This window comes from Cyanistes caeruleus, chromosome 6 (genome assembly GCF_971803275.1).
Source record: "Cyanistes caeruleus chromosome 6, bCyaCae1.hap1.1, whole genome shotgun sequence".
NCBI lineage: Eukaryota > Metazoa > Chordata > Aves > Passeriformes > Paridae > Cyanistes > Cyanistes caeruleus.
Window position 1 is genome coordinate 11842304 of NC_141706.1, and position 64682 is coordinate 11906985.

The window sequence follows — 64682 nt, forward strand, 5'->3', positions numbered from 1 at the left end:
AAAATGCTCAAAGTAGGCTGCCTAGTAAAGAGAAAGTGCACTCATAAGCAGAAATAAATTATTCTGCGCACTCTGTACACCCCAAGTGGCATTGACAAGTGAAATAACCTTCCTCTCTGGAAGGAGGCCAAAAATTGGAATAATTTTCTTCTTCCACCACTCTGAAGCCAGGGTAGGAGCAGAAAGTAGATCTAACCTTATTGCTTTGGGGGTTTCATAGCAGCAGATTCCAAAATGAGAATTGATTTTCTAGACAGGATTCGTAAAACTTTTGGAGCCCAGATAGATTTAATCTACTTCATTTCTTAGAAAATCAGTCAGCACACTGAAAGCTGGCTGATTATTCAGACACAATCTATCTTTGGCAAATCCTTAGTTCATTTTCTACCCTTTTTTCTTTATCTGTGTTTCTTTAATTACAACTTGTCTGGTGCATATCCTTCACCCACAGCAATTATAACAAGCCTATAACTGCCTTCATTATCTCTTCCTTCAAGATCTCTTTTAAATCCTTGCATTATCCTGAGGTCAGACAAATGACTCTATAGTTGTACAGATCACTATTTTAAGGTGTCACACAAGGTTGGACATGAGAAGACCTAAAAATAAATGTGAGGAAATATGGTGGGCAGAGCTGAAAGAGGAATATGTGTCTGCAACTGAAGACCTTTATCAAACTTTATCAAAATTTTCATTCCCAATCCTCGAAACAAAAATGTCCTGAAATAATATGCAGGCAATAAGCAGTTAATAGGTATTTCCACTCTTCAACAGAATAAATATCTTATGCTGCAAAACCCTGAAATAGAAATCAAGTTCAAACATGCAATGTGTAAGATCAACCTCTGAGCAAACACTCCAAGATTTTTATAAGCTCAGAACTCATCAATCAAATAACTAAGGAGGAGAATGACTGTTAAATAATAAAAAACCCCAAGAAATCCAGAAGTGGTTATAAAGACTGAACATAATGTAACATCCATTTAGAAAAAGCATGTCCCACTTATTACTTTTATATCACTTATATTCCTACAGTAAAGATACTTTACAATAGAATTGGAAACATTATTACAGCTCAATCAATGATGAGATTTCACTTACTGTTTCACAAATAGATAAACTGAATTGAAACAAGTACAAGGGCATTTTTAGATTTTGATGGTAACTGAAATTCAACTTTGGAACAAAAGCTAAAAAAGACCGATCTGATTAGTCAATGAAAATTGAGGCTAGTATAGCTTGATATTAATGAGAAGTATATTTCTCAGTAATAGTATTACTGAGAATTAATATCTTTACTTGTTTTAACATATTTCTATCAATACAAATGTAAATAGATACAGAACTAAAAATAAATGTAAAGTTCAACAAGACATCAGAATTAGTTTCATAAGTTTCATTGTTGGTGTCAATAGATGACATAGCCTTCCAGCAGAAGGGATATGGGAGACCCTGTCAGGAGGGTGGGAGTAAGCTAAAGGGAAGTTCTAGCATCACAATCTTCCATCCCTCAAGGGAAATACATAGCCTTGGTGGAATGACCAGATCACCTACTTTGAGGGAAAAACTTCCCACAGCAAGGAAGTCAGTGGGAAATCCAAAGGAGGGAGAAAAATAAAGTCAATTCAATACTTTATATTTTATGTAAAAGCTTTTCAAATCCACATTAAACCTCCTGGCAACTCTTTGTGAGTTAAACATGTTTCTCCAGTAAAAATGTAATGAAATTTAAGGGACTCAGATATTAGTTTCAGTGAAATACCTGTCAGGATATTATTTCACAGAATCACAGAATATTTTGGGTTGGAAAGGACCTTTAAGGATCATCTAGAGCAATCCCCCTGGAGTGAGCATAGACATCTTCAGCTAGATATGCTGCTCAGAGCCCTGTCCAACTTGGTCTTAAATGTTTCCAGGGTTGGGGTATTGCTCTCTGGGCAACCTGTGCCAGTGCTTCACAAATCTCACTGAAACAAATTTTGTCTTTGTAGCTAGTCTAACTCTATCCTTTTTGTTTAAAACCATTACCCCTTGTCACATCTCAACAAGCCCTGCTGAATAGTTTAGACCCATCTTCCCTGTAAGATCCCTTTAGGTACCAGAAGTTGCTCTAAGGTCTCCCAAGCCCTTCTCTTCTCCAGGCTGAATGAACTCAGCATTCTCAGCCTGCCTTCATTACACAGGTGCTCCAGCCCTCAGAGAATCTGGACTTGCACCAACACATCCATATCCTTCTTTTGTTGGGAGCTACAAGGCAACACACAGAACTGCAGCTGGGGTCTTATCAGAGTGGAAGAGAGAGGGAGAATCATCTCCCTGCTGGTCACATTTCTTTTGATACAGCAAAATACGGCTCTTGGCATTGTCTGCTGCAAGCACATGTTGCCATGTCATGTCTAGCTTGTCATCCACCAGTACCCCCAAATCTTTCTCAGCAAGGCCTCTCTGAATTCCTCCACCCTCCAGCCTGTATTATTACCCTGAGGACAGGTCCTCAAGGAGTCCTACTGACTAATTCCTTTAACAGCTGGAAGTTTCCTTTCTTTTCTATAGCACTTCAGAAGTGTGATAATGAAACCACACAATAATTTACTACAATTCCAATAAGAATGCTGAATTGTCAGGAAAAGGACTTCTTGCATGACACCTTAAAATACTTGATAAGATTGAGCTTCTAACAACTGGTTTAGATATTGAAGTTTCCAACTCAAATATAGTTATAAAAGGAAATTATGGGGAAAAATTTTAATGTTTAAGAAGTAAAAATACTATTCGCCATGATTTGTGTCTGAATGTAAATCTGGGACAAAACATTCAAATGTTAATGTGGTTGAGCCCATGTTTAAATGCTGTTCACAGCAGAGATTAATTTTTCATTTGTTTCAGTGCTGTTCTCAATAAGAATACAATACTAACCTATCAGTGTGAACACATCAGTGTTAACGGAGAAATGTCAGCTTTTGCACAACCTGAGAAGCCAAATCTTCACCTTGTGAATTTTTCAAGGACATCTCCAAAGATAAAATCATGGCCATGACAGTGATCACACACATCATGCACATTGTTGTCAGATTAATTTTCACCTTGTCTTGTTGGGAAAACAGCAGGATGACGTAAGGTGCAACTAGAGCACTTGTTCTATGGCTTTTTGGCTGTCAGTCTGTGCTCTGAGGAGGCAAGGATGAGAGGGAGGTCTTTTTTATGGGATAATAGAGGATTTATTGCTCTGGAAAATCTCGGGGGCAAAAGACAGAAAACGCGAGCATGCAACAGCTGAAATAGGGAGGTGGTTCAAAGGGACGGTATAGAGCATCAGCTAATCAGAGATATCCTGGGGAAGGTAAAAGGCAGGGTTCACAAAATCATCATCCAATGAGGGAGGTAGGGGGAGAAATTGGGTCACGTGGACTAATCAAGTGTTGAAATTTAGGGGATTTCTGAAGTGGAATTCCAAGCATGTGGTGGGCCTAAGGTAAGATTGACAGGGGACTCAGGGTAGATTGACACTATGGAGTAGGAGAGTATAATTTAGACCAAACCATGAACTTGGGCAATAACAGAACATACTATTAACAAGAAACATACTGCAACATTTAGTCAATATTTTCATGGCAAAGGTAAATTATTTTTGTAAAATGAGATTTCATGTTATTTTAAGGTGTCATGCAAAAATTCCTTTTCCTGACAATTCAATGTTCCCACTGGAGCTGTAGTAAATTCACAAGTAATTGAGTCTTAGGATAATACTAACACTATAACATCCATTCTTTGCTCTTTTAATAAATATACAGATTTCTTTATTGGCTGAATGAACACATTTGTCTTTCAAGAGTTCCCTGTCTAGAAATTGATGTCCATTGACTCTTCAGTCCATTATTCAGGGAACAACTCACACATATGGAAATAAAGTTGTCTTGCTGATTACAGAATTACACACTTTTAATAGGAAAACTCTTTTCAATTTAGCTTCTATAGTGTACAAATAAAAGTCATCATTCCAGGTATATTAAGTGCAGATTTAGACAAAAAAGCTTTATTTGCATAAGCAAAATTACATTTTCTAATTACAGAAATGTACGTAATTTAAGAGGTAATTGATCAACAAATATTGTGAGTGAATCTGTTTAACCCAACTACATAAATAATTTATAAAGTGGGAATATAGCTAAGATAATAATTTGCAGAGGCAGTATTAATAGTAATTAAGACAGTTTGAATGTTTGCCTGCTTTCCTATTGTCTTTCCATATAGATGTCATAAGGAAACAGGAGGTGAAGAACCTAAAACCTGCAATAAAATCTAAGCATGAAGTTACATTTAAGATTTCAGGCACATACTTCTACAGGAAGCACAGAGATCAGCCCAGAAAGATTCATCTGCATAACCAAATCCTTAGGGAGCATGTTTCCAAGCAAAATCTAAGAGCAACACAACAGCTATTCACCTTCAACACTAAGCCAATTGTGTACATAGTGCTAATGCTGTCACCTTTCCAATGAAAAAGAAACACAAAGTCCTAACAAATCCAGACACTATGAATGTCACTGCTCTTTGCCCAGTCACATGACAGCCATCATCAGCTCTGTCTCAGCACTGCCAGGGAGTTTATTCATTAAAACCAAAACAACCTTAACTGGCAAACTTCTCTCTTCTGGTCTGAGGCATCACAGGATATTTAAAAGCTACTGGCTCCAACTCCACTTTGATGATAAGCAAAAAGAGTTTGATAGGTACCCTTCATATTTAACCAATGCCTTTTTGAAATACTATAAAATCCATACAGTTATCAGGACAGTTCCAACATCTTCCAGACCTGGGAGATTGCAGGATTTGAATGTTTTCATCAGACTTCTGTAAGTGTTGTTACCAATCTCACATGGGGTCTCTCAAGGAATATCAATTTGCAGCAAATAGAAAATCTCCAGAACAAATAAAAACATAAATGTATCAAAAAATGCCAAATTCAAGACCAATCTGAATGTGACCTTGAGACCTGATATCACAGGTTAATGTCTTTACCTCTGGATATTCTTTCCACCTTGTTTCTCACAGAAAGCTTTGAAAAGGCTTGGGTTTATCCCACTGTAGTACAGAATCACTTCTGAAATCTCAGGAAAAAAAATGCCTGGTGTGGAAGAGAGTTGCTGTACACAACTGTGTCAGATGCTGGATTGAAAGCTGCATTTGCATATCCTGCCACTCTGTCTTGGCATCTTTTTCCATGCTTTCTGGCTGTGCATGTCTGAGCCTTGAGCCCTCCTCCAGCAACACACCAAGCATTCCTCAGTGTCCTGGGGTGACTTTATGATACTGGTATTCCCAATCGCTTGCTTTATATACATTAAGTTCTGCACCTTTAAGATTAGCTCTGAGAGCTAGGGAAGTTTAAACTGCTGGAGGCTGATGGGAATTTTTTCTCCTAGCCAATAACTGGTCATTTCTGAGAACTGACAGTAGTTTTGACCATTGGAAAGTATGATCAACCTGTGAACACATACCTTAGGATGTAAGCCCAGGAATTTCTTGCTCTCTTTGGTTTCCGACTTCTGAAGAAGTAACAGGCTCCAGCTCAGACTCTTCCCTTCCACACCCCTCCCCCCCCCCACCCCCAGGCCGGACAAGGCCATGGAGGGTGGGGTGAGAAAAGCGGGGCCGGCCAGCCTGATTCGGTTGCAGTTTCTGACACAGAACTGAAACCTGACACCATGAGGATCTGCAGCTTGAGCAAGACTTTAACTCTTTTACTACCCAGATGAGAGTTGCAGATTAATCCTTTTTTTTCCCAGAGGGAGAGGGAAAAGAGAGAGAGAGTGATCAACATGTAAGGAGACATCAGAAACTAGCAAAGACAGTGAAGAAAATAATTAAGTTCAGAGGGAGAAGAGAAAATAAGGAGATGCTTTAATTAAGCTGAAACATTTTTCTGTTAAAGCTATGGAGATAGACAGTAGTGTTCTGAAAAAACTCCTTTAATTCATGACAGAGTATATTGGGAGGAATGGAGTGTTTCAAAGTGTGGATTTTGAGCAAATAGTGAAGTAGTTGTGATCCTGTGAGATGCTAGAACAGAGGGGGAGAAGTAATAGTTGAAGATTTGTGGCCTTTAAGAGGCAAAGAAAAAACTTCTGTTTCCAGAGAGGCTTACAAAAACAGATGAAGAGAACTCTTGCCTTTAAATAACTCATCCTTAAAAATGACATCCCTAAGCTCATTGACCCATAACACACCTCAGAGTGAGGTAAAATGGGAGGAGAGAACTGATGGCAGAATTTCAGGGAAGCTTACATCAGATAAATAGAAAGCTATGAAGAAAATAGTTTTCTTGTGAAAAACTCCATAGATTAGCAGAAGAAGACTTCTTTTTCTCTACAAAGACTGATAAAAGGACTAAAGCAAGAACTGGGACTGTTTTAACTGCCAAAGTTTTTCTTGTCTCTATGTTGTCATGTGAACAAGGGAATAGTTGTGTAGTTGGGGGAAAAAAGAGTTTCTAGAAGTTTTATTCTAGTTTCTTTGATGTTCCGATTGGGAACGGCTAGAAAGAACGACACAAACTCTCAAGGGAGTTTCAACACGAGAATTCCCTAGTTTATTGCTTCAGGCCTGTCTTATAGACAGATACGTGGAAAGTACAGAAAAGAAACTCTTATTGGTTAGCAAAGTGCTACATCACCATCATTGGTCAGGGGCACACTACCCCCCTGACCCTCTCTTGCAAGAGGAAACAAGAGGACAGATAAACAGCACCTGGCAGTTGTTTTCTGTCTCTGAGGATTGTTTTGAAATCCTCCTTTGAGTTCCCAGGCTAGCCTCTCAGGCAGGACCGAGAGGCCATGGGCCTGCAGTTTCTGCAGCTCCCTGCAGCCTGCTCCAAAGCTAGCATCCATATTTCTTATTCTTGTAGTTTTTGTTAATAAACTTTCTTTGTTCCTTTTAAATTTTAAGCCTGTTTTGCTCTTGTTTTAATCCATATCTCACAGCAAGAAATAAATAAGTTTTCTGGTGATTTTTTTTGGTTTCTGCTTCAAAGCCACAACATTTATTTGGTGCGTTGGCCAAGAAATGAAATTAGCAAATCTAAACTACTACACTCAGGTAGAAATCAAGGTGTAGTTACTTCTGCATATAATTGGAAAGCAGTTCTGCACAAAGACTGTGGTGCTATTTCACCTTTGTGCCTTTCCAAGACTATTATGAATAATAAATTCTCATAATTTATTATTCTCATAAATGTAGGAAGTTACACTTACAACTGGGTCTTTAGCTCTGCTACGTGTTGATTTGGCTCACATACCCCATGGTAGCTATACTTACAAGGTATAAAGCAAAAATATTTATTGTTAGCTATTGTTCGCTTTTAGTTTCCTCATTTATGCTTATATCTTTCAGCTGAATGTATAAATCTATACTGAAGGGTAAAGAATAACCTTCCCTAAGAATGTAGCACAACAAAAAAGAATAATTTAAGGAACTGATGGGGTTGGTGGGAATATGAAGGAACATTAAGCCTCATGAAAGAAGCTACTGCGCAACAACGTAAGCAAAACAATTCACTCCATATAGTACAGAGGGAAATTCTGCAGGCATGCAGGAAACGTGTTCAGGTAGTATGGGGTGAATCAGATGAATAATTTGGTATGGCAGGATATGCTAACTTTATAATAAATTCTTCTTTTATTTTTTTTTTTTGTGAAACACATGAATCCTTCCCATGCTGTGCGCCCATAAATATACCTCTGGAAAAAAATGTACCTTGTGTAACTCTGTACTTAGATCTGAACACCAATTCATCCACCAGATAAAAAGTCCAAGTTATCCTTTGGAAGAACACTAAAACACTGATTAGAAAAACTAGAACACTAGAACACTGGTTAGAAAAACACTGGTAATCTTTAGAAGGTAATTGCTTTTGCAAACTGACAACTAATTATCCAAAAGCTAAATGCACATCAGGCATTCAAATAATGAAATGTCAGTCAATTTAATAGAAGTGTCACTTTACGTTTTACTTTCAGAAATTATTTTAGTCTTAAAATTAATCTATATATGCAGAGACAAATGTATTTTGCAATTATGCTTATTCACATAAAATAAAATCTTACAAAGCTGTACTATTTCTGCCTACTGACTGCGTGCTTATGTCCTTCAACTACCACTGGTATTTTTAAAGGTACAAATAACAGTACTACTACAAGTTGCTTCAGGCCTGCATTTATTTTTAAGTGCCTTCTGCGGTATTTTGCTGCTTTTCATGTGAATTTTCTGTCCACTGATGATTTCTAGAACATACCTATTTTACTGTGTAATGAATCTAGAAGCCAGACATCTTTGCATAGAAACAAACCATGTTAATATTAGGATTGTGAGGTCTGAAAAAACATGGTTCACCATGAAGCTGCAAAAATTAGTTATCTCAAGGATCTGTTTCATTTCCCTAAATAATCACAATCAGATTTTGTACAAGGCAAGATTAGGGAATGTTTACTTATAACAAGGTTTTAGCAGTGGGAAAGTGGTAAAGACTGTTTGGTAGCATCTTCCCTAGATATCTTCACATCAGATTCTTTAAGATCCCAGCCAGTTCTGAGGCTAAGACACCTGAACCCTCCTCACAGATGTTCAAGGAGGCTGCCTTGGGTAGGGGAGCATGGTCCAGTTTCATATGCCTTGGTCCTTGCTGCTAAACCCTGTCAGAGGGACAATGAGAGCAGATGCTCAATCCTTCTTCCTCCTTGACTCTTCAGGGCAGAAAGGATGCTTCTTACATCTGTGTTTCACTTTCCAGACTCACTCCCTGAGGTACGGCATGGCTACATCATGTGGAAACACACAGGACTCAGTTTTTTCTACTTTAAATTATCAAAGAAGATATTAAACATGGGAGTGCAAATAGTGCAACTGAGAATGCACTCCTTTAAGTACTGTGACATTTGCACCCCAGTACAACTAATTTTTTAGAGAGCCTTATGTATATCACATATGTGTAGGGATAAACACATTTGTCGTAGAGCCACATGCTGCCTGTGTATATTCAGATTCACAGAGACTGATGCAGATTAAAGCAATTAAAATATTTTCCAAAGTCCATAAGTATATTTTATACCTATGTGTGTATAAATACTCATCTACATGTACATGTATTCTCTGTGAGGGTACTGGGACAGGTGAGTGTGTACACAATAAACCAGAATTCAATGTAAGCAAAAGAAACAAAATAAGTTCAAAATAATACAGATGTGAAACTAGCATTCATGCTGTGATACCATATTTTAACAAAACAATTTGGAAGTACAAAATAAAATGTGGCATATTTGAATAAAATCAGGAGTGCAGCCCTGTTCCAAAAACATCCATCATTTTACCAGTAAAATTCATTATAAACTTTTTGGAAATGGTGTACAGAGTTTTTGTTAAACTTATTGGTGGGCACACAGACATGTAACTTTACACTAACTCAGACACTCTAATTTAGCCACAGGAAATGCAGGAACAGAAATAGGTAGTTTAACTCCTTTCACCCATCTTATTAATTTTTCATCACAATAGCTCTTCAGTCAATTAAAAGCCCAAGAATTATTAATTGCTCCAATTCCATGTATATGCAAATTACAGAACTTCTTTATTTAGTATATATAGCTCTAATTTAATGAGCCTAGAATGAGAGTGATGCCTGATCATACCATGCAAGAAAAAGAAATTGCCTTGTAGTTGTGAAAATTGATAATGCTGTTCATTCTTGAGGTATCTAGCAGATGCAGGCACCATTTTTTAATAATCATGATCAAGATATCTGTAAGACTTCACTAAGCATTTCTCTCTCCTTAAGTATCTGTGTCTAATACCAAGGAAAACCAGACAGCACAGACAGAAAGAGCCACAGTCACATCTTGCCATAGGGGTAGGTGCACATCTGAGGTATAGCTCAGATTATAGCTATAATCACAGAAAGCATACAGTTTATGTATGGTAACAAATGCAGGAAAGTGTAATTTTGACATTCTCACAAGGACAATATTTGGAGTTGTCTTCAACTTTGATATTTCCCATTTTGTTCTGGTGCTTAAATGTACACCCTTCCTTCTTTGTTGGATAACTACAATTGGGCATATAAGTCACAGTTATGCTTTTTTTATGATGGAAGATTCATACTTACTTCCAGAAAACATTCAAATAATAAAATGTAGTATTAATAAATATTAATGATGAAGGCTTGAAACCTATTTTGATGTGCATTAGTGCCTGCAACATACAGCAAGGCAAGCATCTGCTGTAGATAATTCAAGGGAGGTAGGAATATGACCATTCAGTTTGCAAAACAGAAATTTTAGTAGCTGATTTTTGAGCTATTCATTAACCTCTTTTTTCAGCAATAGAATAGGAAAAAGAGCAAGAATGGCTGGATAAACGTCCCCTCTCTGCTTCCTCTGTAAAAAGACAGAGCTAGCTGACGCATTTTAAATCTCCACAGAGCCAGTTGTTATGAAGACTATGCTTTGATGCTATGTTGATACTCTGTGAATATCTGACTCATCTGCATAGAAAAGGAAAGAGCAAGGAACGCTCCCGTGTATTATTCCATGGTAAAATGGAAAGATGGAGTAGCCATGTAGCAGATATTCTAACTGAACTGCTTTACCCTCCTCTCACCTTCTCACACACATTCCTAAGATTCAGATACATAATAGTGCTATTTTGGAGATGAGTGAGCTGTGACTGGTTCATAGCAGGCTTTTTCAGTGAACCAATTTTTAGTAATACTAAGGAGAGTAATTATAAACAGAAAGAATAATTTTGTGATGACAGCAATGAATTTCTCACCATTTCCTCTATCACAGTAAGGAAATGGGAAATAAATCCAAAACACATTCTCTTCTGCAGATTCATCATCACTAGATCATATTTTATTGCTATTATATGAACACTGTATTGAGATACTTGTGCTTAGAGAACATCTTCTCATTTTTGCAATTTCCCTTTTATAACTCTACAATTCCAGCTAATTTCTGCCTCATTACTTTAATATAATTCCTCAGTGATGAGAGTCTTAGGAGAAGGGACACATTTTATGACTTCAGTTCTTCTTCATGAAAAGATTGTAAAAATATGTATTAAAGGGATTGAGTCCAACAGAAAAAGTACAGACATAAAGGCTTAGTCCAGGTCTATTTATTTTTAGAGATTTGTCTCCCTTATGCTACTGAAGACCAAAGGAAACAAAAAAACCCTTCATATTATCAGGTAAAAAAAAATTAATAAAAAAGAGAACATAGTATGAGATTGATTTTGATTTTATTTTTAGTAGAATCACCAGCTCCTCCTAGGGATAAAAGACCAAGGGTGAGGATATATGTTAAAATTAACCTGATAAGAACTTTTAAGTAATTAACCAGAACTTTGGCAACAGATAACCACAGTACTAATTTCAGACTTGAAAAAAATATTCAGATGCTACCACTGCAAAACTAACCCAAAGTAGAAAACTTAACAGAAAACCTAACTAAAAACAAACTAAACTAACTAAAAACAAACTAAACTCATTTTTGAACACTATAGTCCTTCCTCTTTTGCAATATGCAGCTAATTCTCTCCTGTCATTTATATCCCAGTGTCACCTCATATTGAGCATTTTTGGCACTAGAAGTCACTTAGAACCAATTAACATTCAACTGTCCATTTCTCAGGACTGTGTGCTTTCTATGTTTCCATGCACATGAGGAGAAGCTGTCAGATCCACAAGCTTTACAAGCATTTAGATGTTCTCTCCAGGTTCAGTAGCTGCTCGCAGTAAGGCTGCTTTCAATTCATTCAGGTGGTTGAAGTCTTGCTTCTTCCCTAACAGTAGCCTTGCAAAATTATCTCAGCTGGAAATCAGTCCCCACTCCCTAAATTTTCATCTCTGCCTTTAAGTGATAGATTTTGTGAAAGACTGTGCAGCAGTTCCTGAAAGTGATTTCAAGACATATGGGAAATTTATGGTCTCCAACTTCTCAGTTAGTTGATGAATGCCAGGGGTCATCTAATAATAGCACAATCAACAGCTTAAGCACTACCACTGTGCTGGACCAACACTTACTTCTTTGGACATGAAGTGAATAGAAGTGGCTAAACACTTTTATAGATCAAGAAAATGGGGAGGAAGTAGGAAGGCAAGAGATCAGAAGTTTCACAGTACCTCTTGCCTGTTGTAGTATGCTTATTCAGTTCTGTTAAAATTGTTAGTGTTTTGTCTGTTTGGTATGTTCCTGGTTCTCCCCCATTTACTGCTTTGGTTGGTTCCATCTGTCTGTTATGTAAACCCCTCCCAGTTTTCCTGAATGTTCCCCGTCAATCACCTTTACCCTGCCCCATCTCCCCATCCATCACTGTAAACCCCACCTCTCCTTCCAGCTCCTTCCATGTATATCATCCCTTCCTTAAAACACTATTGTTTGTTATGTTGTATTCCCACCTTCTTTGTGTCCCCATTGGTCCCTGACATTGTTACCTAGTCCCCTTACCCCACCCTCTGTGAGCTCCCATTGGACCCTGGACCGTGCCTGCCCCTGAGATAAAACCCAGTGCACAGAGGTGCTCTGGGTTGTCTTTGGGCCTGATTTCTCCCAGCCCAGAGCCTTGTGTTCATCCCCTCTGCTGAATAAACCTGTTCCTGGGAAGTACAGCTGAGTGAGTCTCCTCCTTCTTTTTGCCATCACCCCCGATGCCTGATCTGGCAGAGCCCAGCAGGATTCGGTGCTCTGAAGGTTCTGCAGTGGGATCGCCTTTCCCCTGCAGTTCCCCACTCCTGGCGACTGTCCATGCTGAAGTGGCACCGTAGAGCTAGCCCGGAGCTCCAGTGTGACCAAGAGCAGCGTCACTTGCCATAGCTCTGTGCCAAGTATTCAGTGCTGGATGAGCCCTAGGCAGATAGGGAAGAAGCAGGACTTAGAGTGTGTCTACTCACCCAAAATATTGGGAAAGAAACACCCTATCAGATGAGTTCTGCTGATTACAGACAAGAAGAAATGCAATTATAATGGGTTATTCTGCCATTTCCAAAACTCTGTTTACATGCTGGTAACCTGTGGGTTTTTTGGTCCTGCTAGCAAACATCATCCTTAGAAGCACTTAATGCATGTGCATATGGATCCCTTAGCACGTTGCTAAAATAATCCCCACAAAAAAAACCACTCCATGTCTTGTGGTAAACTCTAATTGCTGAACTTCCAGCTAATAGCATTCCTTCCCCAGGACTCTGTGAGCTGCTGTTTGTAACACTGTACATATTGAGAGTGATGAGCAGCTAAGCTGACACCTACAGACTCTGGGAAATAGGCCTTTAGTTTGCACATCCTTTTAAACCAGACACTGACCATTTTAAACACAGACACTGACCCACAGATGTAAGGAATAACAGTTGTGGAACTTCCTCTTGAAAATGCTAAATTAAAGCTAAATTAAAGCTGCCAAGATGTTCTGATATAGGCCATCTCATTTGTTGCATAGAACACTATCATAAAACGAAGTGCTGTAACAGAAGCAGACAGAATGCCAAGCAGATACTGCTGATCTGAAATGTATCCAAAATAACTAAACCTCCTGAGCCTGTAAATTCTGGCTGGAAATTCCATTACAATAAACTTTCCAGCACTGGCACTCTGGGATCTGGAAAGTGTCTTGTTAATTCCTTGATTTATATTCACCTTTGTGTTCAGGCCCAAATAAGTCAGATTCTACTCAATTACAGTCTGAACTAGAGAAGATTTCCCTACTCAGATGAGTGGTGTTCCATTATAGTGAAATGAAAAAGGCTACAAAGATTCAGCACAGATTTTTTTTAATTTTTTTTTTTTGAGAACGACACCTGTTTGCTATGCATATTTTTTATTACTACTCTGTTTTTCTAGGAACCTACTTAGACCCGAAAAATACTACCAGTTACCTGCCTATCTGTGAAAGCTTACCACAAAAAAAGAAGAAATAATCCAGATTAGGACCAAAAACAATCCCCCAAAAATCACATTTGCAGAACAGAATTCCACCTATAAACCTGTTCTGGCACAGGTATAGCAAGGAGACATTTTTTCCAAGCAAAACACAACTAGACCTTGACTAATCCTTCACACTGAAATAAAGTTATATTTGTGAACCTAGGAAAACACTAATAAGTATTGTAGTGAAAGAAACTATTCTGATAGAGTAGGAAAGTAATTGTGTATTCACATGTTAAAAAGTTTTGGATTGGTTCCTCAATATTTGCCATTTAGAATTCACTTCTAATTTTCTTGCCCAGCACAGCAATCACTGCCAGTCTCAGTCCTAGGTGCATTGATAGATTACTAAAAGATGCTGAAGAACAGTCCTAAATTAATTTCTGAGTTGAATTGTGTTCTCAGAAGGACAGTATCAATTTTCTTTGTCCCTATCTAGTTATCTTCCATTATTTTCTATTTCTTAAAAAGAAAGTCCCAGACTCCCACATTTGTCCTTTCTTTATTGGAAGCCTCCACAGTGAAGATAAGGCATTATCAGAAGATGTTATAATATGGGAATCGTTGATCTCTTAAATATTTGTATATAATAAATGTAAATGTAAACAATATGATAAATGTAAATAGTAGCTTTTAACAGTAGTGATATGTTAGAAGAAAATATGATCTGGCAAATTTAAAATAGTAGTTTAATTCCTGTATAACATTAGCAAAAACCATCAATCCCTGATAATGACTTATTTAGCCAGCAGGGCTGATACCCCACTTTTTGGTGGATTATCAGTAAGAGTACTGATTAAAAGGAAAACAACTATTCCTTCCACATGGTTATAAAGAATTAAGAAAAAACTGAGCTTTCACACTGAAAAATTTTGTCAAATTCCATACATTGTGTTTTGCAGTAATAATTTAAATAAGTCATGGTAGGAAGCTGATTTGATCTGTTCTTAATCAGCCCTGTGAAGATGCAGTAATTTAGCAAAATTGAAATTTAACTCTTATCTATTACTTATCTGTTAGTTTAATAAAATCTTGAAGCTTGAGCCTGTAACCTCAGGTAAAAGGCAAACTGAGGAGTTTGAGAAATGTGGCTCAGTTTCTGAAGGCAACCCTTTGTCCATAACAGTGCAAAGTAGACCAATTTTTATTAAAATTACAGGACTAGAAGTTGAAAAATCACCTTGGCCAATGGTCATTTCAAGTCTGTATTTACTGCTGAAGGCTGATGAATGGGTTTTACATGGAATTGTTACACTGAAAGCCCCATGTGAAGCCTATCCTGACAATATGAGGGAAGGAACATGGCCAGACAGTGCAGGATCCCATCAGTGAGCATGTTCCTCCTCAGGGTTACAGGATGCTGCTGCAGTTCCCTCACTTGTGACCCACTCTCAGCCATTTAACTACAGCCAAACAGGTGACCTGGAGCAGCAGGTAGTCACACTGGCACTCCGAAGTATGTGTGAGCTACACACATCATGCTACAGGAAAAGCCCACATAGGTAGCATATGACACTGACATATTTGTCCATACAGTTCCCATGCAAAGCCAGCACATCAACCAGCTCTTTTTGAGTTGTATCACTCTGAGATATTTCATCCTTTTAGAGATGAAGAAGATACTTCATGACACTGTGACAGTTTTTTATTTTCAGTTTTCTTCCAGATCTGAATCTCCTTGTAGGCTGGAAGGAAAAAAAGTTCATTTTCAAAACTCACATGCACAGCAGGTGCTTCACAAGACCAGATTTAACTACTGGATCTTCCTGTCATACTCAGATGAGGTAAGGCTTCCCTAGAAGAAAATGAACAACTGAAGAAGAAAAAAATATTATATATCACCAGCGAAAAAAAGTTAGGTAATGTTTTCCTGTCACAGTATATTAGGAATGGCAATAAGCATGACACTGACTCTCTTAGCTGCATTGTCCAAGAGAGAAAAGTTTATTATTCTTAATCTTCTTTTATACACATATTCAAGAAGGTCCGAGAGGTAAAACTCTCATTGGTCATTAAAGTTGCACATCACCATCATTGGTTAAGTGGAACACTACCTCTTGACTAAACAACACCTGCAGATTGTTGTCCTTTACCAAGGACAGTTTGGATTCTTTCTCATGCTTTCTCAGGCCAGACTGAGAAGCCTGTGTGACTGACTTAGTTTCACACTGGGTCTGTTCTCTGCTTGCTTTTGCATTTAGCATCCACATTTTCCTTTTCCTAAAATTTGACTATTTTGGCTAAGGCAATGAAACATATTCTGGAGTCTCAAGTGCTAGCTGCAGGCTGCAGTGCTGCTGGCCAGGATGACAAGGACAGATGTGCAGGACTTTGGAACTTGTCCCTGCACCCCTTGTCCAAGCTGGAATGCTCACAGTGAAGCTCTGTGAGCAGGAGTACAATGTCAATCTGTTCCCATAGGGGGACAAGGCCTGGTTCTGGCTGCCCTGAGACTGCCAGTCGTCACCTGCAGGCAGGGTGAGGAGGCATCCTGGGATGGAGGCAGATGCTTTGGCATAGAGCTGGTGAGCTCTGTCCCACCACTGGCCTCTCCTTCCTGCCTTGCCCCTCACCTGGTGCCTCCTCTTGTGGGGCTGGGCCCATTTTCTTCATGGGTATCCACTCCCACTGACCCACTGTGGGTATCTCTGGAACGTGCGTTGTTTTCCTGGAGTTGTCCCTGGCAAAGTCTTCTGATTACACACTTGCTGATACCCATACCTAGGCATCTGTCCACCTAGCTACATTTAGATTCCATCACCTCCAAGCAGTAGTACTGTGCATTTCTCTCCACCATCTGGCTTTATTATGACACCATCATAAAAACATATAATGTGCTTATTATTATTAATATTATTAATATCAGAAAGAAAAAAAACCCAAATCCTTAGTTCAGAATGTGCATTTCTCTGCCCCTCCAAACAATAGAATTCTTTTGTTTGGAAGAGACCCTTGAGATCATCAAGGGTAATTTGCCCTAAATCCAGAATGGAAAGAGTTCATATGAATTTCTCAGTCTAAAAAGTGGTAATGGAATAAGATATTCCATCTCTGAAGTTTATCACCTATGCAGAATATAGATTAAAACTTGCAGATGGGAAGTGATCATAAATTTATTAGTTATTTAGCATAGTCTGATTACTTATTTAGAGACAAAAACATTTTAATTAGTTCTAGGAACTTAGCCCCACCTCTACTGGACTTCTGTTTCTCCTTCTGCCATATTTTTATTTCACCAGATTGCAATTTGTTCAAATTTTTTTGTCAGCAAACCTGATATGTCAAAAAATTGGTCAACTGAGAAGCTCAATCTTGAAGTGCTTATGCTATCATGTAACACAAGCAATGTTTTACTTACACTCTGATAGTTAAAATTATTAAACTTGTATCCTACCTAGCATGTTGACACAGCATTACTAGAAAGAAAGTTCATTTTGTCTACACATGCAAAATAATTAGATGAAAGAGGTGGCAGAGAATTTTGACTGATACAGCAAAGAAATTCTTATGATATAGAAAAGTAGTGTGTGTGGTTTTCCTGTTTTTCTTTTTTTGTTGCATCTTAAAAAAAAAATATACACAAATTTCAGTCATTTGAGAAAATCATCATAGAGTAATTGCCACACCAAGACTATTTAGCATGTTCCTTTCTCCTTCTTTCCTTGATTGAAACTCACATCAAGTAATTACATTAAATTAAACATATTCTTTCCAATGTTTTTGCCTTGTTTTCTTTTTTTTATTTCACTGTGAAATACTGTGAATTTCCTTTTACTAATCAACTTGCAATATTCAAGTAAATTTGCATGCATTCTATGGATCAAAAGTGCCAATACCTCAAAGAGGAGGATCTTTGTAGCCTGCCCTGATGGAGAGCCATTTCATCCAAATTATATCATTTTCATCCAAATTTGTTCTGTTCCTCATCAAGGGTCTGATAATAGGCTATACACAGCAGAAATACTCAAATTGCAGTTTGAACTGGAGAATTTTTTCATCTGCTTCATGGTAGCATTTACATGAATCTTCAACTAAAAAAGGGAACTTCTTAAACAACAGTGTTGTAAATTAAGTAGTTTGTTCACTTGAGATAGGAACCTAATAATAGAAAAAAATGAGAAAAATATTCTCCAAAAGAATTCATCCCATCATTGAATTTTTAGGCTGTTTGAGACACAGACTGCCTTTGGATGCCTAAGGGGGTCTTAAGAGCTATAAAAGCAATGCTATGATGCAAATGACAGATGTGAGTCAGCGCTGATAGACATAAAGGGAAGGATCTCTGTCCTTTATCAAATCACTACTATTATTATCTTTTAGTATCTTCCTAGTCTCAAATATTTTAGGAACACAAACTCTTCAGCCTCCATTAAATAACATAGTAATGACTTCTCTCTATACCAATGATAGAAGAAATGTGCTACAGCTTCACCTAGAGTAGTTATAACAACTCCCATTTCTAATTTTCAGAGGCGACCTCTCCAATTACTAAGTAAAGCAGAGTAATAACAGCTGTTAAACCAACAGAAATACATTCAGAGACCAATAAACTAATAAACCTTTTTTTTCATTGCTTCTTCCACAGAACATCACACTTGTTTCTGGTCTTTTCTGCAAACCAGTTGCCACCAAAAGCATAGCGGAAAACCAGAAAGCCTGAGGAAATCCATTCCTCCATATACCTCCAGGTTCACAGCACTCAAAACACCACTGAATTTTCCTTAAGCACATAAGGGTACGATAATAATGCCCTTCAAGATTATTACTGCATGATGCTTACAAGCAAACTATTCAAACAGACTGATTCACCTTAACATCAGCAGCCCTAAGCACAGCTGAATGCACCACAGGAACAAAATAACAATATTAGAGCTTGTTTCGATATATAGCAGGCTGATGAGCTCCACACAGTTTGCTGCATCCAGTGGTTGCCTGGCAGTGACTTCAGCTCACCTGTTTGAATTTCTGCTGAAATGGAAGGGTAGGTTGTTAGCAAAGGCTGTGACTAGACAGAAGGCAGCACTGGAATCAGCTGGGAGCTCAGGTACTCAGTAGCTCCCCACTTGAGAGCTCCTCACATATTTTTTGTTTTGTTGAAACTCTAATTTTGCCACTGATCTGAAAAGAGGAATATTCTTGCATCATTTTCATCTGAGAAACAGTCACCAGTCCCACATTATAAAAAAATATTATTATCTACATGTATGATGTGCCTTTGATTGCATCATAATTCTGAACAGAAAAATACATGAGGAAGATACCTGAGGTATGGTCCTGAGCTCACACTGTGGTTTGGTCAGCGTGAATATATCCTCAGGGAAGGCACTGGAGTATGGCGAGAGGTCACACTCACCAGAACAAAGGTGTTCCATCCTCAGGCATATATGATCCAGAAAATCAAGTATTGAATCTCTTTTGTCCTGGGATGGTCCTCGCTTGGAGTCAATCCAGTTGTGATCACATAACCAATCAGAAGCAAGACATTATGATTAAAACCCACAAAACTAATAAAGTAATGCTTTTATTCTATATATAAATTCCCATCTACTGGCAACTTAATTGAGCTGTGATTTCTTTTGCATAGAGGCATACTAGAAGCTTGTATTATTTGGGTTTGAGTTTGCCAGGGTTTGGAAAACTACAATTCAGTAGCTGAAATAATGCTTAGATTCTACATGTACCACAAAATAAGGAAAGTGAATGATGTTAATAGATTCAATTGTTTTCCCCCTGTACTTCCTTGACCATTTTAATATTGGAATTTCAGATTGGTAAGAGTAAAGGGTAAAACATGAGATGAAATATGTGTGAAGGAGTTTGGAAAAGATAAACATTTTGTCCTGTAGACAGTTAATAATTTTGGAAGAGGTCTGGTGTTAATACATTTCAATCTTTTTTTCTCTAGGTGTTAAACCATCTATTTCTGTCAAAGTACTGGTTCCTGTCTGAAGCTAAAATAATGAATAGTGGATATATTATGGACAGTGGAAGCTGAAAGTCAGGCTAAGTAATAGAGGGATCTTGAAAACTCAGCAGAGCTAGACTACTGAAGTCAGAAGGCTCCAATATCTTATTTTCTATTTTAACCTAAAAAGGACAGTCTGATGATAATTCAGGTGAAAATTGAGGTTGGGATAGCAATTAGCATTTTAAAAAGTGAAATGTCAGAAGGTCTATACATGACTAGAATCAACTTAGTCCATGCAGCTATGAAGAGGGTGATATCAGCAGTAATCTATTCCTAATGTTACTTTTTCCTGTGGGTATAATGAATTATAGGAACATAAATGCTTAAGGGTGAAGTTTATGTTTGGGTTCTTCAAAATACAAACTTTTAGGGATTATAATAATGCTTGGCTTTTCCTTCTTCCTCAGAGAATTGCACTGAGTTGTAATTGTGGCCAGGATTTAGGTTGGAAAACTGAGCAGATCTCAAAAATAAAACTTTGGTTAGCTGCTACATGCTTACAGAATTAGGAAGAATGACATCAACACTGGCAACTGCCAGTATCAAGCTACAGCTGTGGTTTGTGTTGAGACTAGAGTTCAAGAATTACAATCTCACCTCTTTATAGCTGAATTGCAGTGCATCCACAGATTTGGAGGCGATTTTATTTCGAGAGTGTACAACAATGGTTTCCTGAGTTTGACACACATAAACAAAATTACTTTTCGATGCAGATTATGCTCAGCATGTCCTAGAGAAGGTCTTCAAAGGCTGTACTTTTTCTTCTCAAGTCTTTTTACCCCTAGTCCAACTGATATATATGGCCCTGGCCATGTGGTTGCCTCTCACAATTGCCTCCATGACTGGTGCCTCCAATCCTCCCAGTGTTCTCTCAGAATGAACTTAACACAGAATAAATATCCTCACCTTGTATTGAAAAAAATCATCAGTAACTCAAATTGGCATACGAAATTATATTATTTTTTTCCCTGTCAACCTATGATATCACTGAACAGTTTTATGAGGGAAAGTTTCATTTGCCTTTTAGCCATCAGGCATTGGCCAGTATTCAAGGAAGCATATCCATTCAGATGAAGAACTGGCTTGTTTCAGTACTGGGCAGCCAAATTCATCCTTGGAGTAAAAGCAATTAATATTTGTAAGGGATATATGGCAGACATTAATTTAGGCCATTGTAAGAGGTAAAAGTGGTATATCTTAAGTATCCCAGCAGGACATACCAGTAGATTATGTACTATAGAAAACATGTAAATCTGGGAAACACAGGTTTTATTTTTAACTTAAATTAACAAAAAAAAAAAAAAAAAAAAAAAAAAAGGCAACTGAGTTAGTAATAGCTCTAAGCTCTATAAAGTGTTTATCTCCACAAAGAAAAACTGACAAAGTACCCACATCCAGCATCTTTCCTCACCTCATTTTAGACATCATATGGATAGAAAAATGGCACAAGTATCTATATATCCATTTAGTAAAAAAAGCATTCACCTTTACTGCCTTGCTTCAGAAGTACATTTGAGACCACTCATTCACCATCTTGCACCATGGGTACAAAAGCAAATACCAAAAACTAAATCTCTGCAGCTGGAGGCTGCATTCTTTATGGAGCCTTGTGGTGACTCATGGTTGCCCTTTGGACAAAGGAAAACACTAGGAAATCCATATGCTAGAGCTCACTATCTCCCATGCAGGGAAAAATTACTATATTTGGAAAAGGAAGCTTCAGTGAAGGAACATGTCATGAGACTTGCATCACGGAACTATTACAGCCACTGTAACTTAAAAGCATACCTGAAACTGTGCTAAATTACCATCTGGATTTACTGTCTGATTTATCACAAGAAAGATTATTACATTTTATTATTTGGGCTTTTAGGGATTCTTAATCACAATCTTAATGGCACAAAGTGTTTCAATTCTTATTCGGAAAGACAATACGAAAATTACTGCTTTGTCTTCCAATGGCAGAAATTAATTTTTAAAAAGTGGAGGATGAAATTACATGCTCCAAAGACCACAGAACTTTCTTGTACTGCAGAAACTGTAACACAGTGAGGCACAGAGAATTTCTGAATCAGACTGACATTCATCCACAGTATCTTGGAGTCACACAGATAGAACTTTAAGTTATGTTTGCTGCCTGGAAAATATAAATAAAAAAGAGATCTTAGGTAAATACCATTCAGAAGACAGCTGGCACCCATATCCGCCCTCAGGATTGCAATTCAAACTCTGACCCTGTCTCCAGGAGGAAGGCTTCTGCTTGTTTGTTATGAGAGTCCACATGGTATGAGATTCCCAGACATCAAAATTATAAGGCTTTTACAGTGACAAGTAGCATTTTATACCAGCTTCAATTACCTACCTTTCATTACTGCTATTGGACCAGAAAATATCATACGTGAAGCACCTGTACTATTGAAGTATCAAAAAAGGGAAGAAAATAGATATATTTTCTGTAAAATGCTATAAAACACATAACATGGCACCTAGAACTTTTAAGCATCTGACTCATTTTTGCTTGTAATAAAGAATTCCTTACTGGATGGTGTTGAACACTGTCTGGATGTCATGGAGCAAGCCCATTGAAGCAAGGTTCTGGGCACATCAAGAAGAAGGAGGTGATCAGGAACAGTCAGCATGGATTTATCATAGGTAAATAATGACTGAACAACCTGGCTGCCCTCTATGATAAAATATCTAGATCTGTGGACAAGGGGAGAGATGTGGATGTCATCTATATTGGCTTTAGCAAGAGTTTTGACACTATCTCTCACTACACTCTTGTAGCTCAGTTAGGACATTATGGTCTGTATAGGTGAACAGTTAGATGAGTAAAAAGTCTGGTTGGATAGAGGGGTTTGGAGAATAGCAGTTAATGATCATTCTCCACCTGGATGGAGCAGGAGACCTGGCAGGGGTCTGTGTGTCAAAGGGGAGCCTTAGAAACTGTGATTTCTTGTGTTTAGTATCTTCATCAATGTTCACTCACCTCCTCCAATGATGAGGAGATTATGGAGCTCAGCAAATTAGCAGATGACTACAAATGAGGGAACAGCTGAGGCTGTTAATGGCAGCATGGGAAGCATTCTGTCTTTCAGAAGGACTTAGAGAAGAAGCCTGGAGAAGAGCCAGCTTCTGGAGGATTGAACAGCAGCTTTTGAATACCTGTGAGGAGGTCCTCAAGAAGACAGAGCCAGGCCGTTTGAAGGGCTGCCTGGCAACAGGATGAAAGGAAACAGGTATCTGCCTCTGATGATATTAATTCTATAATACATGCTCATGCAGGAAACATGAAAGGAATTAATCCTCAGGTTTTATTGAATGGATAAAAAAACCTTTGCATGGCTTTACAATCTGTCATGCATTTCAAAATGCTGTACTCAGGGGATTTCTGACATAGCTCCCACAGGCTGAAGATGTCCAAAGGATTAAGAAATTTTTTGAGTTTGTCTGAACCACCATTTTTCTTCCTTGTCCCATAATCTGCAGTGCATAAAGTTTGTCTCTAGGTGTAGCGTAATAGAGTGTATCAGTAATAGTAAGTAATAGTAATACTCTACTACTAATTGACTAGTAATATTAGTAATAGTAATACTCTACTACTCTAGTAGTAGAGTAACTGTAAGAACCACAGTTACTACATATATCTCACAGTGGTATAAATACCAAATTTTAGCAAAATAATTGCTTTACATAGTCATGTTGTATTTCTGCATTATGATATTTTTAAAAATCACATTTTAGAAATCACTCATCAACACACTTTCTCAGCAGAACAGACGTTTACCTAAAGAGTCTGATTCCTTTTAACTTTTTCTGATTTGGGAAGGAATACGCTTTGGGGTGTTGTAGTATGTTTATTTAATTCTGTTGAAGTTGTTAAGGGGTCTGTTGGTATGTTCCTGGTTTCCCCCATTGATTACGTTAGTATGTTCCAGTTGTCCATTATGTAAACCCCTCCTAGTTTTCCTGAACGTTCCTTATCAATCACCTTTACCCTGCTCCTACCCCCTATCCATCATTGTAAACCCCACCTCTTCTTCCAGACCCTTTGTAAGAGACGGTCCGAAGATTCCCTCATCTGTCTCACAACCGTCTCAAGGACAGAGACTGAGACCCTGAATATCACAAGGGACTTGGTTTGGGGGTTTGGGCCTAGCTGAGATGGATGTTTGCTCAGTGATTGTTTGCAGGTGGCTGCACGGTACACTGCTCTCGTTCCTGCTGGTGAGCAGAGGCTTGGTAACCTGCGTAACGGGTTTTCCACGACTCATGGCTCTCATTCCTGCTGGTGAGCAGATGTTTGTGCGTGGTACCCGGTGCAATGGGTTTTCCACAACACCTTGTCCTTGTTCCTGCTGGTGAGCAAAGACTTGCAAGACATGGATCGCTCTGTACCCTACACCTGCTCCCTGCGCAATGGAATTTCATTACAATGATCATCAGTCTCATCTGGTTTTGGCCCTGCGCCCCTCGCTTTGCAAAAGACTATAAAATTATACCCCAAACTTACCTTCCTTTGAGATCTCCCCAACGGACAGAAGACTCTGCGTCGTTGGACGGCTGAGTGGACTTCGACGTTGGTAGCTATAATCCCCTTACTCTCTTTCTCTTATGCTTTGCTTTCTCTTTTCTTTCCCTCTATCGCATATTAGTGCTGATGAGCACTCAATAAACTGTGTTTTCTTGTTTAAGTCCTTGGTTTGCTGATAATCTTTTGTACTCTAAGACCGGCTAAAAGAACCACATCACGAATCCCACCTTGCGGATCGTGACATAAATTGGCGTCACGGACAGGATTCTGAGAGACAGAAGGGGTTGCAGGTTGTTGTGCAGTCTGTATCAGGGGAAGGACGTTTCGCTTCAGCCGCACCTAGCCTGCCACGCTGGTGAGCAGTGTCTAGAAAGCAAGGGAGGCGACTCGAATTTCTCGCAAACTGCACACGCCCAGGTGAAAAGCACCCCTACACTCATTTGAGGGCTCTGTCTTCAGAATTTTACACGGGATCTTTGAGTACAAAAGGTGGGACTTACTGGTTTTTTATATTTTGACTGCTTGGTGTAGCGGAGAGTCTGAATTTTAACATAAAGGTGTGCCTCCCAAGCAGATTTGGTCTCTCCACCCACGGCAGGGGGGAACGCAGCGTTGGCTGCGTCTGATGTAACTGAGTTTTACCTCCCTGTAGTGGTTCTGTGTACTGTTATGTGTTTTTTGATGAATTTTGACTGCTTGGTGTAGCGGAGAGTCTGAATTTTAACATAAAGGTGTGCCTCCCAAGCAGATTTGGTCTCTCCACCCACGACAGGGCGGAACGCAGCGTTGGCTGCGTCTGATGTAGTGTGAGTTTTACCTCCCTGTAGCGGTTCTGTGTACTGTTATGTGTTTTTGATGAGTTTTGACTGCTTGGTGTAGTAAAGAGACAACTTGAATTTTTAACATAAAGGGGTGCCTCCCAAGCAGATTTTGTCTCTTCATCCATACAGGGACGCGAAGGGTGACGTGGCAAAGGCTGCGTCTGTGCGTAACTTAAGTCTTACCTCCCTGTAGTGGTACTGAACCCTTCACACACACAACATGAGTGAACACTCTGAAAACTCTAGTATAAAAGATAAAGCTGCATTCATTGCTTTGTTAGCAAAACACAATGCTAAGCCCTCCCCAGCTGGGGAAGAATGGGCTCAAAATAATTGGTACAACCTAGAAAATGTAACTGATAGAATTTGCTCCCTGCAACATGAGGCAAAATTCAAATTTGGCCGTAATAAAACCATAATTTGTTCTGTATTGGGAGCTTGCCTTACGTCAGCTGTAGAGGCTCGCATGAGACGAAGGCAGGAAGAAAATGCAATTATTGAATCCCTACAAAATTTAGTTGAAAGTTTGCAAAATGAAAATAATTTGTTACGAACTGCTCTGAGTGAGGAGTGTGCCAAAAATTCACAGTGTGCTGATTCCTTTAAGGAGTCGCTGGAAAAGGAAACTCCTCAGATAAATCACAAATATTCTCAAGCAGAATTACATTTGGTAAAAAATTGTGGTGAAAACTGTTGCTCCCAAATAAGACCTTTGATTAAAACAGAATATAACTATATCAATGATGAAGATCTTGATCCACATATAGCCACTAAAGAAATCCCATACACTGCTATTGAATTGGCTAAGTTAAAAAAGGAGTATGGGCGTCTCCCTCAGGAGTCAGAGACAGAATACGTATTTCGAGTGTCTCTCACAGGGGGAGATCAAATTCGATTATCTGAACAAGAAGCAAGTGGTTACTGGGGACATGGTGTTTTCTTAACAACAGGAGATAACCACAACCCATGGTCCCTAACACAGCGAGCTGCATATTGGGCAGGGGGACTTAACCCCCTGGAAAGGGGAGATCCTGTAGCTCTAACCGGCTCCCCAGACCAAATTCTCAAAAACATTCATAAGGCAGCTTGTCTACAACTGATTTATGAAAGAAAATTAATTGTTGGTTATGAATCACCAATTTTGTTACCTGTGAAAGCTGAAATTATGACCCCTTTAATTTGTGGTCTTCCAGAATCACTGAAACCTACAGCAATTCTCCTCCAAACAACCACAGATGATATCCTTGTGGGAGGAGATGAAAAAGAAGTAATAAAAAATAAAGATACTGAAAAGAGGTACACTACCTGGGAAAAGGGATTGTTGGTAGTTAATCCAGCTCTCATAGAAGTAGAAAAAATTACACAACAACAACCAATTGCATTAAAAGGCCCTTTTGAAATTACTAAGACAGCCACTACTGGGACTCTCCACCCTGACGGGGTGGCCCAGAGGGCCTCAGTGAGAAAGTGGTATGCCCAGTTTGAACATGACTCTAACATCTTCTCAATAACAGAAGGAGCTGTAAAAAATCAGGTGATACAAAAAACTGAGAGCTTAAGTAGCAGCCATGACAAACCTGACTTGATAATTAAAGAAACCCCTCCCAACATAAAAACAGAAAAGGGTAGGCTGATTTCTAGCCTACAGTATTGGTGGAACTTGGGGGTGAAGAAAGGGGTACCGAAGGGTTTAATGGTTAACCTGCCGCTTAAAAAATTAAGTGAATTGGTCTCTCAGTGGCAGGATTCCAGCCCCATTGTACCAAGCGCTCCACCTCACCCTCAACTGATTCTGGGCAGTGGGCCAAAGCAACACCACTCACAGGTTCTGGACAGTGAGCAAAAACAATCAGCAAACTCTTGGTTCCCTGATACCTCTGCCAAACGAGAGGGAGAGGTGTGGAGGTGCGGGGCAGTAGCCCTCCACCTTTCCTCTGCTGAACAAATTGTTATTGAGGAAGAAAGCAGCACTCAGGCTGCAGAGCTGATAGCTGTTTGGAGTGTTTTCCAACATGAGGTACAGAATACCTCTCCTGTCTGTATCTACACTAACTCCTCTGCTATGTTCAAGGGATATACTGAGTGGCTTCCTTTTTGGCAACAAAAGGACTGGGAAGTAAACAGAATTTCAGTATGGCAGAAGGAAAAGTGGCAAGAAATTCTACGCTTTCTGCTGGTAAGAGTGGGGATTATATCTTGGTTAGTCCAAACTGAAACTTTTAAAAGAACTACAGGAAAATATTCATGGGTAACCTCCGATGCCCTGGGGATAGAGCATTGGATAAACACCCACTGGATAATTCCATCATTTTAATCTCCTGCCCCTATGTGGCAGACTCTGTTTTGTTTATTTTCTACAGAAGAACACCGAGGGACATGAAGATCAGATAAACCATGAACTTATAGATTTAAAATAAATGCTGTAACAAAGCCTATATTTAGTGTAATAATCACATACCATGGTGTGAATACCCCTTTTTGTGCTAAATGACAAAGCTAATATTTTCCCTTTCTTTTCTGTTAACTCAAGGTGATGACGTTTCAATACGCTGCAGACTGAGTACCGGATCCCATACTGAGCCTGTACACAGTCAAGTTGCCGGATCTCATGGCCAGGTTATATCTTGTGACACTCGGAATCAAGATTGTTGGCTGAATTTAACGGCTGTACAATTGTCCTCCAAAGTCGTGTGTGGTAAAAACAATACCAGATATTGGGGAGAGCTTAATGTTTAGGCTGTAGTACCTATCACACAGCCACCAATTAGATTGACTCCAAAAATTTCTGAAATTGGACCCTATGTAATCAGGAAAACTGGCCAACAACAAATGCTATTTAATCCAGCATGGTCTATCAAACAGGTTAAATTACTAATGCAAAACAATGTCTCAGAGATTCAGCCAGCTTGTTCACCTTTTTTGCAAACTTCCTTTGAGGGGTGGACAACCTGGTTGCGAAAGCGAAATCCTTTTCACAAACGGATGACAAGAGATATAACCGGTGTCGTGGGATCAGGACTAGGAATTTTGAATAGTATTGATTCAGAAGTATTGATGAATAAATTGGCTGTTGCAACTAAAGATTTGACCAAAATACAACAACCACTGAGGTCATCTTTAACTGCTTTGGGAACTCAACAGTGGTTGCTATCAAACATATTACCAAATTGGGAAAGGGTAAATGTAGATGATCACAAATTAATAATTGATGCACTCAGTGCTACCCAAAACAATGTTTCTCTGGCTCTTAGCTGTATTCAAGCCCAGTTGTGGATGCAGTCAGTTGCTGCATCAATTATCAGAGAGGGTGAAGAAGGCACCTTTCCCACTGAGATTCGGAAAATAGTCTGGGACAATGCCAATGATTTTGAAAAAGAATTTCAATCTTGGTGGAATTTGGTAAATTTTACCTACGATCCCATCACAAACACAGCCACAGCTTTTGTGTTGACAATACGTAATGCTTCAGTACATTCAATCTTTCCTATCATTGCATTGGGGCTGAATCATGACGGAGCTGTTCTCTATCCTTTAGAGCATAGGGAATGGGCCCGTCAGATTGGTGGGAAATGGCAAACTGTTGGTTTGGAAAATTGTATTGTCCGGGAACAACAAGGGTTTATCTGTGAAAGTAATGCAATCAAAGCTCAAGACATTTGTTTAGACACAGAACAGAATATCTGTCATTTTGAAATCCATCCTAATGACACTTCTGAAACAGTGCTTGTGTATGTAGGCAATGGATGTGTATGCTTGAGAACTGCTTGTGATAGTATGCTTGTAGAAAACATAGTAGTGGATACTAAGAATCATTCAAATTTTTGTGTATGCAATTTTACTGAGATTATAGGTTGTGACTTTTCTTATTTAGCTCCAGTTACTTCATATTATCTTTTGCAGTATAATTACACTTTGATTCATCGTTTAGTGCCTGCTCCGATTGGAATGAACTTTACTCTGGTAAGGCAATTGTTGCTTCACCAGGATTTAATCGAAATTTTGGAAAAGATCAAAAAGGATGGACAAAAGACCTTAGTTACGGTTCACCACAATGTGAAAGGAATACACCGTGTTCTGGAAAGAGTAAGGAAAGATGCTGAACACAAGTGGTGGGACACTCTTTTTGGGTGGTCACCAACTGCTACAGGTGTTTTGAACAAATTGTGTCATCCCATCATCGTCCTCTTGATTTTAGTTTTACTTGGTTTTGTTCTATCAGCAATTTTGTACATCCTGAATTGGAGAATGATGAAGAGGTTGACACAATTGACTGCCATAATGGATGCACACAATATGATTGGTACTTTACATGTTGCTGATACCCCTAAGGTTATCGATACTCGATGAATTATGCAGGCACTACAATAAATAATTTGACATTGTGACTAGGAGGTTAATCATTTTATCATGGTGTATTTTAGAATATAATTTATTGTTTGTTTTAAGATAAGAAACCAATCTGTAAGTTTTAGTTGAAATTATATATATGGAATGGTTTTTCTTTGTAATCAATATATTGATTTTCTTATTGTTTTTGTTTTCTCTTTTTCCTTTTTCTGTCCCTTATCTTTTCCCTACTACCTGTCTCTGTTTTTTCTGGGATATACTACCAACTGTAACGAGTCCTGAAGACTTCAGAGAAGAATTCTGCAGCAGCACTACAACATCGTGCAGAAAGACCTCGACGATTGTGAGCCACGGGGTGGTGTAAGAGACGGTCCGAAGATTCCCTCATCTGTCTCACAACCGTCTCAAGGACAGAGACTGAGACCCTGAATATCACAAGGGACTTGGTTTGGGGGTTTGGGCCTAGCTGAGATGGATGTTTGCTCAGTGATTGTTTGCAGGTGGCTGCACGGTACACTGCTCTCGTTCCTGCTGGTGAGCAGAGGCTTGGTAACCTGCGTAACGGGTTTTCCACGACTCATGGCTCTCATTCCTGCTGGTGAGCAGATGTTTGTGCGTGGTACCCGGTGCAATGGGTTTTCCACAACACCTTGTCCTTGTTCCTGCTGGTGAGCAAAGACTTGCAAGACATGGATCGCTCTGTACCCTACACCTGCTCCCTGCGCAATGGAATTTCATTACAATGATCATCAGTCTCATCTGGTTTTGGCCCTGCGCCCCTCGCTTTGCAAAAGACTATAAAATTATACCCCAAACTTACCTTCCTTTGAGATCTCCCCAACGGACAGAAGACTCTGCGTCGTTGGACGGCTGAGTGGACTTCGACGTTGGTAGCTATAATCCCCTTACTCTCTTTCTCTTATGCTTTGCTTTCTCTTTTCTTTCCCTCTATCGCATATTAGTGCTGATGAGCACTCAATAAACTGTGTTTTCTTGTTTAAGTCCTTGGTTTGCTGATAATCTTTTGTACTCTAAGACCGGCTAAAAGAACCACATCACGAATCCCACCTTGCGGATCGTGACACCCTTCCATGTATATCATTCCTTCCTCAATACTTTATTGGTTGTTATGTTACATTCCCGCCTTCCTTGTATCCCCATTGGTCCCTGAGATTGTAACCTCCTCCCCTCACTCCTCCCCCTGTGAGCTCCCATTGGACCTTGGACTATACCCTCCCCTGAGAAAAAACCACATGCACAGAGGTGTTCAGGGCTCTCTTTGGCCCTGAACTTTTCCAGCCCAGACTCTCATGTTTCTCCCCTCTCCTCAATAAACCTGTTCCTGGGAACTTCAACTGAGAGAGTCTCCTCCATCCTTCTACTACTACCCGTGACACCTGAATTAGCAGAACTCGGAACCACCAAGCTGAGAGGATTAAGATGAAAATTAAGCAGAATAACTTTAAAGCTCTAACACTCTCTGACCACTAAGTGCAAAGAACCACTTATCTGAGATCAAGTCACAGTGGAATCAGCATCAGAAGGAAAACACAAGCCAAGACGTCCAGTATCCACAGAGACCTGTCACCACCTTCAAGTACATAAAGGGGCTATAAAAGAGCTGGAGAGGGACTTTTTGCAATGGCATTGAGTGATAGAACACAGGGGGTTGGCTTCAAACTGAGAGTGTTTGATTATATCTGATACTAGGAATAAATTATTTTCTATGAGGCACTGGCACAGGTTACCCAGAAAAGCTGTGGATGATCCATCCTGGAAGTGTTCATGGCCAGGTTGGATGGGCCCTGAGAAACCTGATCTAGTGGAAGGTGTCCCTCCTCATGGCAGGGAATTTTAACTAGATGTTCTTAAAGATCCCTTAAAACCCAAAGCATTTTGTGATTCAATGATAATTTTGAATTTAACAACAGTTATGTGATAGTAAGCAATGAGACTGGGTTTAAAAAAATCTAGTGATTTTTGCTTACCTTCTGCAGCTGCAACCAGAACAATCAGGTGAGACAAATGTTTAAATAAAGGAACATAATGCACATTATATCTTTCAGATTTCAGAATTCTGAAACAAAAGAGTTTTTTTTTGATCAGATATAAGAAACCTACTCTTCTTTGTAGGTAAGAAGTGCAAACAGACTTAAGTGGAGTAGCACATTCATTCTCTGCAGAGGAAAGGGCTGTCAAAGGCAAGTGTTTCTTAAGCAGATGACTAGAACACTGCTGTAGATTATTTATTTGTATAATATTCTTATTTCTGTATCCTATATGCAAATTATTACAAAATTGGGAGCTATTCCATATCTAATCCAAAGTCCACAGTTACAAGGTCACATCAATGCAGTACTGGATACTTACAGCAAGGTGGAAAGGAAAAAACCCTCACAGATCATTATAAAACAAAAGGCTAAATTTTGCTTCCCAAAAGTCAGTTGCATTCAGCAGGCTTTTTTTTTGTGTGTTTTCAAACACAAAGGCATTTTGATTTTCAAAAGGCATTTTAATTATATATTAAACCCCATAAATTATGTCCACTGCTGTTTATCCTGTTTTGAGAAGTAGAATCTCTGTTTAGAGATAATGTAGGTGTTTTGAGATACCTGGAGGTGGTCTCACAGACATACTTGAGGTCCTTGTTTTGGAAGAGAAACCAAAGCTAAGAAATCATAAAAATCTCAGGGGAGTTCACAGCATGGGCCTCTGATAAATGGGTGCAAACACCAGCCCTGCTGCATGTCAGGATGGGTTGAGCTTGGTGGTGCCAGCATTCCCATTTGTGTATCCCCACCCAGGTGTTGCTTCAGGATCCTCCAGTTAGCAAGGTAATGAAATAAATTTACTCTTTGCATTTGAGCTATGGGCTTGTGATTGTTCAGGTGCCTCAAATCACACAGGAACCAAGTGCTACACTTGAGGAGAATATTTAATGCACAGAATAGTCTGGCTACAAAAAGCAAACTAGCTTCATATCCATTAAAAGTAACTGATACATGTTCTTCTGATTGCAGTCCAACCCTGCTGCTTCCTCCATTCCCTTTTTCCTACAGTAGCCAAGACTTGGATCAATTGACTTCTTCAAACCCGGGTCGACTTCATCAAATCTCTTTCTAAAATCTGTCAGGCACTTCTAATCACATTAGTGTTTTGCCATCATACAACATTAATAATTATATTATTCGATTTGGGTTGAGTTTTCTTTCCCCAATCTGATATAAAACTGCTTCTGTACCTTTTTTATTATGAGACTTTAATGAAGCAGAATATCAATGAGATGTAATGGGTGGAAAATAGTGATATAAAAGATGTTCACATTTGGGTATAGACATGGCACGATTAGAAATGGTGTCCTTACAATGAGAAAAAGTCTCTCTCCTTTTCTTCCCTTTTGTTGCTCTCAATGTGGGACAATTGTAAAACTTTATTTACAATTCATACAGAGAATGATTAAATAGCTTTCATTCTCTTGAGTGTTGAACAACTGCAAATCACAAAGGCCTTCACTTGGTAAGAAGAAATTACAGTGATATTGTCTCATCCTTGGCATCATTTGTTACTTTAAAAAACTTAATAAAGTATGTCAAATTGCAGAAGAGACTGTAGATTTATCTAAAATAAACTTATTAAAGAAGAGTTTTTTATTAGCAAGTCAAAAACCAAATAATTAAACAGCTTTCTCTCTTTCTGGATACGAAATAGAAATCAATGTACATTATACAGCAGTGGCAGCTGAGACTATAGAAGATCCAAGGACAGCATAAGGATGGTGATTTACTGAAAATATTTCACCCAGGCAACAGCCATAATATGAAGTCTAGTTTGCCAATATAATAAATTCTCTTGCTCTTTTTAATATGAATTTGGAAAACTTTCTTGTATAAACTGTAAAAAGGTGGTAGTCTTGTTACAAATCCATAACTGTTGAACTAAAAAGAATTGTTTCTACATTCTAAGCAGGCCCTCTAGAAAGCTTTTTGAAATATCATGTATTGCTACTCAATGGCAGACAATATTAAATTTTTAATTAAAAAATAACTTAATTAAAAAAATAAATTTATTGGTGGTTGTGACAATTGCAGTGATAGAAAACATACCTGCAAACCACTGTGGTTCTATAACCTGCAAGAGAAAACGTCACTAGAAGTTTGTGTTGACCCGGTGATTCACCCATAGTGGTTCCCAGATGTTAGCTTTGTGGAGCTGGATAAAGTGTACAGAGAATCTGAATCTACCCATTCACATGATTAAAGGATGATTTCCATTTAACATTACTATGAATGGACCTACAACATACATTTGCACACCTAACATCTAAAGTACTTCAATAAAACATACAGGGGTTTTGTTTTCTTGTAGATTAGGTTTTTGCTAAGATTCCAAATGGCATACAGGAATTAATTTTCTTTAAACAAAATTACAAGATTTTCACATAGTTTCACAAGTGATCTTTCTTCATTTGCTGGATATGTGCTGGTAGAACTGGAAAAAACAGATATATGTCGGGCAGAGTAGCTGAAATTCAAAAAATAATCAGCAGAATGGCAGAGATACATAATGGAAATAAAAAGATTCTGGATGATACAAAATAAATATATATTTTTTAATCAACTTATAATTAGAAATCATATTTATTCTATCACTCTAATTTTATTGATATAATCAGAAATAATTTACCATTATTTATTAGCATATGACCTGAACAACTTAAAACAATATCACACAGAAACCAGTGCTTTTCTAAATGGTTTGGGGAAAAGCTTCATATACATCATACAACCAATATACTTTCCACTATACAGTATCCACGTTTGTGTGCCTAACAGATGTAAATCTTGAGAGGCCCTGGATTAAGTAATTGTACTGTAGGTGATAATCAGGCAGGAAATATTATGCCTGTAGACAGAGACATCAAGACAAGTTCCACACTGACTTTTGGCATGTAAAATTGTCGCAGCTAAAGTGGAGCACAGTTATAATATGCTAATGGATTTTATAGATGATGTAAAGCAGAACAAATGTTTGCCAGTTCTAAGTGACAGATTTTATCAAGGTAAAATTGCAAATCCAGAGAGCATGCAAACACTCAAGAACACACATTTAAGCTTCAAGTATTTATAGTGTGCAAAGATAAAAAGCTTGCTAGATGTGCCCCTCACACCTTCTCAACTTTTTAAAACAGAATATTCACTATTTGATATCAGGTGAATACATCCAGGCTGTGTCTGGTCTAGTTTAGGGAAAGAGGTGAGGGTTTTTGTTCTGACTCTAGTTCATGTCCTGTCACCGCCGAAAAAGCGGGATCAACAGAGGTCACCAGAAAAAACAATTTTAATAAGTGCTAAATAAAGATAAGCCATACACCATATAGAGCAATCTCCAAAGACCCCATAATGGGGTAGACTTGACAATATTTCGACTTTGTTACTGTGCTGCTGGAGTGCAGTAAACCAACGAACAATTATGTTACCTTATATACATTAACAAGATCTAACCAATCATTAACGAGAACTAAGAACATTACCTTGTTTGGTGCTACCACATTAACCTAGCCATTCCCACAATTCTGTTCTCCTTTCCATAACCTATCCAGATATTTCGCTCCTTAGCATCTCATTTCCCATGGTCTTAGATTGATGCTTACTTTGTTGTCAACCAGGGCCAATCCACTCTCGGTCCCCAGTCATCCAACTCCCACAATGTCCATGCAGATGAGCTTTACTACCCAAATCAGTGCAATCACACCTGAACTGCAGACTGAAAAATGGCCTTGGGTGGTGGCTGAGCATTTTTTGTGACAGTGCTACTTGGTCTAAGCCACCTCTGCTAGGAAACACACTTTGATGATTTGGGGCAGTTTTATTAGCCGTGGGGATGACACGTTAGATCCCAGTTTGGTTTAAGTTTACACCAATGTGTACCACACACTATAAAAAGTCTGAAAGGACAAAAGTAAACTTGGTTTCAAACAAGTGAATTTCAGGCAGCAGACAGACTTTACAGCTTTCCTTTACATACAGGGCTTTAGCTAACTATTTCCCTCAAAAGTTTAGCAGTCATTGTGTATCAGAGTTTATGCTATCCTTACATGTAGAGGACAATAAAATTTCCTAACTGGCTATACCAGATCTTGTCATCCCATGGCAGCCCACAGTAGGTCCCAGTGATCCTGTGGAAACTGCTTTTATATCTTGCAGTGGGACAAGAGGGTTTTTCTATCAAATGATAGCAGAATTCTTAGAAATTCAGGAAATCTACTGTAATTGTCAAAGGCTATCATAATTTATCTTATTACAGAAAATAGTAAACTAATTTGAAAAGGTTAGTCCCACTCCTGCCCATTACAGACCTATTATCTCTAATGCTTCTTTTGTTCCTAAGTACAATTCTATTAATATCCAAGTAACAAAATCTTGTTATGTAGAATAGTTGTAACTATTAAAAATACACAGTGACTATGTCCAAAACTTGGAGATAGTTTAATCATAATCATGAAGAAATCTGATACATTTATAAGGAAAATTTCAAACAAAAATATGGAACGAAAACAGGATGATCTGGTGATAATTGTTTGGCTTGCAGTATATACATTATCTTTTTTCTATGAAAGCTTAAGAAAAGCAATTGGAGGAAAGGCCAGACATCTGACTCATTCTTCCTAGAAGAATATGAATGAGGACTCCTCATTATTTAATTTGATAGGGTTGTCACTGGCTGGATTTACTTACAAGGCATATAGGCCCAACTCACAGGGATATCACATTACTGTAGAAAAAATTAATGTTATTTTAGAGTTAAGAATAGTGAAGGATTCATTCTCTTGAACTTTGTTAGGTAACTCTCTTTGCAGTTACAGCCATAATGTGATCTAGAATATAATTTTAGTGGTCTTAGATACATAAGAATATACTTAACAGACAACTACAGATAAAAATGTATTTGAGGACACAGAGAAACATACCTTTATATTTAACTATTTGAACATTTATTAATCCCTACACATTCCAGGTAAAATAAAAATCCCATAAAAAACTATGGAGCAAGTCAAACAGAACAAACATTCATAGTCTGGAAACAAGAAGACACACAGTATATGTGCATGGATAAAGAAGACAAATAAAACATTTATCAGGAATGCACTGCAAGCCAGACATCTGCAAAAAAGCTTATACAATGAAGCCCATGTTAGCTGTTCTTCAGGATATGTAAAATAAGAGATAAAAAAAAATTAAATGGGGCCTGTATAATTTCAGATTTTTGACAATGTAGTAAATGGGCCTTGCTTACATAGTGATCAAAGAAATTTCAGAGAGACTGCAGACATGGAAGGTAAAACTGAAGCAAATAACATTATTTTTAACAAGTTAAAAATAAATTCTTTTAGAGTTTGTCACATTCAAGTGTTCTTTCTCAATACATGAAAACACTACAGAATGTTAGCACAACAAGAATTTTTACAGCTAAGAGGACTGAATTGCAAAGAGGAACTGAGAGAAAGTAGAATGTAAAGCATGACTGAGGAGTAACTGAAAGACGTGAGAAAACACAGTAAGGATTGATTAGAGAAGACCACTGATTTATAAAATCCTGAACTTGTAAAGAAAAGAAAGCATTAACTTTGTACAAAAAAACAAAGTACAAAAACAGTCTATAACACTACAATATCAGTTAGTTACTCTAAAACTAATAAAAGCACTTGAGAAATAGTGATGTGTTTCAGTAGTCTGACATGTCTAATATTGTGTTCTTTGCAGAAAAATCCAGTGTTGCATATTGACTGATAGAGTGTGCTACAGACTACTTTTTTTTTTTTATCTGTACAAATATCAAAGAACAGGGAACAAGTCTCTTGAATTCTTTTTTTTCAAACCATTTCTGATGTTATTTAGTATGTCTGATATGACTGCAGCAGTATTAGTGGGATGGAAAAACAAGGCATGTATATACTGAAGTGGAAATACAGGTCTGGGGCTCACCAGGTAGCAATTAAAACAAATTTGCTTTCCTCATGCTCTGCAATTGGAATTCTGAGAAACCTTGAGCTTTCTCTGATCCAGCAGCCTTCAAGGGCTAAACAAAGAGAAAAGGTGCTATTGGGAAAATTATATGCGTATTAAGTGTCTAAAGCAAAAAATAATCAAGAAAAATGTCAACACAAAACAGAAGGTAATACAGATTTCTAATTATTTTTGTTCTTTTTTCTTCTTATAAGCGGTCTAATGTTAAGATCCAAACATACATTAATGTTTGAAAAGATATTTTCCTCTGAGATGAACCTAGAATTTCCCAGGCAGCAATGCAGTGTAACTTGTACAATTTAACTCCATTCAGAAAATAACAATAAAAGTCTTTGAATAATTATTCAGCAGTGTCAAATATCTATTACTGACTCCTTGCAAATATTTATAATGCCCTTTTCTGGTGCCCAAAAAGTGGGAAAATCTGATACAACTCAAAGAAGCAAGTCAATTTGAAGTTAAAACTTTTTGGAAGCCCTTTTTCTGTAAGCTTCATGGACATAATGAGCACCAAAAAACCTTTGAACTTACAGCATTGGGAAGGCATCAGGAAAAACAGACAGATGTTGTCCTGCCTACCACACATTAAGATCATGTTATCCTCACTGCTAATGTTCTCCACCCATTTAAATGACAACCTGAAGGTGGGAACACAAGTGTGATCTTTGGTGCCATTTATTCAGGATATGATGAAAGCGTTTTTTAAACTACTAAGATATATCTTCCAAACTGTAATTGGGAACTTTCCTATCAGTGGAATGCCTAAAAGTGAAGAATATATGGTAAAACACTGCTTTCCTAATGTGCCAAGGGAATGATGTCACACCATACTACCATCTAGATACCCAGCAGATAATTGGAGGGATGGTCTCATGAACAGCTACTGCTCTTCAGCTGTTTGTTTATATTCCAGACCTCCTGAAACAACATACTTAGCATACAATATAGGCTTGGTTGACTAAGGAAGCAGTGATATGATATTTGTTCTGCTTTCTAAAAGAGAAAAAAAAAAAAAAAGAAAGTATTTTCCTTGGTTTTATTACTTATATTCTCTATTTCCATCCTCATGTTTTGCATATGTGGACACAGTTACTATTTTTATGTGTTTTAATCACAGTAAGAACTGCATTCAGGAGATGCAGTTATGAATAGGACTGGACAGAAAGAATACTGCAGCTAATTCTCAAAAAAAAAAATATGTAATTGTTACTCTATCTTGACTTTGTCCTGTTGGGATTCACAAAATGAAAGGAAACATTCTAGTAACATTTAAGTGAATAAGAATAAAACTTATATGCTTGCAAGGCTCAAGGCAAGGAGCTCTTAACATAATTTAATATTTAAAACAATCCCCTTTTTGTTTGTTGAGTCAACAAAAATTAATATCAATGAACTTGACATCAAGTACAATGATGTAACATTTAAATAACATCATAATCTCAATGTACCCATGAGCCTAAGGAATAAAATTTGTTGCTGTCCATGGCTTGCTGCATTTACTTTTTTTCCTTGGCTCAAAAAAAGATTCATGGGTTATGCACACTGACTTTTTCAGTGTTGCATTGATAATTTAATACAAATTATTCTCCTGAAAATTGGGCTCCTTTCCAGACTGTAAATTAATCTTCCAGCTTCACAATTAAGGACATGATGTTGAAGAATGAGATAGTAATGCTGATTTACATTCAGCAGTTGTGTGACTCAGAGATATGATATACATTATCTTTGCCTCCTCAGCAGAAGCTGCAGGCAGTCTCCAAAAAATCTTTGTCCACCAGGTTTGTTACCATTCTCCCTGAAACACCTGTAATGCTTCAGATAGCAGAAAACTTGCTAATATGAGAAGTAGCTTCCTTCTTTATGACCTGTTATCAAAACCAATGAAATGCTTATTAATAACATCAAACTGAGAGGCTTGAAGACATATTTATTTTACTCAGCGGATTGTTGCACCAGATGCAGAACCTGGTCCAACTTTCTTTTCCACTACAGTGAATAAGTCTTGGCCAGAAACAGCTCTTCTGAAAAATTTGGCATGTATTCATCTTCAGTCCTATTCAGTTCTGAATCTCAATAGAAACTACCCCCAAGTTTTAATTACAGAGAGCCTGATCTGTAGGCACTGCTGCCTTTAGAACAGAGGCAGGACTTGACCAGTGTCTATCATTTGAAAGAAAATGGAAAATGCTCCAAAAGCTGCACGTGAGAACCTATACCAGATGTGTAAGGACTTTCAGGTGTGACCTCTAGGGTGTCTTTGCATTTAGAGTGGAGACCTTCTGCTCTTCAAAAATAACCTAGCAGCTTCCAGGTTCAAACCAGAATAGTAGAGGGGTGGTAGAAAGAAAGATGAAGAGGAGAGTCCTACATCTTCTGGGTCAGAGTGGGAATTTCCCAAGTCTAATTGTGAGGATTGCAGAGATACAGGAAAATGAGAGGCAGATGTCAGAATAAGTTGGTGGTAGGGACTTTTTTTTCCTATTTCTCCTCACCTGGGAGACTAAGATTTCTAGACCCAAGGTATTTAACTAGAAAGCGAAGCCAAGCTGGGCTGATCTTGGAAAATATAGAACTGCCTATTTTTCACAACCAGCTGTGCTTCTGAGATCTGGTTCAAACAAAGGCACTGCAAATGCTTATACCAAGGAGAAGACTGCAAACTAGATGTCAGTTAATTTGAGCAACCTGACCTAGGTGAAGATGCCTCTGCTCATTACAGGTATATTGGAACTAGCTCACCTTTAAAACCCAGAAGTATTAATTACTTTAAAAGTATGTGGTAGATGGTTTAACTACATTGAACTTAGACTGTGACTAATCACATACTCTCTAGACAGATATCCAGTATGTATTTTTTGATAACTATGTTATCATAGAATCAGAGAATATGCTGAGTTGGAAGGGAGCCATCAGGGAGCCATCGAGTCCAACTGCTGGCCCTACCCATCGCCATCTAAGTCTATAGTCTTTATAAACTTCTAGAATAAATAACCAACCATTCTTGAAACTAAGAAATAGCGAAGAACATGAGGACTAAACATTTATAGTTTAGTCCTCACAGATGGTAGAATATGTGGAATTTCAAAGGGCTACAAACATTTTTTAATGAATTCCTCAGAGTTGTAAAAAGTCCGTAAGTAAAATCAGAACTCCCACTGAACGAGCAGTATGCTTTCACTTGAAAAAATAAATACAGTTGCAACTGCTATATGGTTGAAATCAATATCAGAAACATGCTATGCTAACACTGGGCCCTTGTTCTTTTAATCTACTTCATCCCAAAACTGAAGGAAATTGTAAGAAAAATTTAAGGATTGTAGGCATTGTAATGTCAACATCATATTCAGCTTATTAAACCTCTTCTTCACTAAGGTTTAAGATCCTGCTGAATATCTCATCATTTGTCTGTATTTAATATACTTTTAGTGCACTTCAACATAATTCTAGAAAGGATAAATGAAACTCATAAAGGCTTTTGGTGCTTAAGATCAAGCATTAACATAATTGCTCTAAAAATATTTAAAGGAGCTGAAGGTCACTTGCTGACTCTTCATGTTTATGACTATTCGGCAGCTGGCTTTTATCTCTTGACAATAAACTGGTTGCAATATCTAGATATAAATGTCTGCCAGTGAAGTTGCTGTGAAGTTAGGGATTTATCACAGGATTTTCCTTACCATTTCTTGGTTTTAGAGATTTATAACTCCATTAATTATCCTTTCATGTTCATGCAATAAAGTTGCCATCATGTAAAATGAGGTTTAATTACTAGATTTTTTTTTTCTATTTGTGGAAGGGACAATTCAGATTATTTTCAGTTCTCAGAAAACTGCAGCATTTAGACTAGAGACCAACATACAGACCTTTACAGATGCCTAACATTCAGAACTCTCTAGAGAATACAAAAAACCCCCACAATTAAACTATTATTTTAGTTCTTCAAAGTCTTGCATACCTGCTAAGAAGTACTGACAAGCCAATAGATCTCTCAAACACAGATATTTCTGTTTCATACTAGATAAATTCAGAGACTATGCAAAGGATGCTGGATTCAGAGGTTTGAAAAGCAGCCACTGCTCTCACTAAGATCATTAGAAAATTTTGGCATTTGGTGTTTTACAAAATCAGGAACTTTAATGTAGGGGTTTTTGAGGCACAAGAACTACAGAGATTCCTGAACAGCACCTTTGAACTAGTTACAGTTAATTTTTGCAGGGGAAAATTTTGCTCTTAGTATGCAGTAATTAGATTCTTCATGCTAGTATGCATATAAAAATATATTGCAGATCAATGTACAGGGAAGAATTTCACTCCCTGTACATGATGAATCTTAATTGCATTCTCCTCCAAGTCTTAGATCTCCCTACAGGAGAGCTGCAATTACTCATTTAGATTGGAGAAAGGACCACTTGTCTGAATGGGTTTCATAGCAACAAAATCCTGTCAGATCCAGTCAATAATGTTGCCACACACTGACCTAGTGAAACACAATTTCGTAGAAACAAAAAGATGCATTTTAAACAGTATGTTATATTCAGTTGTAAGGGACCACAGGTCATGATACATGGCAGTTATTCTTTGCTTTCCATCTTCAAAGTGCTTCAGAAGCAAACTAATTAATCCTCTAAGTAATTAATACTAATTATTTTGTGGATGATAATTATGGTAGTCTATTGCTTTAAACTAATTAGTTTAAAACGTTTTAATGAGATACAATATTGTTTTATATGCAATTTCTATGATCTGCTGGGTTATAATGTGTATCTTATGATATTTATTCCCAAATGGTCCACTGTGAAATTCTACGACCTGTAGAAGATGAGCAGATGAAAGCACACACGGGTTAAAGGACCAGGTTCACTGAAGGATTCATCTGCTAAGATTGCCATTGCACTAACTGGAAGACACAGCAAATAATAAAGTATTTAGTCCTTCTTACACGATGCAGTTATTCCTCAAAGCAAACAAACAAACAAACCAAACAAAAAATCCCACCCGTTCATTTTAACAGAATTGTGAGTTTTCGCACAAGATTTATTCTTCTTATTTTAGGGTTTCTCTTAGATCAGTTCTGTTGGATGCTCATATAGCAGTGGAAGCCAAGAGAACATTTTCTCTCTTATGTAGCAAGAAAATTAAGACTGCCTTTCCAAAACAATTTTCTTTATAATAAACCACGTGTTCAATGTCACAACAGGATTAATGCTATTGTGTTAATTCCATATAATATATGGGAAAGTTTTTCAGCAGGCAGTTTATTTTTCAGGCACAGTGAAATTTTGTCCTTGAATGTTACTTCCCACACAGCCAATGCTTCTATGAAATAAACATTTCAATTTTTAACTTGACAGTTCTAAAAGTGGTTTATTTTCTTCCATGGACACACAATAGAGCTTCACCCTCTTGTACTCAAATGCTGGAGCCCCTTGCCTTTTCTACTTTCTTTCCCTATTTTGTACAAACTGTAGGTCTTCCATTCCCATTAAATCATCCTTTTACCCTGACTTAGACGTCTGAGTGTCTTCAAGGCTTTCTGACACTCCCAATACCAATACCAACTCCTAGTATTTCTCTGAAACATTTTATGTGTGTGTAGGTCTCGTAACTTAAACATCTCAGCTTTCATGTCTCCCTCCCATCCTCCATATTCTTTATATCCGCCATTCTTTCTTCTACCCCTCATTCTTGTTACTATCTTCCTTACACTTGAACTATAACCTTTTTCCTAGAAAAAGAAAAGTACTTTCTGTTTTTTTCACCAAGATAGTAATGAAATGCAACTTTTTTAACATACTAGCATAGAAATTCTATCAATAATTAATTAATAAGCCTTCCTGCAAGAAGTACGTATCTAGTCGTGTGCCTCACCATAAGACATAAAACAAACATCCTGGTCACTGTCGACCGGAAAGATTATCTTCTTTTAAGACTATCTTTCTCTTTCTCCATTATCTGTTTTCACCATGTTCTATTGCCATTCTCTATGTAATATTGAGAGACTGCCAGACTATTCACAACTCCTCACAGAAGTATAGTGAACGCCGTTTATTTCTATCTTTAGCACACCTTTCATAGGGTTTTCCAGGGTCTGCAGGCTAAGCAGGTTACTATTGGCTAATACACACGGGTTTACATTTTTTCTCTCATACGCAAGGATATTGTTTTGCTTCATTCTCTCTGCTTCAGGAGAGTTTCAAGGACATTAAACTTTAATATTGTCGCTTATACCAAAGGCTGGTTTGTGCAGACAGGCTTTTACTAAAATATCATGCCCACCTTCTGTTAAAATACTAGCTACAATTCCCCCTTTCTCTTTTTGTACAAGCCAGGCTTTGGATGCAACTCATTCTACACTTCTACTAAGACAAGATACCATACAGCTTAAAACCACCACTCCAATTAACACCATAAGTAAAATCTGTCCCCCTTCTAGCACAAGAGACCTCAACTGTCCAGTGATGCCCCAGCTGGCAAACCAACTTCAGTGGGGTCACTATCTTCTTTCAGCACATGTAACCCATTCTGTAGCTGTTGTAGTTGCTTTGTGGATGGAAACGGAATGATCAGTAAGATTCAAACAGCACATGCCTTCAAACTCTTCACAACCATGTCTTTGTGCTAAGAGCAAGAAGTCAATTGCAGCTTGATTTTGCAATACTGCATGATGTACACTACTCAGATCAGCTGAAAGTTCCCTTAACATTGTTGATGTTAAGTTCAGTTCTCTCCTGGTTCAACAAGTGAGCTTTTTAGAGTTGACAAGCCTTTAGCAGCAGCTGCTCATGGAGTAAAAAAGGAGGCTAGCCATATTATACCATGACCCCAAAAATCCGGGTCTCTGACATCATCACATTGTAATTCATTCAGGCTTCGCTTTGACTGGTTGATGTTTTTTATTTTATCAGCTATATTCAGCAACTGATGTAAGTTTGGATGGAACAAAGTAAGTTTCCCAAGATAACAGGGTCCTCCATGTGGACTAGCAGGAATTCCATTCCATGCTCTGTCTCCACAGATTAGGAATATCGAACTATGTAATCGCCTTGGTAATCATCCTGTGAGATTGCATCATGAATAAAAAGCTTTACTTTCAGTGTTAGTAATGAGATCAATGATAGGGTTAACTGTAGCCCAGTGTTGCAGTACTTTGTTGGAGTGGCTTTTTGTCAGGGGTCCAAATATTATCCATCCGCCTGAGGTATTGGTGGAGCTTAAGAAGTCTAATTCTTCTGGGGGCCCTATGGTAACATTGAGAACTTTGAAAATTTTTGCTTGCTAGCAGGCTTCAAGTTGTCTTAATGTGAAGCCAACAAGTGTGATTGTACTCTCCTAACATTGCTAATTGATTCAATTGAATTTCATTGCTAACTAAACTTGAATGTTTGAGGATCCCATTCAGGGACTCAGATGAGACAGGTGCAAAAAGGATCTCCAGATGTGGCTAGGCTTAGACACATTGATTTTTGGCCTGTCAAATGTGCCAGAGTGACCCATATGTTCTGTCACTTTTGGATGTTAGCAGACAGTTGGTTGGGACTATACACAGTACAATTACCATAAGCAGTTGGTTCCATGCAAATGACACCATGGTTTCAGAATCACGGCTAGGTTTTAAAGTTAAATGAACTTTCAAATATGCTCACTTTAACTCTTGAAGGGGGAATACTTATACTTTATACTAATATCTTTTCTAAACTTATCAATAACCTACAAATAACAATTATCACACAAGCTAAACTCTGTATCCTAAACTATTATCTAACTACCTTTAACACAGGTGCTCTGGTAGTTATGCAATCTAAGCGTGAAAGCAATTTGCTTAAAGGGTAAAATACAGTTACAGTTTGCTTTTATATACAGTTAGATGGATCTAACTGTATATTATGTATTTTATGTACAGTTAGATGGATCTGGCTTTGATCTTCTACAAAATTCTTACAGAGTATGATTTGACGTGACTCAGTCTTGGAATGTCCTGTGCTCATGCAACATTAGCTGGCAGCCAATCGGTAACTGACTGAGGGCATCAGTGTTCTGATTGTTCTTTACATCCTTCTAAATCTTAAAACAGAGACTAACTGAAAAAAATTGGTAGAGACACAACATCATAATAACAACATAAAATTTCTGTTAGCAAACTGTCTGTGTAGTTTTCAGACAACTGTGTCATGGCAGCTCCACTTCTGATCTTGTCTGGAGAATCAAGGTTGTATGGTGACTTTTCTGTTCACTGGATCTCATGTTTTCAGAGGAAGACAGTCTGGTCAGATGAACAGGTGACCTTTTTTGAACCTGTTAACAAAACACAGGCACTTCTCTCTTTGAAGTTAATAAATTATTTTGACTTAGCTGTGTTACACTTAATTGTACATTCAGCTTATATGATCTTTCTAAATTTTGATGTAAATATTTCATTCTTGCAGTCCAAATTTTTAATACACATATTGCACTAATCAAATGCTTCTAAGGCATCAATTTCCCCCGTGTTTTTTTTTTTTTAAAAAAAAAAAAGATGTACTTTTGTCATGTACATCAACATTAACACAAAACCGTATACACAATAAATAAAAACCTATAGCAGTTAAAAATCAATCAAATAATAAACATTGTTAATAACATATGTAATATAAACTACCATTAAACACTAAAACACTGCACCAGCATCTCATAGTCTGCAAACAAGCAAAAAAAAAAAAAAAATCAGTGAAGGATTGGATAACCTCCTTTGGAAATGATTTTCCAAGCCTACTTCAAAATTGATCCAGCTGTCACATTAATAGGATCAAATTGCTAAGTCAAAAAGTGATTCAAATACTGATTTGGTACAGAAAACATCTGGATCTGTTGGCAAACATTCCGTCCAGGTAAAGTCAAGGCTTGGCCAGGGCCTTAGGCTTTAAACTGGAAAGATGCCTCTTAACTCATTTTCAAAACAAGGTTCTCAATAGTAGCAGCTATGAGATGCTTACAGCACAGCAAACTGTTAAAATGCATTTGTACAAAGCAAATGATCAGAAGCCTTAGGTAATAGACCAATTAAACCATTCAGCAGTTGGTTTAATCTGAAGCCTCTCCCATGGCAGCTGACCCTCAGCAATGGTACATTTTCCATGGAATTATGGAAACACTGAAAAATAATAAAGCTATAAAAAACAAAAACTGCAGAGATTGCAACAACCAATAGAACTCCTGATGAAATCAAGGGTGTCACAGACTGCATTCTCTTCTATCCACAAGCAGGTGTTCATCAGTGTTCTGTCACAGCTGCTTCAGTTGTAGTCATCTTCATCTCTCTATAAAAATAACTATACTTTACAGTTTAAACAAATATCTTTAACAAAACATAAAACAATTCAAATTAAACAATATTTAAACCTGATAAAAATTTATATGACAAAAGGAAATTATAAAAACATTAAAATAGTATCAAAGTTATAAAACTTAACTTAAAAACATTCAAACTTAAACATAATTAAACTTAATTTTGCTTAATTCTATCAACAATCTATATTAAATAAAAGCATAACTTAATCTTACTCTATTACTACAAAAAGGCAACCGAAAGTTTGATATATACCTTTTTAACACAATATAACAGTAATAGGGATTCACTATAAAAATTATAAAAATGTAACAAATACATCACAATTCTATGTCATCTGGCTTTGAGAATAACTCACAATAACTGCAGATGTTACTAAAAATACTTATTCATAACAGGAACTTGCCTAGTATATGCTTAAGTCGGTTAGGATTTTTAAAGTGCAGTTTTTCTAGAGAAAAACCACAACACAGGATTTGGCAAGTTGCCATTCAGCTTTTGTAGCACTTTTCAGAAACATCAACTCCAATTCTTAATTAAAACCTGAAGGCCAAATTGATATATATGCTGCTACGCGTGTTTTTTATAACAAAAGGACTCACATTGAAATTACCTTATTAAAATTGTGGAAAAAACAAGCAAATGGGTAATATATACTTTAACTTAACTTTGTCTTGTACAGTAAAGTTCTCCTAGCTAATTATTTTTTAACCATAAATCTCTTTTGGAGATAGCATTAATTGGAAGGTTGTTTCATTAGTAGCTGTAAATCATTCAATATTTTAACATTAAGTTTTAAAACTAGTTATTGCAAGGTAACTTTTACTTTTCTTAATATTCACCTTAAACACTTTTTAAAAAGGGGCTTTTTAAACTTTCAAAGAATCACAATTTCTCTAGTAAAACTCTAAAAAACTGCAACCACATAAACTCATAATTACTTAAAACACAAAATTAACTCTAAAAGGGTATATAAAAACATTTGAAAAAAACAATAAATTATAACTTTTTATCAAACTGGGTACTGTCCCGGTGCTTTTTCTTAGAGAGGGAGCGGGGGGGTGTGAACTGCCCGCTCTGCTGCTGCTCTGCTGCTGTTATCTCTAGAAGGTTTGAGTAATGTCTCCATCATCCCCACATACTCTCCTAGAGTGGAAAAATGGAGAGAAAGAAAAAAAACCTCACAAAATTAACTTTAACAAATACAGTTCTCTCTCAATATCTCTCTCATTGTTCACAGATAGAGGGAAAAGGGCACGATTTTACAAAAACAGGCGATTTTACACAAAAAGTCTCTCAGGCTAGGTGGTAAGAACAGTGACTATTATAGCTTATCAACTTTAAATTACAGTGATGAATTTTGAACTAGATACCATATAGTTAGCAATTTTTTGGCTATTTTGTCTCTCTTTGAAGCTGTATGAGCCACCTGTTTGTGCTCAACTGCTTCTGTAATTGGTGATAGTTGTCCAGCATGGCCTTGGAGCTTTTTCTGCACTGCCTTTGCCCTGGGGTTGCCTTTGTTCTCTGCGCACACTTCAGCTCCCCCATGTCCCCCTGGTTCGGGTCTAAACCATTCTAAATCTGGCTTCACTTCTTCCAGGGTAGTAAAGTTGGAACTTAGATAAGATTGTAGTGTTAGAAGTGTCTCCAAAAGTGGAGCAAATAGTTCAGGATGTATCACATCCTGCCATTGCTGAACAGATTCTGTTTGTTGTTTTACCTGTGGAGCCACTTTCTCCTTATTTTCTTCTCTCTGACTCTCCCTCCCTCTCTCCAAGGGCAGCATAGATAGGAATGCTCACCCAGCAGTGGGAGGTAAAGGTGGCTGTTGCTGGCTGAGAATTACGGTGCTCACAGCCCAAGCATATCTCGCTTTCCTGTTTTTTAAGATATTAATTACAATCTGCCAAGTTGGACTGAGAGACAGTGTCCTTGCTTTTCCCTGTAATCGTTCTCTTCCACAAATCTCCTATGTCTTTCCATTCTTCTACTGAAAAAAAGCAGTGGTGGCACCGAAAAACACCAATTTTCATTAGCCCATAAAACAAGCTTGTCCAGGTCTTTTCCCCTGACTGCTTCACCTCATTTAATGATAATACTCAGAAGCAGTATTTTCACTGCCACAAACTCAATTTCCATGCTATCAGCGCTTGGCAGGGGGAGGGTCGCAACCCCTCCTTAACTCCTCCGTCTTTGGTCTCCCCCAGCGACCCGCCTCCTTTTTCCGCGTCTCACTGCGCCGCATCTCACCACGCTCAGGTCGCCTACCTGGTACCTATCTGCGTCCGCAGCTTCCCGCGCCCAGATCCGCTCAGCCGTCTCCACTACCAAATCCTCTCAGCCCGCAAGAGGTTCCTGTTTGAAATGCCAGATATTGAGAGACTGCCAGACTATTGATGACTCTTCACAGAAGTATAGTGAACACCATTTATTTCAATCTTTAGCACACCTTTTATGGAGTTTGACAGGGTCCATGGGCTAAACAAGTTACTATTGGCTAATACACATAGGTTTACATTTTTTCTCTCATACGCAAGGATATTGTTTTGCTTCATTCTCTCTGCTTCAGGAGAGTTTCAAGGACATTAGACTTTAATATCGTCACTTATACCAAAGGCTGGTTTGTGCAGACAGGCTTTTACTAAAATATCATGCCCACCTTCTGTTAAAATATTCTCTACAATGCAATAAGTTTATAAACTTACGAGTCTAATATTATTAAATATATGAAATGCAAATTACTTTTTTATTATTACTTCAAAATCTGTCATGAGATGTATGATTTTTTGCTGACCAAAAGACTACCTGTGTGTCAGGATTATTTGTCTATATCAAATTCAAGTTCCTATAATTCATTGAGATACTACAGCTTTTAAAAATAAGCAAAAAATATTATAATAGAAAGTACAGAGAATATAGATATATAGATATATAGATATATAGATATATAGATATATAGATATATAGATATATACATATATACATATATACATATATACATATGTGTGTGTGTGTGTCTATATATAGATATAGCTATATGTGTACATTTCTTGAAAGAGTTTCTTGAACTTCATTATCTTTCCAACTGGAAGAATACCAGAATACTTAAACACAAGCTGAATTTTATTAAAAATCATACAATTTTAACTATACAAATAGTAATGCTTTGTTTACATTCCATAAATGAAACTTGCATTATTTTCCTTCCAAGGGAAAGTTAAAATTCTTTACAAATCTGAATACAAATATATTTTGACAATGCAACAACAAATGGTGACAAAATTTTCAACTGCTCAGCATAGCTGTTGTTTTGTAATAAATATTATGTCATAGTCACCTTATGTCCAACCTATGGAAATCTCATCTGATCCTAGAGAAAAACATAAGAAAGGTGAAAAAAGTTCCCAAAAATTTTTGACTCTTCTCATTATGAAAGCTTCCACCCCATATTGTTTTGGTATGACTTCGCAAGATCAAGGAAGTGCTGTGCAGTTGTGGGCTGTAAACGCACAGATTATATATGGGTTTACCTGCAGCAATGGATTGCTATAATAATTCTAGTAACTGCAGTAGAGGTAGTCCATACTTCTAACATTCTGTAGTGTGACTAGTGGAATTTCTTCATAACTACATTACCTTTTTATAGGCTTATTACTTCAGAAGTTTAGCTGAGCTGACCACAACATCAAGGTCCTCCACGGCAAATACTGGAACTTGTAAGAAATTAATAGAAGCACACACCTTTCAAGTGGGTTATCAAAATGGACAAACAGAAATTAGAGCATTTTCCTTACACACCAATAGCTTTTGTTTCTTAGTCTCAATTGCCTTAGTCAGCCTGCCCCTTCCAGTCTTCCAGAATCGCATTTATTCAAACTCCGTCTCACTCCAAAAAGCTAGGCAAGTAAAACACAATGTATTTTTGTAAACCTGGCTCTGTAGCTGGTTGGTTTTCATCCTCATTTTCCCATGTGCAGAAATGCAGTGCAAATCACTGTCTATCTTTGCCACCTAGTGGGAAGCCTGATTTTACAATTGTCTTTGAGCTACTTCAGTTAAAAAATATGATTATGGCCTTCAATAAAATACTGGGAAAGGATCTCTGGTGAGCCTTCTGAAAGCATGGTCAAAGTGTGAAATATGTCTAGACTCTCAATTACAGAGAAAGTTACACTGAAAAGGGTTTGAAATGTTGCATTGCTATTCGAAAAGTAAATGTAGCTTTTGAAATAGAGATTTTTTCAAACCCTTACATAACAGGTAGTGTTATAAATGCAACGGCAGATTAAAGATAAAAAAGATAAATTTATTATAAATTAATAAAACAGCAAAACAGCGAGGAAAAACCACAATAAATGAACAGCGCAGGGCTGGGTGGACAGGGTCTATACGCAAGGTATAGGTGTTCCCAAATCCACGTCTGAGGGTTCTTTGGCCTGGGTTTTTATAGGGATTTTATGTCCCCAGGCTAGAATTCCAATCAGTTTCCATTCACCAAGTGTCCCTGATTGTCAGGTGAATGGATTTCCTGGCCTAGAAAATTGAGTCAGTAAGTGTCCGGGCAGAGTCTCCTCAAATGCAAAGTGAGTCTGTATGTATTTTAACATATTTCATCAGGGCAGAGTCGAGGGATCCGGCTAGTGCCGATGGATATCTCGGAGGAGTTGTTTCTTCTTTGTCCTTCTTGATTGAGTTACTCTAGCATAGGTTTGGCGGGTGTGGTGTTCAATTCTGGCAACGACCATTTTCCTGAGGCTCGTCCCTTTTGTTTCGCTTGATTGTCTCTGGCCGAAGTCGGCCGGGCGTTGCCTAGGTCCGGAGGTAGACTTTCAGGCTAGTTCTTTTGTCTCTATGATGGTCTTTGTCCTGTTCTTTCCTCCGAGTTGATGTGCCTGCTGAGGTTTGTTATCTGGGGGGGGTTCTTTTGCAATCTGTAACTTTGGAAGAGGAATTCTACCTCGACCTGGAGGAGAATTCCTCATTCCATATTTTCATCAGTTATAACTACACATACTTTATTTAAACCTTTTCCTTCGAATTTTTATTCATCCAATTCTTTATTACAGGTAGTATCAAAGCACGATTCATTTCTGAAAAAAACAAAAATCTTGGCATACTTACTGACACTGTTAGTTACGTTTGTTTGTAGGTTCCTCTGTTCTGAGGTTATGTTGGAATATTGTCAGGTCTGTCCTTCCTCAGATTATATACACATATAAAATTGATACAGATAACGGTGAGAAAGACTGTTAGAATTAAATTAAAATTTCTTGCATTATTAGGGAAATCATGATGTTACTGGTCTATGACTTTAAAGAAAACAAAACCTAACTCAAGTCTTTCCAGGTATCTGGAAATTAAAGTCTTTCCAACTGAACCAACGTAAGACATCAAACCCTGGCAGTTATCATCAGTGTCATAAGGATGTAAGCAGTAAGAACTCAAGTCCTGGGCTGTAGGAGTCTGGCCAAGGTCTGGTTGGCTCCCACCTCGGAACCATGTTGATAGAGAGTAATGGTGAAAATAAAAGGACTGATGTGATGGAGTAACCCAAAACAGAAATAGTTTAATAAGGGTAAAACAACAAATGAGGTAATCTGAACAGCAAGTGTAGGGTAAACTCCAAAGGCCAGGACCAGGGTAGGTACAAAGTATATAAGGGGTAGGTTAGGGGCAGAATCTGAGGGTAAGGGTCCAAGAGGAAACAGCTACTAGGAATATGCAAAACAATGCGACACACAACAACCAATCAGAAGGAAGAACTGGGGAACTTCCTAGAACCACAACCTTATAAATATAGAACATCCCAGGGGGCAATGCTGTCAGGCTACTGCTTACCCTAACTTAAACGTTGGCCTAGAGACCAGAACCCCTCATGGTTTTACATTAATATTTATGGTCTGATCATCCCCAGCACTGAGCATTTGTATCTTTCGCTCATGCTTTGCAGAGGCACCAGTTACTTAAGCCAACAGCTGTCGCCCTGAGAATCGGACCTTTCAATATTGTTTTCATAATTTCTAGCCACTTTCCCAGGAAAGTAACTATAAACATAGGAGCTTATACATTCCACTAAAGATATGTCTTTTGATGCATGTCTCTCGCGGCCAGTGTGGTTGGGAAGGTGGTAACCTGACTATCCAATCCCTGGTCATTGTCGAAAGCCTATAAATACTGAAAGAACAAATAAATTTCCTTCTTTTAACACACTTCAAGCTGCGTCTGTGTGAATCATTTCGTGTCCGACAGTGACATCTGGTGACCTTTGTTGGGTATTGCAGGTGACAGTAGCAGAGTCGTGTCCAGCCCTGGACCATGGCTGCCTTCGGGTTTTCCCCGACGGAAGCCTTGGCTGTGGGTGTTTGGCGAACTGTATTTGATCAGAAATGGATTGATGTTTTGGATGCTGATTTTCAGCGGTTGTATGCTTATGGGAGAGCTGAAGGGTTTTTCCTATGGCTGAGGCAGTTTTTTCAAAGCTGGCTTGGGACGCGTTAGGTAATTCCCTGATCCAAGCGATGTCTGTGGCATATGATGCCGACCTGAGCCGGCTTCCGCTGATCTGGCGGCAGTGTGACTACGCTCTGAACAGCTTCGCGTTTTCTTCTGCCAGGTCAGTGGCCGCTTTCTCTGACCTGGATGAGAGGGACGGCTCGGACTCCAGCTTTGGGAGCAGGGTGGAACTTTCCCTCTCCCCCCATGATGCGGAGATGGGGGACAGCTGTGTCTCGAGTTCTGAGGTTGTCTCCCTTGGGGTTGCCGGGGCCCCCTGCAGGTTCGTTCCTGGACAGCGGGCCGTCGGGGGCACCGTGGAGCAGGTGGGTGTATCGCCTCCTCGCCCGGCACCCCGGCAGCGTGCGCCTGGGGCGGGGTCGCCTCTTCTGTGTGCGTTCCCAGTGCAAAGCAACGGGGAGCTACCTGAACGGGGGGCTGCGCCACCCCTGGAGACGGTGTCAGGGACGGTCCCATGTCCCCAGTGCAGCTGGACTGTGCCGTACCCCACAGTGGCGGACAGGGTGAGCCCGGGCTCCATGCCGGTGGCCACGCATGCGCATGCAGTCCCTGTTCCAATGGGAGGAGGGCCTGTGCTGCTCCATGCGGAGCAACCAGCACCAATTCTTGGGCTTTTTGTCCCCAGGGTGATGCTGCTAGGGGTGATCCCGGATACTGGGCTAGCTTCTGCTGGCTCCATGGTGCCGGCTTCCCCTCCTGCGAGCCAAGGCCCCACCTTGGCAGCGGAGTGGGACGGTGCCACAGCTCCGCGGGCCGTGCCTCTCCCTGTGCCTCAGTCTCCTGCTGTGCTGGGGGTGGGCTGTGCAGACCTGGCTCCGCTCCACCCATCTCGGGTTCCTGGGCATCACCCGAGCCTGCGGCTGGAGTAGGGACGTCCCTGACATCTCCTACAGCCGAGACAGCTGCGGAAAGATTGGGGTCCTATGTTGTTTACTCTTGGCTCGGGCGGTGATGCCGCTGTCGAGAAGCTGATGGCCCCCAAGGGCAAGGGGTCCCGGGCTGCTGGGGCTTCTTCGGCTGGCCTGTGGACTGCCCCCTGCCTGACTGTGCGGCCCTGAGGCCAGGCACGATTTTGGGAGGTGGTGAGGGCTAAGGCTGATGAGGTGGCTGGCTGTGATTCTGAGCGCAGCCCCCTAGATGGCAGGGATGGCTCCTCTGGTTCAGCTGGTGCTACGGCAGCTATGGCACCAGACACTGTTGCATTGTCTTCCAGCCAGGTGCCTGGCCATGTCTTGGGGGACTCTGTGGGACAGGGCATAGCAGGCGAGGCCATTCCTCTGGCTGGTTATCAGGCATTCTCTGTGCTTCAGGATGCAACTCAGAGGACTCATCAACCGTTATCCTGGAAAGCTGTGGCAAATATCTGGGAGATGGCTGAGAAACATGGGTTACCTTATGATATCCAGAGTATAGCCCATGTTCTTTTTCAGCTGGTGGAATATGACATTTTTGAATCACAATGGGCTCAGATGGCTTGTTTAGTGGTGCAGCAGAATACTGCCTTGGGTCAGCAGGATCCCAGGTGGGTGATCGGCTCTGATGCTCTGCTGTTTAAGGATGGCTTTGCTGACATTGGTAGATGGGTTGGCCTTGACCCTACTGTGCTTGAGCAATGCAAAGAGACAGGCATGGCAGGGTTAATGCGGACCACAGAACTGGCCATCCCGAAGGAGCCTTTTGCTATGGTTGTCCAGCAAGCTGATGAGTCTTTTCTGTGATTTGCGAATCGGCTGACTGCTTCTGGGGAGAGGCAGGATAGTACAGCAAGGCAGCTTATGCTCAAAAACCTCACAAGGTCTAATTGTAACACCGTGTGTCAGAGGATCATCGGGACGCTCCCTGGTGATCCCTCTCTGCCGCAGATGGCTGCAGATGTTGCTGCTGAGGAGCTGCCTACCGTGGCTGCCGTTCTGCAGCCGACGTGGATGAAGGCCCAGGGTGGGCAGCACCAACAGGGGACTGCTCAGGCCAGCAAGAAGCAGAAAAAGAAGGCGCAGGGGACCTTGCCTCCTTTGTTTTACTGTGCCCAGTGTGGTAGGCCGAATCATGCTGCAATGTGTGCAAGGCAATGGTCCATGCCAATGGTCAGCCTCTGTCGGGCTCGGGAAATGGGAAACCGAGCATGATTGGGAGACACGCTCAGACACAAACCCTCTCTTCACACCCCGGAGCCAATGGAGGCTTGCTTGGCCAGCACCTCCAGCTCAGCGGGCCTTGATGTCTGCGTGGCGGACACGGTTATCTTAGACTCTTGCAGGATGTGCAGAGTTCCTTTGGATGCTTTTGGTCTGGTGGGTGAGGGAATGAGTGCTCTTCTTGTGGGGAGGTCTAGTACCACTGCTCAGGGCATCATTGTACACCTAGGAATCATTGATTTGGACTTCACTGGGCAGATTTATGCCATGGATTCCACACTCACCCCCCTGTCACTATCCCTGTGGGAACCAGGCTTGCTCAACTTGTGCCTTTTAAGTCTTGTGTTCGCAGAGCTGAGAACCAGCTGCAGGGAAATGGCTTTGGGTCCAATGGGCCACCTCAGGTTCACTGGACCACTGTCCTGATGACCAAGGATCATCCTGAATGGGTCTGCACCCTGTCCATCCCTGGTGAGATACCAGAAGAGGATAGCCTCCATGGGCTTCTTGACACTGGTACTGATATCACAATTGTCAGGTTTGCCGACTGGCCCCCGGAGCAGCCCTTGGAACTGGTGTGGACATCTGTCACAGGGTTGGCAGGAGCAGCACAATGCTATGTGAGCCAGAGGTCATGTTCATCGTGAACCCCAAGGGAGACACAGCCATGTTTTGGACGTATGTTACAAAAGACTCACAGATAACTCTCTGCGGGAGGGATGTTCTGGCTGCATGGGGAGTGCATATCAGGACAGATTTTTGATGGGGGCCACTGTGTTGGAGGGTGCAGACTGTCCTATGCCTCCTATACTGTGGCTGGTGGAAAAACCCGTTTGGGAGAAACAGTGGCCCCTCCCTCATGATAAACTAGTTGCCCTCCATGATTTGGTGCAAGAAGAGTTGGACCAGGGTCATCTGGAGCCTTCTACCAGTCCCTGGAACACTCCTGTTTTCTGTATCAAGAAGAAGTCTGGAAAGTGAAGGTTGCTGCAAGACCTCCGGAAAGTTAATGCTATGATGGAAAGCATGGGGACATTGCAGGTTGGCATGCCATCCCCTGCCATGCTTCCTGCTGGCTGGCCAGCCCTCATCATCGATCTGAAGGATTGTTTCTTTACGATTCCTTTGCATCCCTATGACAGGCCAGAATTTGCCTTCTCGGTGCCAGCTGTCAGCAATGCTGAGCCTGCACAGAGATATCAATGGAGGGTTTTGCCACAAGGCATGTGTAATTCGCCTGCCATTTGTCAATGGTATGTGGCTCGAGCCCTGTCTGGAGTTCGCTGGCAGTTTCCTGATGCTCATCTCTATCATTATATGGATGACATCTTCGTGGCTGCACCCACCCAGGATGAACTGCTTGACCATACAGCCTCGGCTGATCAGTGCCCTGCATTCTCCTGGGCTGCAAGTGGCTCCAGAGAAGGTTCAGCGCCTACCTCCTTGTAAGTATTTGGGGGTCAAAATTTTGGAACGAACTGTCCAACATCAAGAGGTGCAATTTGCACATTCAGTGAGGACACTGAATGATGTCCAAAAGTTGGTGGGTGTCGTCACTTGGTTGCGTCCCTATTTGGAACTGACCAAGGCGCAGCTGTCTCCCTTGTTTGATCTGCTGAAGGGAGACTCTGATTTGAAGTCACATTGGACACTGACCCCGGAGGCACAACAGGTGCTAGAGGAGGTTCAGCGAGCAGTTTCTGCTTGTCAGGTTTATCACATTGATCCTTCCATTGATGTTGCTGTTTTCATTACCACTCCAGATTTGCATCCCACAGGTATCATTGGCCAATGGAATGACAAATGGTGCGATGCCTTGCATGTCCTGGAATGGGTTTTCCTGCCCCATCAGCCACAGAAGACTGCAACTGCATTGTTTGAGCTGATAGCTTGCTTGATTGTCAAATGCTGGCAATGGTGTTTGCAATTGATGGGTGTGGATCCCACAAAGATTGTGCTCCCAGTACCACAGGAGGACTTTGAAGTTTTGCAAACAGTATTTCTCTGCAAAGTGCTTGGGAGAACTTTTCCAGGCAGATCACCTATCATCTTCCCAGCCATCAGCTGCTGCAGCTGGCAAAATCCACTGAAATTTCTTTGTGACTCAAAAATAGTCAGGAACCTGTGCAAGGACCCACCGTCTTTACTTGATGGTTTGGGGAAGACTGGGAAGGCCATTGGTACCTGTAAGGATGGATCTGAGTGGCAGATTTGGAAAGTCATGAGGATGGATCAGCCCAATTGGTGGAATTACGGGCTGCTGTAATGGCGTTTCAGGAATTTTCCCAGGAACCTTTCAATCTGGTCACGGACTCTGCCTATGTGGCCAACATAGCCCAGCAGTTGGGTCATTCGGTTTTGAAGGAGGTCAGTAATCCTGCTTTGTTTCATTTTCTGAAGGCCCTGTGGAGTGCCATTCAGGCCCAGGTGCATCTGTACTACGTTCTGCATGTAAGGAGTCATACCAATTTGCCAGGGTTTATTGCAGAAGGTAACGTGAGGGCTGACAAATTGGCTAACCCGGCATGGATTTCACCTCAGCCTGACACGCTCAAGCAGGCCAAAGCATTGTCTGGTTTTTTCCACCAGAACGAGCATATTTTGCAGAAGCCATTCCAGTTGATGTCAGCTGAGGCCCAATGACATCGTTGAGTCTTGTGACAACTGTCATGCACTTGTTGCCCCTTTGTTGGCAGGGGTAAACCCCAGGGGCCTTAGGGCCTTGGAGCTTTGGCAGACAGATGTCACTCAAGTTGCTGAGTTCGGTTGGCTCCGGTATGTGCACGTCAGCGTGGAAACTTTCTCCTCTGCAATGTGGGCTTCCTCTCAGGCAGGAGAAAAGACCCATGATGTCATTGCCCACTGGAGGCAGGCCTTTGTCTTTTTAGGCATACCTTCTGCTGTGAAGACCGATAATGGTCCTGCTTATGCCTCTCAGAAGGTGCAGCAGTTCCTGCAGTTGTGGGGTGTGTCACACAAGTTTGGTATCCCTTATTCTCCGACAGGTCAGACTATTGTGGAACATGCTCATGGTACACTAAAGCAAGTTCTACTACTTCTACAGAAACAGAAATGGGGAATGCAGGGTGAAACTCCACACAGTCAGTTGGAAAAAGCTTTGTATACCCTCAATCACCTCACGGTGCCACAGAACTCTAATAATCCGGTCATGTTGAACCATCACCTTTTGTTGTGGGCTTTGGATGAGCTGCATCAGCCTGGAGTGAATTTGGTCACCAAGAAGCAGGAAGGTCCTTTTGACCTAATAGCTTTGGGGCGTGGGTATGAACATGTATCAACAGATACTGGGGTATGCGGGGTACCTGCAAAATGCGTTTCTCCTGACCTGCAACCACAGAGGCAGCATCCAGCCAATAAGTGGGTTGGGGACAGTGACCAAATTGAAAGTCATCCAATGGATGGGCCATTAGATGATGACTTGGATGCAGGTGATGTGAGTGATCACCCCAATGGCCCATCCACAAGCAGACACTGATGCCGAACATGTTTTAATTTTTTTTTTTTGTAATGGAGAATGGGTGAGATATCACCCTGAATCTAAAAGCCTTCTGATACTGTTTGGAACATTGTTTGTTTTCTCTGTTATTTTCCTTTTGAGTGTTTAAGATATTGTGTGTTTTCTCTTTTCATTTTTCTTTTCTTTTTTTTCTTTTTTAAAAGACAAAAAGGGTGAGATGTCACCCTGAGAATCAGACCTTTCAATATTGTTTTCATAATTTCTAGCCACTTTCCCAGAAAAGTAACTATAAACATAGTGTTTATACATTTCATTAAAGATACGCCTTTTGATGGATCTCTCAAGGCCAGTGTGGTTGGGAATGTGGTAACCTGACTATCTAATCCCTGGTCATTGTCGAAAACCCATAAATACCGAAAGAACAAATAAATTTCCTTCTTCTTTTATCACACTTAGAGCTGCGTCTGTGTGAATCATTTTGTGTCTGACAGCGACAAACAGCCATTTTATTTTTCCCATGACTGGAATTAAGCTGTTTGCAAATGGCCCAACATCAACTGAACCTATGCTATCAGTACTTCAGAGTATATATTTATTAGTTTAAAAAATTATTTCATATACATTTGTCATGGGGTGACTTTACCTTTAAGATAGTTTTGAGAGCTAAGGAAGTTGAAGCTGTTGGTGACTGATGGGAGTCTCTTCTCCTGACCAATTATCAGTCATTTCTAAGAACTGACAGCAGTTTTGACCATTGAAAAGTGCGATCAACTTGTGAACACCGCCTTAAGATGTAAAGCCAGAGTTCTCTTGTTCTCTTTGGTTTCCGGCTTCTGAAAAGGTAACAAGGCTCCGTCTTGGCCTCCTCCCCCCCTCTCCAGGCTGGACAAGGCCGCAGAGGATGGAGGGGCGGGGCGGGAGGTAAGAGAAATGGAGCTGGCCAGCTTGGCTTGGTTTGTAGTTTCTGCTGCTGGAGTGAAACCTGCTGGACTATGAACATCTGCAGCTTTTCCAAGACTTTAATTCTTTTACTACTTGGATAAAACGTACAGATTACTCCTTTTTTCCCGAGAGACAGAGAGAGAGACAATCAACATGAAGAAGACAGTGAAGAAAAGAGTTAAGTTTTAGATGGGGAAGAGAGAATAAGGAGATGCTTTATAAGCTGCAATATTTTTCTGTTAAAGCTATGGAGATGGACAATAATGTTCTGAAAAAAAACCTCCTTTAATTCATGACAGAGTATATTGGGAGGAATGGAGTGTTCAAAGAGTGGATTTTGAGCAAAAAGTAGAGTAATTGTGATGCAGTGAGGTGCTGGAACAGCGTGGAGCGAAGATTTGAAGCCTTGAGGGCAATGAGAAAACTGTTTCCAGCAAAGCTCACAGAGACAGATGAAGAGGACTTCTGACTTTGAATAACTCATCCTTAAAAAATGATATCCCTAGACTCATGGCCCATACACACCTCAGAGTGATGTAAAATGGGAGGAGTGAACTGATGACAGGATTTCCGGGCAGCTGGCATCAGAGAAACAGAAAACTATAACAGAAGTAGTTTTCTTGTCAGAAACTCCATAGATTAGCAGAAGAAGACTTCTGTTTCTCTAGAAAGACTGATGAAAAGACTCTAGCAGGAATTGGGACTGTTTTAAACACCAAAGTTCCAAAGTTTTTTGTCTCTGTGTTGTCATGTGAACAAGGGAATGGTGGGTAGTGAGGGATAAAAGGGTTTTCTGGAGGTTTATTCTGGTGTTCTTATTCTTGTAATTTTGTTAATAAACTTTCTTTATTCCTTTTAAGTTTTAAGCCTGTTTTGCTCTTGTTCTAATCCACATCTCACAGCAAGAAATAAGTAAGTTTTCTAGTAATATTTTAGTTACTGCTTTAAAACCACAACAACATTCTATCTTTAAGACATGTTACAAATATATCACAGCACTAAAAGCACAGGTTGCTAACAGTTGAGCATTCTCTGCTTCTGGATGGGCTGAACACACAACGCAAGCTAAGGTAAGGACACAGACTTGAGCCACATGACTGCAGAGGTCGACCTGGCAGCTTGACTCTGTTGGCCTCAACTGTCCCAAGATGTATCTGTGCAGTCTTGGCCAGGACAGAAGCACAAATGCAATGTAACAACATAGCGTTGCTACTTGGGGGTTATATATTCAGAAGTGTGAAGATGAAAGGGTCATGAGATCTTTCGGGGGTCAGAGTATGTAACTCATAGAAAGAGACTTACTTCAGGGATTGAAAAAATTACTAATAATGAATTTGGTTTTTTATTTCCAACCAGTGCTCAAACCTGTAGTATGTTGATAAAACACAACTTCTAAGATTTACAGAAGCATTCCAGTATACATAATAAATAAAAGTCATATTTGTGAAAAGTTCACAGACACAACCAAATAAAAGCAAGCAGCTACTGTTTAGTGGTATTCTACTAAAGGAGTCTGAGTTAAATGCTTTATGTATCTTTCAATCTGAATGGATGCCATCCACATAGCTATTTGTTACCGGTATCCTTAAATCAAATCAATATTCAAGTCATATTCTCTAAGATGTACTCAACTGTGCTGTGATATTGCTTGCACTATCACAGGTAAACAGGATGACACAACTCTCTCATCTGCTAGCTAATATGAAGCACCATGACATTTTTCAGGCTGTGACACAGAAAGAAGATTACCTATGTTCCCATGTCTCCCTCCTACAGAACAGATTTATTTAAACAGAATTATCTTCCCCAAATTTCCATCTTCACTTAATGTCATTCTGATGCTGCATTTTCTCTAGAAGAGAGAATCAAGCAGTTATTCTTAATTCTTAAGATTTAATAGACTTGGAAATGGTGAGTCATTAGTTTGTCAGCTCTATATCAGCTCTTCAATTTGGTACTTTTCCAGTATTCTGGTGGAGTTAAAGACAAGGGAAATCAAAGGAAGTCCTTAATCATGTTCTAGAATAACACTTATGCTCAGCTTGGCATTCATTGAAATATTCCTGTCATCCTATCTTCAATTTGCCTGAAGATCAGCTTGTAAATGGAAATGGGTCAAGGAAGACCCACACAAAGGACTGCTTTGATGAAAAGAGAGAAAATGCATTTGATTCATCTTTCATTTCCCCAATATCAATTCAAGTTCATTACACAAGGCTAAGTGATTGGTAGAGAAAAAAACCCCAACCTAACAGCCTTTTGGAGGTTTTCCATCCACTGGAGACTGTTTTGAAACCATTTTGACATTTGTAATGATTTTTCTATTGCTGTCTTCTTTCCACTCCTTAGGCCATATTTGGATCTATATTTGGATTATATGTACCATGCAATATAATAATAAACATGTTTTTTAGAAATGCTAAGCAAATAGTTTTCTTGACCTCTGCAATATTGAATGACAACTCATTATTATGAGTTGTGATATCTTCTAGTTCCATAGGGAATATTCTGAACAAGCATATAAACCAAGTATATAGTTATTATGATTTCTGGGGCACTCATCCAAATTGCATCAGCTCAGGCACGACAGTTAAACATGATGCATGCTGCCAGGAAAGCTAGACTGGCAAAGCATGAACAGGTGAGGCAAAACAGGCTTAAGCATACATCTCCATATGAGGGCTTCCATTAGGGCTGCTGCTGCCAGAATTGTAAACACAAATTGACAGCATGAAACTCCCAGAAGTCATCTTCTTTTCCTTCTTTTTTTTCCCCCCCATGTTTCCTCAGTCAAGGAGACTAATGTTTTATGTACATACATGAATAAATAATTTCTCCATGTCAATCACAGTTCCTATGTGTATTTCCTATGTATTTTTTTTTAACTTTTTAATGGCAATTTCTGTATCACACATGTTAACATAGTATACAACTCCCAGACTCTTTGAGTTTATCACATTTTTCCCCATCAAGAGAGATCACAGTTTAAAAGATAGCTTCCAGCTTATCTGCCTAAGTTACTTAAAGGACTAGAGTGAAAATCACTGCAATCCATTGAAGCTAAAGCAATAAAAGAATGCTTCTAAAATACAAGCTTTATACGTTTAAGTGTCCTACAGTTATCTGATAGGTAACACGGAATTGAGAAACTGTTAAACTGACCTTGAAATGCACTTATGTAAGAATTAGGAACAGTCAAAACAAAGCAGCAGGAGAATAAAATTTGGAATGGCTTAAATTGACTTGAAACATGGGAACACTAAGTATTTACGAATTGGAAGTAAAAGGTAGTGAGCAGTTCAGGAAAAATATGGATGGGAAATTTACTCTTAAAGGCAAATGTAAAAGAGTACAAGTAGAATGTAGTATGGTGGCAGATAAAACTAAATACTCTCAGCACTGTGAGATTTTTCAGAAGAAAATCCAAAGACTGCAAGATCAAGTTTCAGAAGATACTGGAATAAGATCAGATCTGATCTGAGAAGGTGAAACTCCTACGAGGAATAGTTCTCTGGTACAACATTGTCGTTCCGATTGGGAACGGCTAGAAAGAACGACACTGGACTCTCAAGGGAGTCACAACACGAGAATTCCTTAGTTTATTGCTTCAGGCCTGTCTTATAGACAGATACGTGGAAAGTACAGAAAAGAAACTCTTATTGATTAACAAAGTGCTACATCACCATCATTGGTCAGGGACACTTTGCCCCCCTGACCCTCTCCTGCAAGGTAAACACAAGGAACAGACAAACAGCACCTGGCAGTTGTTTTCTGTCTCTGAGGATTGTTTTGAAATCCTCCTTTGAATTCTCAGGCTAGCTTCTCAGGCAGGACTGAGAGGCTATGGGCCTGCAGTCTCTGCAGCTCTCTGCAGCCTGTTCTAAAGCTAGCATCCATACAACATGAGGTACTTTGGCTGAATGCAGGCCAGTAAGATGTAGACAGAATATCAGGACTTCCGGGCTTCAATGGTACAAAAATTACCAATATGTGAATATGAATGTATATATGAAGACAGCTATTTTCTCCATTTTACTCAAGATTCATCAACATTTCATGAGAAGTTCTTGGCTCTGTGTAATTCACATAACTTATATACATATACTTACATATACATAGGCTTCCATTCTCTGAGAGAATTTTTAGAATGTTTTTTCCATTGAAAAAAACAGCTTTGAGCAAGCTTTTGATGCGCTCTAACTGCAAAACTGTTTCCATGATTATTGATAGCACTGGGCTCACTCTCTATAATATTTAATGAAAGCAATATAATAAAAGGGACACGCACACAGTGTCTTTTCTGTTTTTCACATACAGACCTCTTCTCTTCCTTAGTATAAATCCTGCAAGATCTGGACATGAAATAGGTAGTCTGGGGAAGCACAAGCATTAACCTTTCTTTCATTTTCTTTGATTCAATCTGACCTGCTTCTGTTCACATCATTCCTTCAAAGTTGCAACCATGTGGTTGTAAGCATCAAAAGTTTACAAGTGCTCAAAGGACAAAATTTTCTTCCATTGCTTCTTTTATCATTATTTGGTAGCAATTTGGGCCATAATCTTTGAAATATCCAAATTCAGTTACTCTTTTTCTTACTGAGAGGTGCAAGGAAGAGAATGAAATAGGG

General features: G+C 39.3%; 1 protein-coding gene and 1 long non-coding RNA gene across 2 annotated transcripts; one reads left to right on the forward strand and one right to left on the reverse strand.

Moving 5' to 3' along the window:
• Positions 1 to 19299: 19299 nt before the first annotated feature.
• LOC147652443 (uncharacterized) lies at positions 19300 to 30638 on the forward strand. The gene is made up of 2 exons (XM_086893308.1): positions 19300 to 19368; positions 28027 to 30638. Exons 1-2 carry the CDS (start codon positions 19300 to 19302, stop codon positions 29635 to 29637), a joined length of 1680 nt encoding a protein of 559 aa, XP_086749434.1. The 3' UTR covers positions 29638 to 30638.
• A 13053-nt stretch (positions 30639 to 43691) lies between these two features.
• On the reverse strand, positions 43692 to 49436 carry LOC147652444 (uncharacterized). The gene is made up of 2 exons (XR_015288351.1): positions 49255 to 49436; positions 43692 to 48129 (listed from the first exon to the last, which is right to left on the reverse strand). It is a non-coding gene; the product is annotated as an uncharacterized LOC147652444 (long non-coding RNA).
• Positions 49437 to 64682: the final 15246 nt, after the last annotated feature.

Coding starts and splice junctions, on each gene's coding strand:
- LOC147652443 (XM_086893308.1), top strand. CDS start 19,300: ATGGCGAGAGGTCACACTCACCAGAACAAAGGTGTTCCATCCTCAGGC. Junction 19,369..28,026: donor TATATGATCCAGAAAATCAA/GTATTGAATCTC, acceptor CTTAATGTTTAG/GCTGTAGTACCTATCACACA.